The sequence below is a fragment of the Schistocerca americana genome, chromosome 10, assembly GCF_021461395.2.
Source record: "Schistocerca americana isolate TAMUIC-IGC-003095 chromosome 10, iqSchAmer2.1, whole genome shotgun sequence".
Lineage (NCBI taxonomy): Eukaryota > Metazoa > Arthropoda > Insecta > Orthoptera > Acrididae > Schistocerca > Schistocerca americana.
The window spans coordinates 81992845-82064933 of NC_060128.1; the positions used below are offsets into that span (position 1 = coordinate 81992845).

Consider the following 72089-nt stretch of genomic DNA (forward strand, 5'->3'; position numbering starts at 1 on the left):
CTGGTGGAACGAGGCTTGTAGGGACGCTATCCGTGCTCGACGGCGTGCTTTACGCACCTTTCGCCGCCATCCTACGTTGGCGAATTGTATTGAATACAAACGACTCCGAGCGCAATGCCGTAGAGTCATCAAAGACAGCAAAAAAGCTTGCTGGGCCTCTTTCACGAGCTCCTTTACCAGTTTTACTCCCTCTTCCGTTGTTTGGGGTAGCCTGCGCCGGCTGTCGGGCATTAAGGCCCACTCCTCAGTACCTGGCCTGACCTCAGGCAATGAGGTCCTTGTTGATCCTGTGGCTGTCTCCAACGCCTTTGGCCGCTTTTTCGCGGAGGTTTCAAGCTCCGCCCATTACCATCCTGCCTTCCTTCCCAGGAAAGAGGCAGACGAGGCTCGGCGACCTTCCTTCCACTCGCTGAATCTGGAGACTTACAATGCCCCCTTTACTATGCGGGAACTCGAACGTGCGCTTGCACTGTCCCGGTCCTCTGCTCCGGGGCCAGATGCCATTCACGTTCAGATGCTGGCCCACCTTTCTCCGGCGGGCAAAAGCTTCCTTCTTCGTACCTACAATCGCGTCTGGACCGAAGGTCAGGTCCCCATGCGTTGGCGTGACGCCGTTGTTGTTCCTATACCCAAACCCGGGAAGGATAGACACCTTCCTTCTAGTTACCGCCCCATTTCTCTTACAAGCTGTGTCTGTAAGGTGATGGAGCGCATGGTTAATGCTCGGTTAGTTTGGATTCTTGAATCTCGACGACTACTTACTAATGTCCAATGCGGCTTTCGTCGCCGTCGCTCCGCTGTTGACCACCTTGTGACCTTGTCGACATTCATCATGAACAACTTTTTGCGAAGGCGCCAAACGGTCGCCGTGTTCTTCGACTTGGAGAAGGCTTATGATACCTGTTGGAGAGGAGGTATCCTCCGCACTATGCACAAGTGGGGCCTACGCGGTCGTCTGCCCCTTTTTATTGATTCCTTTTTAACGGATCGAAAGTTTAGGGTACGTGTGGGTTCCGTATTGTCCGACGTCTTCCTCCAGGAGAACGGAGTGCCTCAGGGCTCCGTCTTGAGCGTAGCCCTTTTTGCCATCGCGATCAATCCAATTATGGATTGCGTTCCACCTAATGTCTCAGGCTCTCTCTTTGTCGATGACTTCGCGATCTACTGCAGTGCCCAGAGAACATGCCTCCTGGAGCGCTGCCTCCAGCGTTGTCTAGACAGCCTCTACTCATGGAGCGTGGCAAATGGCTTCCGGTTCTCTGAAGAGAAGACGGTTTGTATCAACTTTTGGCGATATAAAGCGTTCCTTCCGCCATCCTTACATCTCGGTCCCGTTGTTCTCCCATTCGTGGACACAACTAAGTTTCTAGGGCTCACGTTGGACCGGAAACTGTGTTGGTCTCCACATGTCTCTTATTTGGCGGCCCGTTGTACACGTTCCCTTAATGTCCTCAGAGTTCTTAGCGGTTCATCTTGGGGAGCGGATCGCACTGTCCTGCTTCGCTTGTATTGGTCCATAGTCCGATCGAAGCTGGATTATGGGAGCTTCGTCTACTCGTCCGCTCGGCCATCCCTCTTACGCCGGCTCAACTCCATCCACCATCGGGGGATACGTCTTGCGACCGGAGCCTTCTACACTAGTCCTGTCGAGAGTCTTTACGCTGAAGCTGCCGAGTTACCGTTGACCTACCGGCGCGACATACTGCTGTGTCGGTATGCCTGCCGGCTGTTGTCTATGCCCGAACACCCCTCTTACAAGTCCTTCTTCGCTGATTCTCTCGACCGTCAGTACGGGTTATATGTGTCTGCCCTGCTGCCCCCCGGAGTCCGCTTTCGTCGCCTGCTTCGACAATTGGATTTTGCCCTCCCTACCACCTTCAGAGAGGGTGAGAGCCCGACACCACCTTGGCTCCAGGCTCCGGTTCGTATTTATCTCGACCTCAGCTCACTCCCGAAGGAGGGTACTCCGGCTGCAGTGTATTGCTCACGGTTTGTCGAACTTCGTGCTCGACTTGCTGGTCACACCTTTATTTACACCGATGGCTCCAAAACTGACGATGGTGTCGGCTGTGCCTTTGTCGTCGGGACCGCCACCTTTAAATACCGGCTCCTTGACCAATGTTCCAGCTTTACGGCCGAGCTTTTTGCTCTCCATCAGGCCATTCAGTTTGCCCGCCGCCACCGCCATTCATCGTATGTCCTCTGCACTGACTCACTCAGTGCTCTTCAGAGCCTTGGGGCTCCCTATCCGGTCCATCCCTTGATTCAACGAATACAGCAGTCCCTCCATTGTTTCGCTGATAATGGCGGTTCTGTCAGCTTTCTGTGGGTCCCCGGACATGTAGGAGTGCCTGGGAATGAGGCTGCGGATGCTGCAGCCAAGGCTGCAGTCCTCCAGCCTCGGCCAGCCTCCCATTGTGTCCCGTCATCTGACGTTTGTGGGGATGTATGTAAGAGGCTTGTGTCCTTGTGGTGGGATGCTTGGTCATCCCTCCAAGGAAACAAGCTCCGGGCAGTAAAACCACTCCCAACTGCTTGGACAACTTCCTCCCGACCATCTCGGCGCGAGGAGGTCCTTCTGACCAGGTTGCGGATTGGGCATTGCCGGTTTAGCCACCGCTACCTGCTCTCTGGTGACCCAGCCCCGCAGTGCCCTTGTGGTCAGGCATTAACGGTGCGCCATGTTTTATTGTCGTGTCCCCGTTTTAGTCAATTTCGTGTTGTCCTGTCCCTGCCATCTACCTTACCGGATGTTTTAGCTGATGACGCTCGAGCAGCTGCTCGTCTTCTGCGTTTTATAACTTTAACTGGCTTGACCAAAGACATTTAACCTTTTACTTATTTCATCTGCATCTTTGTCAGGTCCTTTTGATGTCCCCCCATCCCCTTGAGTTTTAGCAGGTTACTTGTGCTCTAACACCAGTGACTGGGCGCTAATGACCTCAGCAGTTGAGCGCCCTTAAACCCTACCAAAAAAAAAAAAAAAAAAAAAAAAAAAAATCAGGTGATGGTACTAACAAATCTCTCATCTATTCTATCTTCTTTTTATATTCTTCTTAAAAAACAAAAAAAATTATTTATATTTCAACCTTAAATTATTGTTATTTTGAAAAGTATTATTCTTTGTAAATATTGTAGATAAAACAAAACAAAGAAAACTGTAAAAAGATGAAAAACGAAAATTGTAAGAGGTACGACCTGTTTTAAACATCAGGTAATAGGTCTATAATTTGGCAATAAATAAAATAAAAAAATATGTGTGATGTCCTTAGGTTAATTAGGTTTAAGTAGTTCTAAGTTCTAGGGGACTGATGACCTCACATGTTAAGTCCCATAGTGCTTAGAGCCATTTGAACCATTTTTCTTACAACGTATGGAACCAATTATTTTTCCTTTGAGAACAATTGTTATAATTTGTCATGTACTTCATTATTTAATGCATCTTATATTTTATCTAACCTAAATATTTTTACATTGCATATATACTGAAAAAATCCGTCTCATCTTAGTCAAACATTAGCGATTGTAAAATCTTCAGAAACCAACTACGGCAGTTTCAGTTACACTATTTTAAAATCTTTGATCCCACAAAAACTACATGGTCACACCAATTTATCTTTGTACGCAACGATGGAGCAAAAGGCGAAAACTGATGTGTAAAATAAGAAAATAATAGTGGCGAATATTAACGTAATGTCGTGTGTTTCTTCATTCATAGTGTATAAAATGTACCTCCAAGAACCTACGGAACAGTCAGTTAACGCAGCTGAACCATTCAGTAGCACAAGTGATGTCGAGAGGCTGGAGGCAATGTTGTTATCTGAGTATTTGATGACGAGGGCAGTCTAACAGGAGGAACTTACAAGGGGAGGCCGCCAATTGTGAAATTCAGATTCGATTCATACTGCGCATAATAAAAGCTCATGGCCAGAGGTGTAATGTGGCAAAGCACCAAGATGCACTTCTCAGCCGTTGTCGAGAAAATCGACAGTTAAAGAAACCGTTGCGGTGAAATACTCTCCGATTTATATTTTCCTACAACGTCGTGGCGCAGAGGTAAGCGCTCGGGTTCGTAATCTGAAGGTCGCCAGATCGAATCTCGCGTCATGCAACCTTCTTTTTTTTTTTTTAGTATTTGTTTTTTGTAATTCAAATATATATATATATATATATATCGTGGGGTCTCTAATTCGAAAGTTTGACTTACACTATACGTATTCGTTTCGGAATATCGTTTCTACTTCCGTTAACTACACGTGTAAACATTATGAAGACAATTAATAACATTTGTGAAATACAACTTTGTTTCCGGAAAACATAATCATGTTCGAAGTCGCCAGTTTTTCCACGACAAACGACTTATTATATGCATAATTGTTGCAACTGATTGCCGGGAAATATATATATATATATATATATATATATATATATATATATATATATATACTAAAAAAAGTTGCATGGCGCGAGATTCGAACCGGAGACCTTCGGATTACGAACCCGAGCGCTTACCGCTGCGCCACGACGATGTAGGAAATTGTAAATCGTAGAGAGTATTTCACCGCAACGGTTTCTTTTAACTGTCGATTTTCTCGACAACGGCTGAGAAGTGCATCTTGGTGCTTTGCCACATTATACGTCTGGCCATGAGCTTTTATTATGCGCAGTATCAATCGAATCTGAATTTCACAATTGGCGGCCTCCCCTTGTTAGTTGCGTGGAAAGAGGTCGTGCAAGAGTATGATCTAAAATTTAATGCAAGGAAGTGCGCTCTGGTGGCCACAACAAGAAAACCCAGTTGATCTGCAGTATACATGGATGAGAGTTAGCTGTACCAGCTGGGGTGTGTGATATACGGAAAGGTAGAAACGAGAGCGAGCTAAGACAGTGCGCAAGTCAGGCTCACACTCAAAGAGCGATGCGCTGGATATGAAATCGACAGACGAAAGCATGCTGGATCCACGAAATCTCTCCTTCGTCACGAACGTTGGACCTTCAACTATCCACACTTTAAGTGCGAGGGGCGTTCAGTTAGTAATGCAACACATTATTTTCTGAATATATGTTGGTTTTATTCAGGATTCCAATACACCATGTTATTCCACTTTATTTTGGCTACAAAACACTATTTTACAACTTAATCCATTTTCAATGCCACGGCCTTACGCCGCCCCAGTGGCAGGCCCTGTATGCCCACGTGGTACAACTCTACTGGTCGACGTCTCTCTGCATCGATAACCTCCCCATCCTCCACGTGCTGCTTCCCGTGGAGTGCAGCCTTCATTGGTCCAAGCAGATGGAAGTCAGAAGATGTCAGATCTGCGCTGTAGGGCGGATGCGGGAGAACAGTCCAATGAAGTTTTCTGGGTTCCTTTTGGGTGCACAGACTTGTTCAAAGGGCTCTGAGCACTATGGGACTTAACATCTGAGGTCATCAGTCCCCTAGAACTTAGAACTACTTAAACCTAACTAACCTAAGAACATAACACACATCAATGCCCGAGGCAGGATTCGAATCTGCAACCGTAGCAGCAGCGCGATTCCGGACTGAAGCGCCTAGAACCGGTCGGTCACAGCCGCCGGCTGAGTATCATCTCTACCTTTTCAGACTTAGAATAATTTTCAAAATGGTTCAAATGGCTCTGAGCACTATGGGACTTACGATCTGAGGTCATCAGTTCCCTAGACTTTGAACTACTTCAACCTAACTAACCTAAGGACAGCACTCACATCCATGCCCGAGGCAGGATTCGAACCTGCGACCGTAGCAGCAGCACGGTTCCGAACTGGAGCGCCTAGAACCGCACGGCCACTCCGGCCGGCACACAGACTTGTATGAGGCCTTGCGCTGTTATAGGGAAAGAGAAGTTCCTTCGCAGTTTTTGTGGCAACGAACACCATTAAGACGTTTCTTCAATTTCCTGAGGGTAGCCTAGTACATTTCAGAGTTGATCGTTGCAGTACGAGGGCAAGCCCTTCAGAGCATAGAAGACGGTCGCCATGATTTTGCCGGCTGAAGGTGTGGGTTTGAACTTTCTATTCGGAGAAGAGATGCTATGTCGCCACTCCATGGGTGGTCATTTTGTTTCCGCTCGGAAGTGATGAACACATCTTCCACCACCTGTGACGATTGTCGGCAAAAAATTGTTACGATCGCCTCACATCGCGCAAGCAATTCCACACAAACTTCCTGGCAGATTAAAACTGTGTGCACCGACCGAGACTCGAACTCGGGACCTTTGCCTTTCGCGGGCATGTGCTCTACCAACTGAGCTACCGAAGCACGACTCACGCCCGGTACTCACAGCTTTACTTCTGCCAGTACATCGTCTCCTACCTTCCAAACTTTACAGAAGCTCTCCTGCGAACCTTGCAGAACTAGCACTCCTGAAAGAAAGGATATAGCGGAGACATGGCTTAGCCACACCCTGGGGGATGCTTCCAGAATGAGATTTTCACTCTGCAGCGGAGTGTGCACTGATATGAAACTTCCTGGCAGATTAAAACTGTGTGCCCGACCGAGACTCGAACTCGGGACCTTTGCCTTTCGCGGGCATGTGCTCTACCAACTGAGCTACCGAAGCACGACTCACGCCCGGTACTCACAGCTTTACTTCTGCCAGTATCTCGTCTCCTACCTTCCAAACTTTACAGAAGCTCTCCTGCGAACCTTGCAGAACTAGCACTCCTGAAAGAAAGGATATTGCGGAGACATGGCTTAGCCACAGCCTGGGGGATGTTTCCAGAATGAGATTTTCACTCTGCCAGGAAGTTTCATATCAGCGCACACTCCGCTGCAGAGTGAAAATCTCATTCTGGAATTCCACACAAATTGTCCTTTGTTGGTCTCTATGTTCCGCCCCGATAGCTGAGTGGTCAGCGCGGCAGTCTGTCACGCCAAGGGGCCCGGGTTCGATTCCCAGCTGGGTCGGAGATTTTCTCGGCTCAGGGACTGCGTGTTGTGTTATCCTCATTATCATTGCATCATCGTCAGTGGAAGGCAACGGGAAACCACCACTGGAGTCACTTCCATAGACGCTCATGCGGTGGACCTCTCTGACGAGGCATCTCTCATGACAAGACCTGCCGTACGGCACAACACAAAGTAACGTCTCTATGGCCTTCTGTTAGGCGGCGAGGAACCCTGCGGGCACACACCTCAACTGGTGGATGACAGTGTCAGCGCTACTAACAGAGACGTCCAGTTGAGGAGCAGCGAGGTGTTTGTGATCAGTCAGTCACTTTAGATGAGAGTGTCCGCACGATCCAACATTGCAGGTATCACAGCGTGACGTCGGACAGGTTTGCACGACGCTGTAGCGATGATGACAGATGCCTCGCACAACGACTCGACGTGCTTTTGTTCACTGCCAGGTCTCGGTAGACATTTCTTAAATGCCTGATGCTCTGCTTTTACTCCAAAAGTAACTCAATTACAGCTCTCTGCTTGGAATGCACCTCTGCTACGGACACCATTTTGAAGGCTACGTATCTCGCCGCCACATATCAGAACTTCATGAAACTATAGGGGCTGATGTGGGAATATTCCACGATGTCCCACAACGTATTCTGCATTTTAGCAAGGAGAAATTGGCTGAGGAAAAAATGTGTTGCATTGCGTATTGAACACACCTCGTGTACACACCTCTCTCACATTATCCTTGAAGCAACATGAGACATATTCCAACAGTCAGTAGTAAATAATGAAGAAATAAAGGGGGTTAGGTAGTCTGAACCAATTAGAACATTTGATTACTAAGCATAACAAATAAATTACTCCGTAACTTCTATACCTAGGCCTGTTTAACACTGGGACACCGGTGGCGGTCACCGGTAATTGTGGTCAACACTCCTGGATCACCGGTGTCCGACACCGCAGGTATTGCCAACTGATTACTTAGTGAAATCGACTCTAGCGAGGAGGAACCTTTGTTAGTACTTCTAAGCAAGAGGAGGACGAGGAGGAGAATGAAGACAAAACGTTCATCACACTTACATCCACTGCTACGAGGTCGGCTGGAGATAATATTATTTTATAACCCTTTATGTCGATCTGAGACAAGATGAGAAGAAGTTTTTTCAGTAGTTTCGAATGTCGAAAACTTCATTTGATGAACTGCTAGGAGAAGTGAAAGAAGAAATCACAGGAATGGAAAATAATATTTTAAGATGACGATAAGACGCACACTTAATTTTGTTACTAAAATTTTGAAATATAAGTATTTTCTTATATTTCTTCTTCATTCGCTCTGTAGGTATGAGATCATCTCAATAACAATATCTGGTAGGGTACCGATGTAAAAAAAAAAAAATCTTGTTCATGAATTACACGCTCATCCATTTTCTTATCTGATTAAGACTGCGTAAAGATACACTTAAGACTGGTAAATGCAAAAGCTCCTCTCCTTCGAACCTTGGAAGGTGGGAGACGAGGTACTGGCAGAAGTAAATCTCTAAGGACGTGCTTGGGTAGCTCAGTTGGTAGAGCACTTGAACGCGAAAGGCAAGGGTCCCGAGTTCGAGTCTCGATCCGGCACACAGTTTTTATCTGCCAGGAAGTTTCATATCAGCGCACACTCCGCTGCAGAGTGAAAATGTCATCTTCCCACTATTTCTGTGCCTTCCCACTATTTCTGTGCCGATCAACTCTCGAACAGCCAGCTGAAAGAAAGAAGATTTTAGTATTTCCGTGCGAAATCTGAATTCCCTTTGTATTAATACGTCAATATTTCTCTATTTAGATGGGGTCAACAAAATATTCTCGCATTCGGGGGAGGAATTTGATGATTGAAATTTCGTGAGAGGTTAAAGCCGTTACGAAAATGCCTTCGTTTTAATGATTACCACCCCAACTCGCGTATCATATCTTTTACTCTCTTCCGTCTTTCAAACTTACACAAAAAGAGATGCCCCTCTTTGAATTTTTTCGATGCGGATACCACACCGCACAGTAATACTTCTGAAGAGTCTGGACGAGGTAGTGTAAGCATTCTCTTTTGTAGACCTGTTGCATCTTCCAAGTGTTCTAGAAAACACAATCTTCGGTTCGCCTTCTCCATGTGGTTGATGCAATTTAAGCTGTTCGAATTGTAATCTGTAGGTACAGGTATGTAGTAGAATTGGCAGCCTGTAGATTTGTGTGATTTGTCGTGTAAACGAAATGTAATGGATTCCTTATAGCACTCACGTGGATGACGTCTCACTTTCTAGTTATTTAGAGTCAGTTGCCGTTTTTTGTACCAAACAAATATATTGTATAAATTATTTTGCAGCCGGTTTTTATTTTCTGATGACTTTACTGGACGGAAAATGGCAGCATTATCAGCAAAGAATCTAAGAGGAGATTATCTCCTAATCGTTTATGTAGATCAAGAACAGCAGAGGCCTGTAACACTTCCGTGGGGAGCACCACATATTAGTTCTGTTTTCCTCAGTGACTTTTCGTCAATCACTTCGAACTGACCTTTCTGACAAGAAGTCACGAATCCAGTCGGGCAACTGACAGGGGCGGTGGCAAGGGGGAGGGGGGGTAGTGGGTATGGGGGCTATAACCCCCCCCCCCCCCCCCAATGGAGTATCGTATTACACTGGATAAAACGAGTTCAGAAAACAGCGAATATATCACTTCAACAGATTCAGAAGGAGAGCTGAAACGACGGTAGAAAAAGTGGGTTGATGAAAGTAAAAGATCTGAAACGGCAACTGAAGATTTAAAGAACTGTGACAAGCAGTTTTTCCCAAATGTTTATGTTTTACTTCAAATATTTGGCGCTATTCCAGTCACCGCAAACACTCCTGAGTGAAGCTTCTCTACCTGAATAAAGACTTATTTGCGTAACTCAATGGTGCAGGTGAGACAAAATGGATTGGCTCTTGTAAAAGTCCATAAAGAAAGAGATGTGGACATTTATATCATTGACATAATCAGTAAAAAGAAACAGAGACGAATGTGCATGACAAATTGGGCAGAAGACGGAAATAACCAGTGAATTTTTGTTACAGAATCTTTTTTTTTATATTCATGTCAAGTTCAAGTTTTTACATTCATGTCATCATCTGTATCCATAAAATTAATGAAAACTTATGTGTTGTAAGTTGATCATTTTGTATAGTTTATGTAATTTATAAAATCTCCCTAGTTAAAATAAGTTTTTTTTTCTTTTTTACCCTGAACTATAAAACAGTTACCAAAAACTACACTCCCGGAAATGGAAAAAAGAACACATTGACACCGGTGTGTCAGACCCACCATACTTGCTCCGGACACTGCGAGAGGGCTGTACAAGCAATGATCACACGCACGGCACAGCGGACACACCAGGAACCGCGGTGTTGGCCGTCGAATGGCGCTAGCTGCGCAGCATTTGTGCACCGCCGCCGTCAGTGTCAGCCAGTTTGCCGTGGCATACGGAGCTCCATCGCAGTCTTTAACACTGGTAGCATGCCGCGACAGCGTGGACGTGAACCGTATGTGCAGTTGACGGACTTTGAGCGAGGGCGTATAGTGGGCATGCGGTAGGCCGGGTCGACGTACCGCCGAATTGCTCAACACGTGGGGCGTGAGGTCTCCACAGTACATCGATGTTGTCGCCAGTGGTCGGCGGAAGGTGCACGTGCCCGTCGACCTGGGACCGGACCGCAGCGACGCACGGATGCACGCCAAGACCGTAGGATCCTACGCAGTGCCGTAGGGGACCGCACCGCCACTTCCCAGCAAATTAGGGACACTGTTGCTCCTGGGGTATCGGCGAGGACCATTCGCAACCGTCTCCATGAAGTTGGGCTACGGTCCCGCACACCGTTAGGCCGTCTTCCGCTCACGCCCCAACATCGTGTAGCCCGCCTCCAGTGGTGTCGCGACAGGCGTGAATGGAGGGACGAATGGAGACGTGTCGTCTTCAGCGATGAGAGTCGCTTCTGCCTTGGTGCCAATGATGGTCGTATGCGTGTTTGGCGCCGTGCAGGTGAGCGCCACAATCAGGACTGCATACGACCGAGGCACACAGGGCCAACACCCGGCATCATGGTGTGGGGAGCGATCTCCTACACTGGCCGTACACCACTGGTGATCGTCGAGGGGACACTGAATAGTGCACGGTACATCCAAACCGTCATCGAACCCATCGTTCTACCATTCCTAGACCGGCAAGGGAACTTGCTGTTCCAACAGGACAATGCACGTCCGCATGTATCCCGTGCCACCCAACGTGCTCTAGAAGGTGTAAGTCAACTACCCTGGCCAGCAAGATCTCCGGATCTGTCCCCCATTGAGCATGTTTGGGACTGGATGAAGCGTCGTCTCACGCGGTCTGCACGTCCAGCACGAACGCTGGTCCAACTGAGGCGCCAGGTGGAAATGGCATGGCAAGCCGTTCCACAGGACTACATCCAGCATCTCTACGATCGTCTCCATGGGAGAATAGCAGCCTGCATTGCTGCGAAAGGTGGATATACACTGTACTAGTGCCGACATTGTGCATGCTCTGTTGCCTGTGTCTATGTGCCTGTGGTTCTGTCAGTGTGATCATGTGATGTATCTGACCCCAGGAATGTGTCAATAAAGTTTCCCCTTCCTGGGACAATGAATTCACGGCGTTCTTATTTCAATTTCCAGGAGTGTAGTTTAAGCAGCACCAAGTTTTACTCATTTGTCGGTGGACGATTCTTCTTTTGTTAAGCGATATTCCGTTCCCGCCGGCCACGATGGGCGAGTGGTTCTAGGCCCTTCAGTCCGGAACCGCGCGTCTGCTACGGTCGCAGGTTGGAATCCTGCCTCGGGCATGGCTGTGTGTGATGTCCTTAGGTTAGTTAGGTTTAAGTAGTTCTAAGTTCTAGGGGACTGGTGAACTCAGATGTTAAGTCCCATAGTGCTCAGAGCCATTCCGTTCCCCCAAACCCCCTCCCCACATTAGCCCCCTCACCCCCTTAACCGACTTCTAGACTCGCATCTGGCAACTGAGACGATACTCAGTACGCACGTAATTTGATTTGAGATCCTCTGGCGCCAGCACTCATTACTTCTTGCGAATATAGAGCTAGCTGCGCTACCCAAGAACGATATTTTCTGAATCCGCGGTGACTATGTGTCAATAGACCGTGCTTCGAAGCAGTCGGCCCGTGTACGACAGCGCACGGTACAGATGTGTTCCAAAAAGCCGGGCACGAAAATGTGGTTTTTGAGGCGATTATACCTCGAGTTCTGTCGATCACGGAGGTAATGGGCAAACGGCTCGTGAGTATACAGTTGACAAACCAGAATAACTCGAAAATAAGCTTCACACGAAAAAATGTGTCGAGTCCAGAACTGATTATTTTCGAGGGGGACATCTGCTGGTGCTAATATTTATCCCGCCACCCCAAACCCCCTGGGGGGGGGGGGGTGGAAGACACCTTTAAAATTTCAAAAACATTTGTAAAACTCTAATTCCTCTCTCTCTCTCTCAAACCCTACCCTATGAGCAGAGAGGGAGAGTTTTAGTTTTAGCGAATCAAAATCTACGAAGTAAATAAGTATTTTTTATTTATCCGTAACCATTTTCCACGCAAAAATGAGAACATGGATTTTCTTGGATTACAGCGCCAACGACCTCTAATCAAAACAAATGTTTAAGACAAAATGTCTGTAGTTTTTTTATGTAGAATCTGATTCTGCAATAAAAAATGGGGGTTCCCATTTGAAATTTTAAAGGTGTCTTCCGCCCCCCCGGGGGGGTTGGGGTGGCGGGCTAATTTTAGCACCAACAGATGTCCCCCTCGAAAATAATCAACTTTGGATTCTACACATTTTTTCGTGTGAGGCTTATTTTTCGAGGTTTGTCAACTTAAAATTTAAACCCTGTATATTTTGTATGTTCACAAATTTTTTGATTCAGATAGTATGAAACAGCAACTGCTGTATAACCATTATGATTATGAACAAATTTATACAACTGCAGCCACTGCTAATAAAATTAATAATTGTAGTAATAACGTAACAAATGACGTCCGACCTAATTTTACTTTAAGTGAGTGAATTGACGTATCTGAGGATGGTGCTACTATCTAAAGGACTTTATGCCAACTACCAAACGAACGAAGATCACTGTCCGCCGCAGTGTGCTACCATCTAGTGGCACAGACTTAAGCCTGTAATTGAGTGTAAAGCGTAGATGTGTACGCCACGAACCATGGACAACTGAAGATCTGCTCGCGACCCTGATGCCAAGTTTCACGGAGTGTAGAGCAGCAGTAGCGTGGTGATTTAAGGGCCGTAGATTTCAGATTACCTCGTCTATATTATGTTTAACAACATTCAAAGGAAAGAAAGTAATAAATCTGCAAGGTGTCAGAGGTTTAGGGTGTTCACATGCTCTCGGGCTCTGACACAGCAGCCGCCGCTAGGCCCCTTGGCCTAGCGATCACTTTTATACCTATCGGCAGAACGGACATACTGTAGCAGTACGGGATCAAAAGTCTTCCAGACCAGGCAAATTGCGCAATTCGGTTGATTCTGTAGCATGAAGTGTGGCCTGGGCTGGACCGTAGGCTGCTCATAATAGCGCTATTTGTTCACGGACGGTTCTTGAGAAAACCCTCAAAAACCATAGTTTTTGGTACGAAAGGCGTCGATTGTGGGATGGCCACTTCTATAATTTGTATTCACAGTAGAGCGTCGGAATTTTTACCATAAAACATATGGCAAAAACGATGACGTTCTCGGGGAAATTCGAAACTTTTTTTCGGTATCACCATCCGTTACCGAAATCGCAAAGATCAACCACGTAAAACATAGACTTAATATCCAGTCTGAGGCGTAAATATAGTTGCTAGGAAACTGTAGCTGGCAATATTGCCGAATATGTTGCTGCAATGTGCTACATTGTCGACAATATGCAATTTTTAAGTCCAGTGTAAAACTGTTTTTAATCCCCCCTGCTTGACCGAAGAAATAATTTTACTTGCACTGCTCTGAACAACTACTAACAATGTTGATGGCTGTAGCGCCTGGGCTCTAAAAGCAAACCGCTGTGCAGCTAGCTGACGTACTGGAATATTTCTGCGTTTCTCACTGTAAGCTGCCATTTCCCAGCGTTTTCGCAACGCACTGTTGTTGCGTCAGGTAAGCGATCCCTTTTCCAGATAACCTGCACGCTTTCTTTGATAGCGCTTTCCTTCCGACAGCTTTGCGTTTTGCGAGGCCTTATTGTATTCAGACTATTTTACATATCCGCGTGCATGAGGCTGTGCCGCTATTATAAGACGAAAGTCTCCTTAATGACGAGAGAAAGAAATCTACTTGTACCAGAGAAAGTATAGCAGACGTCAGTGTATCACAACAGCTAAGAAGATCAGACACTGTGGTTTAGTATCCCATAATTATAGTTGCGCCCTACCGAAACTACGGGTAATACTGGTAGCGTTGGAGGGAAAGAAGTGTAAAATGGCAGCAGACGAGTTCTCTTTGTTCCTTTGTTTGTTGGGGTGATTGTTTGGTTTGCACATAATTAGAACTGCACATCATTCAGCGTTATAAAAGTGTGTACTTTATGTCCTTACATAATATAAATTGCATTTCATAATGAAAATTAGTTTGTGTTACTTCTGCGTTTTTATATAACCAAAGCAATTACTTTTAATGCAAATACAGTTAACATGTACAAACATAAATAGTATATATAAAGATTGTTGTTATTTTGTACTCAATAGAACGTTGTTATATATGATCGATGGCAAGATTTTCCTGCTATTATTGATAAATGCGAAAGTTATTTATGAAGAACTGCATCATGTTTCATGAAGCGATGTTTGATACATTTTCGTTTTACTTTTTTTTATTTTACATTTTTAGAAATTATGTTTTCTAGGGCTATATGATAAATCTGTATTGTTTCCTTTATTTTCACTACATCATCATCTGTAATGTGCCTTTTACTTTTACTACAACATCCCTCAGTTTCATGTAACAAATCAACAATTTTCTAGTAAAACGTGAATTAAGCATTGATAGTTTCAATTTTGCCATAAATATCTTTTATTTTTAAGTAACAGGCAGGACGATAACCGTGTAGAACAAAAATGTTCCTTAGGTTACATGGTCCTTTATAGATAATATTTTGCGTAAACATTTGGACATGAGAAAGCTATTCGCAAAATGGGTTCCGCGATTGCTCACGCTTGACCGAAAACGGAATCGTGTGAAGTGTTGCAAGGATGGTTTGCAGCCGTTTAGGAAAAATCTGCAGGACTATAAGCGTCGTTTCGACACTGTGTATGAAACATGGATACATTACTGTACTCTTGAGACCAAACAATAATCTAAACAATCGGTTACCAAGGGAGAATCTGCACCAAAAAAGGCGAAGACCATTCCTTCGGCCGGAAAGGTTATGGCGATTGTCATTTGGGATTCGCAAGGGATAAACCTCATAGACTATCTGGAAAAAGGTAAAACTATTACAGGTGCATATTATTCATCGTTATTGGACCGTTTGAAAACGGAGCTGCAAGAAAAAACGCCGGCAATTGGACCGCAAAAAAGTCCTTTTCCATCACGACAATGTGCAAGCACACACCTCAGCAGTGGTTGTCACAAAGTTAATGGAAATAGGATTCCAACTCGTTTCACATCCCCCCTACTCTCCAGACTTGGCTCCCTCGGACTACTATTCGTTCCCCAATTTGAAGAAATGGCTGGCATGACAAACATTTTATTCAAACGAGGAGGTGATTACAGCAACTAATCGCTATTTTGCAGACTTGGACAATTCCTATTATTCGGAAGGGATCAACAAATTAGAACAGCATTGGACGAAGTGTATAAGTCTAAAAGGAGACTACGTCGAAAAATAAATAAAGGTTTACCCCAAACACGTAAGTAGTTTTAATTTTTGCGCGGACTTTTCAAACGCCCCTCGTATATCCTCACTCATTTCCTAGACGGTTCACTGCTTCCGGTTCCTGGGGGACTCTAGCAAGACACTGATCGCGTATGTAAGGAAAGCGCTCGGTATGAGGTAACGCCCAATAGTTATGCAACACATGTAACGTATAGGTAACGTGGGTACGACCTTAACTGATCAAACCTATTGCGAAACCTATTGTAGTCTACGTTTACTTATGATAGTTTGCGGTAGTCTAGGGTAGTTTTACAACTCTAGTTATAATGGATGCCTGTTCAGAAGACGTCAACTTTATTTACGCTCTGTGGCAGGACAAATAGGAAAAAAAGAAAGTTACACTCAACATCTACGTCTACATCTACACTCTGCAATCCACCTCACGGTGTGTGGAGGAGCGTACTTTGTGCAATACTATTACTTCTCCGCTTCCCTACTCCAATCGCAAATAGTTCGCGGGGAGAGCGATTGCTGGTAAGACTGTGTGAGCTACAGTTCTCTAATATTACCTTCACGATCTTTTCGCGAGCTATACATAGAACGAAGTAATGTATTGGCTGACTCGTCTTGTCGTCTAGGAACGTACACTCTGCGCGAGCTTCTTCATCTCTCAGTACCTACTGCAGCCTACATCCCTCTGAATCTGCTTAGTGTATTCATCTCTTGGTCTCCCTCTACGATTTTTACCCTCGACGCTGCCCTCCAATACTAAATTGGTGATCCCTTGATGCCTCAGAACATGTCCTACCAACCGATCCCTTCTTCTAGTCAAGTTGTACCACAAACTCCTCTTCTTCGCAATCCTATTCATTACCTCCTCATTAGTTATGTGATCTCCCCATCTAATCTTCAGCATTCTTCTGTAGCACCACATTTCGAAAGCTTGTATTCTCTTCTTGTCCAAACTAGTTATCGTCCATGTTTCACTTCCATACATGGCTATACTCCATACAAATACTTTCAGAAACGACTTCCTGACACTTAAGTCAATACTCGATGTTAACAAATTTCTCTTCTTCAGAAACGCTTTCCTTGCCATTGCCAGTCTACATTTTATATCCTCTGTACTTCGACCATCATCAGTTATTTTGCTCCCCAAATAGCAATACACCTTTACTATTTTAAGTGTCTCATTTCCTAATCTAATTCCCTCAGCATCACCCGATTTAATTCGAGTACCTTCCTTTATCCTCGTTTTGCTGTTGTTGATGTTCATCTTATATCCTCCTTTCAAGACACTATCAATTCCGTTCAGCTGCTCTTCCAAGTCCTTTGCTGCCTCTGACAGAATTAACAATGTCATCGGCGAACCTCAAAGTTTTTATTTCTTTTCCATGTGTTTTAATACCTACTCCGAATTTTTCTTTTGTTTCCTTTACTGCTTGCTCAATATAGAGATTGAATAGCATCGAGGAGAGGCTACAACCGTGTCTCACTCCCTTCCCAACCACTGCTTCCCTTTCGTGTCCCTTGACTCTTATAACTGCCATCTGGTTTCTGTACAAATTGTAAATAGCCTTTCGCTCACTGCCAGCTCCAGAATTTGAAAGAGAGTATTCCAGTTAACATTGTCAAAAGCTTTCTCTAAGTCTACAAATGCTAAAAACGTAGGTTTGCCTTTTCTTAATCTAGCTTCTAAAATAAGTCGTAGGGTCAGTATTGCCTCACGTGTTCCCGTATTTCTACGGAATCCGAACTGATCTTCCCCGAGGTCGGCTTCTACCAGTTTTTCCATTCGTCTGTAAAGAATTCGCGTTATGGAACAAGTACTAATCTAATCTTGCGACTGTAGCAGCAGCGCGGTTCCGGACTGAAGCGCCTAGAACCGCTCGGCCAGACAATATTTGCGACGGTGCCAAGAGCGTAGGGACTGAACCAACGAGAGTTGGGGTCGCGTGCTCTTCTCGGGCGAGAGTAGATTCAGATTCTTGAAATATATCACGCTGGTTCAGTTTCAGTTGGAGACACCATCTCAAACCTATTGCTGAGGGGCTACGCGCAGCACCTCGAGTTTCCCTGGACCCTGCCTCCTCTGCAAGAGAACCCCTACACCTGCCACCGGCTCACCTTTCACAGTGTTCTTATTGAGTGGTGGTAGGTCCTTAATTTTCTGGAGAGGAGACAATATTCACAAGATTGAGTAAACCGAGCGAGGTGGCGCAGTGGTTAGCCACTGGACTCGCATTCGGGAGGACGACGGTTCAATCCCGCGTCCGGCCATCCTGATTTAGGTTTTCCGTGATTTCCGCAAATCACTCCAGGCAAATGCCGGGATGGTTCCTCTGAAAGGGCACGGCCGACTTCCTTCCCCATCCTTCCCTTACCCGATGAGACCAATGACCACGCTGTCTCGTCTTCTTCCCCAAAACAACCAACCAACCAAGACTGAGTAATACTTTCGTCCCTTAGGAGTGTGTGTTACATGTCTCCAGTACCCTCACAATGCGTGCATTGTCAGCAGCTTCCAATAGCTTGACAACTTTAAGGCAGTACTTTTGGTCGGCATAAAAATTTCATTGGGCTCTTTTTCCTCATCCACCATACAACACAGATCTCGCACCTCCCGACTTCCATCTGTCTGTCCCAGTGAAAGATGCACTCTGTGGGTAGCGGTACGTAGATTATGGGAAGGTTTCCGGAATGAGATTTTGCTCTGCAGCGGAGTGTGCGCTGATATGAAACTTCCTGGCAGATTAAAACTGTGCGCCATACCGAGACTCGAACTCGGGACCTTTGCCTTTCGCGGGCAAGTGCTCTACCAACTGAGCCACCCAAGCACGACTCACGCCCTGTCCTCACAGATAGGAGACGAGATACTGGCAGAAGTAAATCTGTGAGGACGGGGCGTGAGTCGTGCTTGGGTAGCTCAGTTGGTAGAGCACTTGCCTGCGAAAGGCAAAGGTCCAGAGTTCGAGTCTTGGTCCGGCACACAGTTTTAATCTGCCAGGAAGTTTCGATGGGGAGGTTATTGATGGAGCAAGGCATTAGCTCTGACGTCGACCAGTAGGGTGTTACCGTGTGGGCACGCAGGCGCTCCCATTAGGGTTGCGTCAGACCGTCGCTCTGAACGGAAATTATGTGGACAATACAGTTTTGTAACCAAAACAGTGGGGAATAATATAGTGTATTGGAATCCTCAATAAAACCAACCTGCTTTCAGAAAAGAGGTATGCTGCATTACTTATTGAATACCCCTCATAAATAAGCTATCATTTCCCTGTGATATTATCGGTATTTATAATTTTGACCTGAAGGTATCGAAATTATCTTAAGTATTTATGTTAACCTGATATTATATTCAGTCTCGAAATAAACTACTGGCCATTAAAATTGCTACACCACGAAGATGACGTGCTACAGACGCGAAATTTAAATGGCAGGAAGAAGATGCTGTGATATGCAAATGATTAGCTTTTCAGAGCATTCACACAAGGTTCACGCTGGTGGCGACACCTACAATATGCTGACATGAGGAAAGATTCCAACCGATTTCTCATACACAAACAGCAGTTGACCGGGGTTGCCTGGTGAAACGTTGTTGTGATGCCTCGTGTAAGGAGGAGAAATGCGTACCATCACGTTTCCGACTTTGATAAAGGTCAGATTCTAGCCTATCGCGATTGCGGTTTATGGTATCGCCACATTGCTGCTCACGTTGGTCGAGATCCAATGACTGTTACCAGAATATGGAATCGGTGGGGTCAGGAGGGTAATACGGAACGCCGTGCTGGATCCCAACGGCCTCGTATCACTAGCAGTCGAGATGACAGGCATCTTATCCGGATGGCTGTAACGAACCGTGCAGCCACGTCTCGATCCCTGAGTCAACAGATGGGGACGTTTGCAAGACAAAAGCCATCTGCGCGAACAGTTCGACGTCGTTTGCAGCAGCATGGACTATCAGCTCGGAGACCGTGGCTGCGGTTACCGTTGACGCTGCGTCACAGACAGGAGCGCCTGCGATGGTGTACTCGACGATGAACCTGGGTGCACGAATGCCAAAACGTCATTTGTTCGTATGAATCCAGGTTCTGTTTACAGCATCATGATGGTCGCATCCGTGTTTGGCGACATCGCGGTGAACGCACATTGGAAGCGTGTATTCGTCATCGCCATACTGGCGTATCACCCAGGGTGATGGAATGGGGTGCCATTACTTACACGTGTCGGTCACGTCTTGTTCGCATTGTCGGCACTTTGAACAGTGGACGTTACATTTCAGATGTGTTACGGCCCGTGGCTCTACCCTTCATTCGATCCCTGGGAAACCCTACATTGCCGCCGGATAATACACGACCGCATGTTGCAGGTCCTGTACAGGCCTTTCTGGATACAGAAAATGTTCGACTGCTGCCCTGGCCAGCACATTCTCCAGATCTCTCACCAACTGAAAATGTCTGTTCAATGGTGGCCGAGCAACTGGCTCGTCAGAATACGCCAGTCACTACTCTTGATGAACCGTGGAATCGTGTTGAAGCTGCATGGGCAGCTGTACCTGTACACGCCATCCAAGGTCTGTTTGACTCAATGCCCAGGCGTATCAAGGCCGTTACTACGGCCAGAGGTGGTTGTTCTCGGTACTGATTTCTCTGGATGTATGCACCCAAATTGCGTGAAAATGTAATCACATGCCAGTTCTAGTATAATATATTTGCCCAATGCATACCCGTTTACCATCTGCATTTCTTCTTGGTGTAGCAGTTATAATGGCCAGTAGTGTATCAGCTGGCTGGAGACCACACATCTGCAGAGCACTCACTGGCAGCACTGACTAAGCTGTTTCATGCTCTCCTCTTTCAAAAAAATAATGTCGTGTTTGGCTAACAAACTGGTGTTTTGTTGTGTCTGCAGCCCTGGAGCACGGCTACTGGGGCAGGTGCGCCCAGCGGCTGTGTGACTGCGACCGCCGGCTAGCGGAGTGCCTCAGGAACTTCCCGTGTCCACGGGGCAAGGCCGTCTGCACCTCCTCCACGTTCCGCTACCTGCAGAACGTCATCTTGGGGTAGTGGCACGCCCGGAGCACAGCCACTGGAGCAGATGACAATGTGACTGCCGTCGCCGCCTGGCAGCGTGCCTCGGAAACTTCCTGTGCTCACAGGAGAATTAGCATCTTCTTGTCTGGCACCAGCGGCAGACATCATTCTCCCATGTTGGCAGCCTTGAACCACAGCTACTGGGGCGGGATGCCAAACGACCGTGTGAAGCTACCGTCGCCTGGTGAAGTGTCTCGGGAATTTCCTGCGGTAATGAGTCAAGTCCTGGTGCACGTATTTCATCTTACAGTACCTGCAGAACATCATCCTGATGTAGTGACAGCCCAGGAGCACAACCACTGGAGCAAGTGTTCGAGACGACAGTGTGACCGTGATCACTGCCTGGCGAACTGCTTCAGAGACTTCCCATACACAAAGAACAATATCCATCAGCACGGGAGTGATGATCGTGTAGTTTGGTCCCTTCCCCCCTCTTTAAACCAAACAACCATTGGCACGTCTTATATTGTATACGACCTGCAGACATCATCCTTCCGTGTTGGCAGCCTTGAAGTGAGGCTACAGGGACAGGCTTCAGATTGTGTTCTGTGACCACCACTTGGTGGAGTGCACCAGGAACCTTCTGTGCCCATGGGGCAGGGCTGTCTGCATGTGCTTCACCAAACGATTCTGTGAGTGTGGTCGCCACCAGGAAGGAGTGCCTCAAGAAAGCCAAAACGAGAATTGCCATTTGCATGTCTTGCGCCTTCTGCTACCTGCAGAATGATAGGTGCCAGCCATGGAGCGCAGCTGCTGGGTAGACATGTTGAATAATTGTGTGATTGTGACTGCCATATAGTGGAGTGTGCGAGAAACTATTCATGTACGCAGGACAAGGCAGTCTGTATGTCTTCCTCCTGCTGCTATCTCCAAATATCAACCTTCTATAGGCATACTGTGCAAGTATGAAGTGTGTGTGTGTGTGTGTGTGTGTGTGTGTGCGTGTTCTCAATATCTTATTGCATTAGCACAAGAACTGAATAGCCATGCACCATACTAAACATCTTTGTGCAAGAAACAAAAGCATGTTATATTGTCCACCAAATAAAACTGGTGCATGTTCTATGCTAAAGATATATGAGTCATGACATAGAACACTAGTACTAGTGCAGTGCACATTCGAATACTATGAATCACAAACTAATGCAGCAAATGTGCTTGAGACAAAATATTTCTGGAATAGTGCATGTGCTGAGGACATCTGTATGTGTGGAACATTAGTCATGTCTCAATATGTCATCCATGTGTAAATCATGTGAAGAATATTTATATCACCTCACACATCATCATACTGACATGTATATGATGAAAATATACAGTATGTGGTGTGGTGTAAACATTAGTATGTGTTTTGGAATATGGAACATATTCATACTACAATGAATGGATTAGAAACATACGACTTCACAATGTGAAACTTAAGCATGGTATAGAGCTGTGAACTTCAATGCGTATGTCAAGTAGAGGATATCACCTGAGGAAGGGAAGATATTGTCAATATACATGTCATGCAGAAAATAGTATTGCATTCAAGGTATGTTACCCTTAAGACTTTCTCACACTTCAATAGCTGATGTTACCTAGAATTTATAGGTAACTCTTTGGTGGAAATACTTATGATTAATATTTCCAATTATTATTATTGTGGACTAAATATGTTCAATAAATGGACAGTGTAAACAACTTGCCAAAGATTTGATGTAGTATACAGTATGTTCATCTATAGTACAAAAATGTTGAATGTTGGTAACAGTATGAGTAATATCATGTGGCAGAGACTTTATACTCTGCTGTTGCAATTTGTGCTGAATGTTAGATGATTTATAAATGAGGAAATACTTCTTGTGTGTGCAACCATATCATGAACCAAAAATCTATTTTTCTTGTTATCTGCCCAGAAATTGGTAAAGAAATCGGCATTTCCAATGTCAATAAGAGATAATTTTACATTGACTGACCATTTTCCTGTGCATTCCAGCAGCAGCAATAGAAATGTCACTTTCAACATCATCTTTCATTAGTTTTCTTAATGAAATAAAAATTATTTTTCTAAATCTTTCATATACTATATTATACATTTTGCATTCTTTTCATTACTTTTTATACAGAGTTTCAAATTTTCCAATGAATATATCATTTAAAATTTGAAATAAATGTAAGTGATGAAGAGAAAAATAAACACTATATCCCAGGCAAATTTCTATATGAAACATACTAATCATTAATTATTACTTTCAGTAACTGTTATGACAAACATAATACTTTTTAACTACTGACATAAGTCTGAATTGACAAATGAGCTGTTGAAAGCAGATGTGAGTTGCAAATATCTTTTCCAAATTTTAATGTGTTTCTTGAAGCTTCAGTTAAAAAAAAATTGTTCCTTTACTCAATAAGAAGTCTGTGAATTTCATTAAATTCTTGTCTTGCAAAATTTTCTTATCCATTAATGCAACTTGTCTCCAAACTATTTATTGTGTGACAGCTCTTGGAGACATTTAATTGTTGATGTATCTTAAAGTGACAGTTACTGGAGCTTCTTCTCTCTGATTTTAATTGATATCCATGGTGGGATGTATGGAACACAATAATTGAGTTTCATCCTCGTTAGCTGCTGGTTGATATTCACAATTAGAGGTACCCAACTAGTGGGCAACAGTATTTTATGAAAAGTGGAAACATCACATCATACACTCCCTCAGTGGCATGCTGCAACCATCTGTCAGTCAAAATTGTTCATAAGTTATTATGTATAAAGGATGTTCATTATGACAAAGTTGATATTTCCAGAAGTTTGTGTTTTTGTGTTGTTCCAAAAGGCATATGCAACATATGTACATTGCTGTCTACTAATGTATTTTGATTTTTTTACAGATGAATTTATCTACTGTAAAGTTCACCAATTGCATAGCCTATGGAAATTATAATGCTTATCATGTTTAATGATTCTTGGTACATGCTGGATGATGACTTGCCATAATTAGCCAATGTGAGTCAATTCTGTTAGAAAGATGCTGGTATTGTTGCATAAAATAAAGTCTTATTGTAGCTACCAAAAAGTCATTCTTCATTAAATATTTCCATATGTGTTTTGCTGGCAGCTGACAAAAATAGATAACATTCACTCATTTGATCGTGCGTAGTGTTCTAGCATGTCTAGCTGAAAAATTATTCTGTCTTCAGGTATGATAAACTTACTGTGGTAATACATATCAATTCTATATCTCCTGGATAGTACAAAATATCCACACTGTAATATTTTAACCTGATTTAAATTCCATTTTTATTGTGTGTGAGACATTTGAAATTTATTGTTTGCTCAATTTCATAGACTATGCAGAACATCTGAGGCACAAAAAAAGAAGCAGACTGAAATACATTATTCATAAGTAATAACTGGAAATAGAAACAATAATCATTGTACACTGAAGTGCCAAAGAAACTGGTGTTGCATGTGCATTCAAATACAGAGATATGTAAAGAGGCAGAATATTGCGCTATATAAGACAACGAGTGATTGGCGCAGTTGTTAGGTGGGTTACTGCAGCTACAATGGAAGGTTATCAAGATTTAAGGAGGGATGTAACGGAAAATGTAAACATTTATTTAAAAAATCATTACAGCCATAATTATTAATGTACAAATCAAAAATTTTGCGTGTGTAAAGCAAAGGAGAAATTTGAATTTTTTACTGTCTTTTTTATAAAAAGGCATAACTCAAATTTTAATCACGCAATTAATGTGGAAATTTTATTGTAGTGTTCTGAGAAGGCTATAAGACTACTGAACTATAGTTATTAATTTATAGTACAAATTGTATCATTAACAGAGTTTTTAATTTTGCACATCCAAAATTAACTTCTTTCCTACATACAATCATCTAAAAATCAGAATGTAATTCCACGATGTCGTATTTTTTAGTTCCAGGGAGACAGAAACATGTTGCGAAGAGCTCCTGAAACTTTAATAGCATTAGCGCATCTACTTATTGAGAAAGGGCTTCTAATAACGTAAAAAATGTAAAACAGGGTAAATGAGGTTCAAAGATTTTCTTCTGATACTTCTGCATGTAATAAGCTTACCTCACTCTTAAAATCATCCATACTGATACTCCTCATCCTCCGGGACTCTCTTCTCTCCTCTTCGAATGCGCCTGGCCTGTATTTGCAGGCAAGGCACTGATCTGTTAGCTTTCTTCACCGTGCTCTCGTCGATGGTGTAAAATTCTTTTCCTGTAAACACACCAGGATCTATACCAACTCGCTTCAGCACTTCAATTCTGCCATTATTTCCTTTTTGTAACATAAAAATGCATCATAAACACCTATTTTTAGTACTTCAAGTCCACAGAATGTCCTTTTTGAGCATCTAATCCAAATTAAATCACTGAGGCTTTCATTTGCATTTTGTGTTTTTCTGTGAAGACACTTTCTCAATAAATCAGGGTTTGCAAGAAACCTGAAAGTGGGCTTAATGCATTCATAACAGGGTTGGGTAATGAGTGTTTCTGTGAATACATCGCATTTCTGATGTTGAAATCACACTAATCGTCTTTCGAACATAGACTATGCATTGGTGTTTGGTCAGTGGATTGTTTGTGGAAAAAAATTTCCCACACAGCATGCCTTATTGCCTACACATTATGTGTGTTTTTCCTGATAGCTCTCCCATAAAATTAATGAAGAGAATCAATTTTTTTCACAGTAAGCCTGCATTGACCTCCTAGTGGTTTTCCATCCTCAAGTATTTAATCTTTCTTCTCATTCAGCAAGCGATGAAACCTGCCACCAGCCCTCTTTTGGGTGTGGCCAACACATTCCAAATTTTCAATTGTTGTATGGTACGGATTATTATCTGTTACAGCTTTGAACGAAGAAGAGTCCCCAAGGTATTTAGTTTCTCCAACACCATACTGGTCCTCAGATCTGCGGAACATCCTCACAACATCAGCAGCCTCCATGCCCCCACTTGAATCACTATAATTTTTAGAGCATGCTTTTCTAGCCACAGTTTCTCACTGTCTTCACTGTTGGGCATTTTCTTTGTTGCACACTGGTGGCAGTATTTAGATATAATTTCTACATCTAAAACTTTACGTGAGTCAGTACCAATAACAGGTGCAACTTCATACAGAGATGTGTGACCCCTTTTCATCCAGGTCCCATCTACAGACACACACAGGTCAGTAACAGTTTTAGGAGATTCACTGCCATGGATATCTACCCCAGGAGCTATTTCTTTTTGGTTTATTTCCACCAGTTCCTCCACTGTTTTCTTCATAGACACTTTGGCAGTATCGCATACAGCATCAGACGTTTCTTTCATTATTTTTTCAAGCCTTGCACAAGGTGGAGGCATGTTCAGAAAATCACACAATCAATTACCTCTTTCCCCGCCTTGTTCAAGGCATCTCAGAGCATATGCTAACCTACAATTCCTTTCCTATATACCAGTGAAAGTTTTTATGGAAGAGGAAAACGAAAATTAATAGCAACACGAATTACAATTTAATTTAAAATCACATGCTATTTCCACTTTTCTTTCTTCAACAATCATGCATTCCGTATTTTTACAGCTAACACATGAACATGAAAACTTTATAGCTTGGCAGAGAAGCTCTAAATCAATAAGTCTGAATCCAGTGAATCTACATTAACATCATTCACTCAGCTGTACAATTCTCCTGTCACAAGTTTCGATGCTGAAGCTGAGGACTTACGTTCCCCCTTTCGAGCTGCTTCCTCTTTTTTGTTGGTAAAGCGATTTCCTTGAAAGCTCCGTTTCCTAAACTACACTCCTGGAAATTGAAATAAGAACACCGTGAATTCATTGTCCCAGGAAGGGGAAACTTTATTGACACATTCCTGGGGTCAGATACATCACATGATCACACTGACAGAACCAAAGGCGCATAGACACAGGCAACAGAGCATGCACAATGTCGGCACTAGTACAGTGTATATCCACCTTTCGCAGCAATGCAGGCTGCTATTCTCCCATGGAGACGATCGTAGAGATGCTGGATGTAGTCCTGTGGAACGGCTTGCCATGCCATTTCCACCTGGCGCCTCAGTTGGACCAGCGTTCGTGCTGGACGTGCAGACCGCGTGAGACGACGCTTCATCCAGTCCCAAACATGCTCAATGGGGGACAGATCCGGAGATCTTGCTGGCCAGGGTAGTTGACTTACACCTTCTAGAGCACGTTGGGTGGCACGGGATACATGCGGACGTGCATTGTCCTGTTGGAACAGCAAGTTCCCTTGCCGGTCTAGGAATGGTAGAACGATGGGTTCGATGACGGTTTGGATGTACCGTGCACTATTCAGTGTCCCCTCGACGATCACCAGTGGTGTACGGCCAGTGTAGGAGATCGCTCCCCACACCATGATGCCGGTTGTTGGCCCTGTGTGCCTCGGTCGTATGCAGTCCTGATTGTGGCGCTCACCTGCACGGCGCCAAACACGCATACGACCATCATTGGCACCAAGGCAGAAGCGACTCTCATCGCTGAAGACGACACGTCTCCATTCGTCCCTCCATTCACGCCTGTCGCGACACCACTGGAGGCGGGCTGCACGATGTTGGGGCGTGAGCGGAAGACGGCCTAACGGTGTGCGGGACCGTAGCCCAGCTTCATGGAGACGGTTGCGAATGGTCCTCGCCGATACCCCAGGAGCAACAGTGTCCCTAATTTGCTGGGAAGTGGCGGTGCGGTCCCCTACGGCACTGCGTAGGATCCTACGGTCTTGGCGTGCATCCGTACTGTGGAGACCTCACGCCCCACGTGTTGAGCAATTCGGCGGTACGTCCACCCGGCCTCCCGCATGCCCACTATACGCCCTCGCTCAAAGTCCGTCAACTGCACATACGGTTCACGTCCACGCTGTCGCGGCATGCTACCAGTGTTAAAGACTGCGATGGAGCTCCGTATGCCACGGCAAACTGGCTGACACTGACGGCGGCGGTGCACAAATGCTGCGCAGCTAGCGCCATTCGACGGCCAACACCGCGGTTCCTGGTGTGTCCGCTGTACCGTGCGTGTGATCATTGCTTGTACAGCCCTCTCGCAGTGTCCGGAGCAAGTATGGTGGGTCTGACACACCGGTGTCAATGTGTCCTTTTTCCCATTTCCAGGAGTGTATTTTCCACCACCCGTTACGCATAAATCTTGACTTCCACGGTTTGCGAATTCAACCTTCCACTTACTAATATGTGTTAGTATTGTCAAAACGTAAATAAACCACATGCAAGAAAGTTTTCAGGCAAAAACATAGATGTCAGCCAGAGATACAGATGTCAGCCAAAGATATCGAAAGAAAATAGCCTTCACACTGACCAAAATTCCGCTGAAGCAAGCAGTTTCCCAAATCTCAGAAAAGGCGGGATTGGCCGCCAGTGCAGAGTTAATCAGTTTAACAAATTAAAAGCATTTCTAAAGCTGCTATCACGATAAAATACAGACACAATATAGATTAAACTGTGTAGATCAAGAACATAACATTTTTGAAAAATCGATTTTTTGGACCAAAATCTATTACATCCCCCCTTAAGTGAGTTTGAACGTCGTGTTATACTCGTCGCACGAGCGATGGGACACAACATCTCCGAGATAGCTATGAAGTGGAAATTTTCCCGTCCGACCATTTCACGAGTGTATAGTGAATATCAGGAATGCGGTAAAACATCAAATCTCCGACTTCGCTGCGGGCGGAAAAAAGATCCTGCAAGAACGAGACCAACAACGACTGAGGAGAACCGTCCAACGTGGCAGAAGTGCAACCCTTCCACAAATTGCTGCAGATTTCAGTGGTGGGCCAACAACAAGTGTCATCGTGCGAACCATTCAACGAAACGCCATCGATATGGGCTTTCAGAGCCGAAGTCCCACTCGTGAACCCTTGATGACTACACGAAACAAAGCTTTACGCCTCGCCAGGGCCCGTCTACACCGACATTGGACTGTCGATGACTGGAAACATGTTGCCTGGTGGGACGAGTCTCGTTTCAGATTTTATCAAGCGGATAGACGTGTACGGGTATGGAGACTTTATGAATCCATGGACCCTGCATGTCAGCTGGGGACTGTTCAAGCTGGTGGAGGCTCTGTGATGATGTGGGGCGTTTGCAGTTGGAGTGATATGGGACCACTGATAAGTCTAGGTACGAGTATGACAAGTGACACATCCTGTCTGACCACCTGCGTCTATTCATGTCCATTGTGCGTTCCGATGGACTTGGGCAATTCCAGCAGAACAATGCGACACCCCACACGTCCAGAATTGTTCCAGAAAGAGTCTTCTGAGTTCAAACACTTCCGCTGGACACCAAACTCCCCAAACATGAAATTATTGAGCATGTCTGGGATGCCCTGCATCGTGCTGGTCAGAAGAGATCTGTACTGTTACGGATTTATGGACAGTCCTGCAGGATTCATGGTGTCAGTTCCCTCCAGCTCTACATCAGACATTAGTCGAGTCCATGTCACGTTGTGTCGCGGCACTTCCGCGTGCTCGCGGGGTCCTACACGATATTAGGCAGGTGTACCAGTTCGTTTGGCTCTTTATTGTGTAACAATAAAGTATAACAAGTTACATCAGCTACAATTTTTAACTAACGCAGAAGGAAAAGTGTAAATTAGTAAGAACCATGTGCAACGATTTGGCAGAAAAAGATTGAAAAGGAAAAATCGATTAACGAGATCAGATAAACAGGACAGGTAAGTAAGGAAAAATTTCAAAGAATTTGACTCTATCCTTTCTGACCTGCATTCAGTTTTATGCAAAGTAATGAAAGCCACATTTTCTCTGATATTGTTTTTCCTGGCGTCATCGTTTCTTTTGCATTGTAATGAATTATTTCCAGCATATTCCTCGAGAAAATACTTGTGAAGTTTCAGTTAGAACTGCTAAGTTTTTAAAGAAAATTCTGCACAATAATCTTGGGTGCATATAGCATACTCTTGTATGGAATTAGAAGTTTATTGAAACTGATTTACCTCAAAATAATACCACAGGGTAGTATTAAATAAAAAATAATCAAATTTCGTATCTTATGTTCTTTCTGCATGTTGCATATTCAGTAGGAGTGCTAAAAGTCTTCTACATCTTAGGCCTCAGTTCAGTCGACTATCGTTTCGTTTGCATTCGTTCCTCCCACGGCGCGGAACATTTCCAAATTTGCTGTTTAAGTTCCATACTGCCTATGTTCCGCTCATTGACCTATATGCTCTTTAAGTCTACAGTTGGACGTACTCGGCGTTTTTGAATGAAATATTTTAAAATTGAAATTAGTGAAGGCCATCTGACTTTCTTCTCTCTCCCTTCCTGATCCACCACATTGCACGGGCTCCTCTTCTGCCAGAAAAACGTTAAAATAACGTTTTAAGAATTCGACGTCTCAATGACACGTTCCATAAGATCACAGTACCTGAATCTCTTTTGCTACAACCCAAGCACATATGGGAATACATAGCGGATAAACCCGGCGTTGCCTAGTATTTACTTAAAGCTACGCGTCCAAACCCATACCTTGCAGCATCTGACCTTGAACTTAATGTTTATGACGTGTCATGTGCTGAATTACGTATCGTACAATGATACAATTTTGTAGATACATTCAGCAGTAAATGTGTATACTTTCTGCGAAACGTGTTGCGAACAGCGTTAGTACCAACGAAGTAATAAATTTAAATGTCATACACGATGCGGAGCGCGGAGTTTTCCACGCATCTCATCTACATCTACATCTACATGGATACTCTGCAAAACACGAGATGTGCACATCACAAACATCACAAAACGGGGGATCCTCCAGCCGTAATACGAAACTATGTATGAGAGGACGGTGCCCAATTCTAAGACGAGTGAGTGTGGCTTCGTCTCGCCTGAGCAACCGGCAGGAGGAACGCCACGGCCGGCTTGTTGACTTCACCAACCGCAGCTTATTGGCCGTCACTGCCAACTATTCCTCCTGCCAGAACTGCATGCACATCCTGTGTAGGACTGAAATGACAGACAGCCAGGGAATAGGACACTGTGCCACGTCCTGTCCTATGCAGGCCTCCTTGGCAGCCCGATCGGCCTGTCCATTTGCCCATATCCCTACATGACCTGGCACCCAGCAGAATCACACCTGCTTAGTCTGCCATTGGAGCAAGGACAGTTGGCCAGATATGAGCCGGACCAACTCCTCAGCTGGGTACAGGTTCTGCAACGATTGTAAGGCACTACGGGAATCGGAGCGGATGAGAAAACGTTTGCCCGGAAGACGGTGCATCTGCTCCAGTGCCTTCAGGATCGCTTGGAGCTCCGCTGCAAAAACACGGTCTGGAAACACTACAGAGCAGCCAAGATAGTTCCCTTGTTTGGAGGCATCAGTGTAAACGACCGCGAAACCGTGCTGCATATCTAAAATGTTAAAAAACAGAGACCAGTATGTAAAATCTGGTGTACTATCCTTCTTAAAATTAGTCAAGTCTAAAATAATTCTGGCTACTAGAGGAGCCAGGGTGGATTTCTGCTCCAACCTCGACGTAAAACATTAAGACCAGCCACGTCCATCTCTTAAAGGCAATCCTATGGGCGAATTCCAAAGGGCCTCGTTATACGTTCAAAATGATTCGAATGGCTCTAAGCACTATGGGACTTAACATCTGAGGTCATCGGTCCCCTAGAATTAAACAACTTAAACCTAACTAACCTAAGGACATCACACACATCCATGCCCGAGGCAGGATTCGAACCTGTGACCGTAGCAGCAGCGCGGTTCCGGACTGAAGCTTCTAGAACCGCTCGGACACAGCGGCTTGCTCGTTACACGTTGCAGGATATGAAAAAGCCGTGCCAGTGGACGCCGAGCAACGGTGTAGTATGCATGTGGGTATGGTGTGGGCAGTGTTTTATATGTGACTTCTGAAATTTTCCCGGCGTATTTCTTCTTCTGTCTTTTCTAGTGTTTTATATATCTGGCGCGCCGTAAGCAACTGCCACCTGATCTGAAGTGGCAGTTCACCAGCCTCTGCACAGAGGCTTGGTATGGGGCTTGTTCTGAATGCCCCAGTGGCAAATCGAAGTCCTTCATGATGCGCCATATCCAACATTTTCAAATAGGAGGTACTCACAGACTCATACAGTGTGCACCCACACTCGAGCTGAGATCGCACAAATGCCCTATAAAACCGGAGCAGACAAGTCCTGGCCGCTCCCCATGTAGTGTGACTAAGACATTTTAAAATACTGAGAGCCTTAAGTGACTGTTTCTTCAGGTCCTTAATATGTGGCAACCATGTAAGTTTCCTGTCAAATATAAGTCTCAGAAATCTCACTGTGTATGTAAAATTAAGAACAGTGTCCCTCATCTGCAACTTGGGAAAGTTTAAAATGGAACGAGAACGGTTAAAAAGAATACACACAGACTTCTCGGTGGAAAACTTAAAACCACTCTTCTGCGCCCATTCATCCAAACGCCTAATCGTAAGTTGCAACTGACGCGTTGTCGTTGCAAGGCTTGAGGACGAGCAAAACAAAGAGAAATCATCCACAAACAAAGAACACTGGACACGACATTGCACTGCTGACGTATTACTATTAATGGCTATGGCAAAGACACTCACACTTAAAACACCACCTTGAGGGACACAGCTCTCCTGCTCAAAGCGATCAGACAGGACGTCACCGATTCGGTGTCGAAAATACTGTGACGAGAGAAAGGACCGAATAAAAATGGGAAGACAACCACGAAAACTCCCGTTGTGAAGCTGCTCGAGGATATGATGCCTCCAAGTAGTATAGTAGGCCTTCTCGATGTCAAAAAATATACCTAGAAGGTGATGCCAGCGCGGGAAACCCTGTTGAATAGCCGCCTCCGGGAGGGCCAGGTTATCAAAGGTGGAGCGATACCTCCTGAACCCATACTGAAAGCGACTAAGGAGTTGCCTGTATTCTAACATCCAGACCAGGCGGCGGTTGACCATGCGCTCCAAGGTCTTTCCCAGACAACTAGTGAGGGCAACACTGCGATAACTACTCGGGCGCGTACGGTCCTTCCCAGTTTTTAAAAGAGGAATCAAAATGGTCACAAACCACGAGTCGGGATGGTGACCTGACGCCCAAATGGCATTAAAAAGTGCGAGGAGGGTACCTTTGTTTCGGTTGGTGAGGTGCCGCAGCATACTGTAATGGATTCTGTCATGTCCAGGGGATGTGTCACGGGCCGCAGACAATGCAGAATCCAGCTCCCACATGGAGTATGGTTGGTTGTAGGCGGAACGGAAATCCAAACTGTCCCTCTCAGAAACCGCTCTACGGTGTTGGGAAGCGGGATCCTGACGGTTGCAGTAATGGAAATGGAAATGAGCGTTTGGCATCACTGGCCGAGAGGCCGCTTATGGGGCAGTTCCAGCCGCCTTGGTACAGGCCTTATTACATTCGACGCCACATTGGGCGACCTCCGCGCCGAATGGGGATGAAATGATGATGAAGACAACACAACACCCAGTCCCTCAGCGGAGAAAATCCCTGACCCATCCGGAAATCGAACCCGGGCCCCTTAGGACGGCAGTCCGTCACGCTGACCATTCAGCTATCGGGGCGGACATGGTTGCAGTAATTGTGTCAAAATAGACCGCCGTCGTCTGGGCAATGTCTTGCGGATTGGTTTGTAGAGTGCTGTTCCCCATTACAGGGCCATTACAGAGACCAGAAATTCGCCTGATGGTCTCCCACACAACAGAACTCTTCGTGGAACGAGTAATGGTGTTCAGGAACTGTTGCCACCACCTCTTCTTGCTCTCTCGAATAATCCAGTGACACTTTGCCCTCGACACACGAAACGCTGCAAGATTCTCTGCAGTTGGCCGACATTTGAACCTACACAGAACTGCACGCATAGTCCTGATTGCAGAGAGGCATTCGTCACTCCACCAAGGGACAAGATGCCTCTTCTGTTGTCCCGTGGACTATGGAATGGATGCTGCAGCAGCATGGTGGATCATTTTAGTAATTGGATCCACCCATTCCTCAGCATCGGCACGGCATTCAAACTGTGCTAGCTGCCCCTAAAGTGTCCAATCTACTCTATGGAGCACCCATCATGGCGGCTCGGGTTCCACCCCATCTGGCAAGTGGATCGAGATTGGGAAGTGAGCACTGCCATACAAGTCGGCAGCCATCACCCATTGAATCATGTGAGCAAGGGCTGGAGAGCTAAGCGAGAGATCGATGGCAGAGAACGACCCAGTTGCAGTGCAAAAGTGCGTACTCTGTCCCGTGTTTATCAAATACGCACACGATGACATCAGAAGCCTCTCAACTGCTCTCCCCTGGGGACAGGTAGCTGCAGAGCCCCAGAGTACATTGTGTGCATTAAAATCACCACAGAGGATGAAGGGGTGGGGGAGCTGTGTAAGAAGGTGGGTGAGAGCCTCTTCGTCGAGCACATCATGTGGCAGTAAGTAAAGGCAACATACTGTAAATGGATGATGCAGGTGTACTGATATGGCAGCTGCTTGTAAATTCGTTGTAAGGGAGATAGTCGAGGAATGGTAGTCGGTGCTGACGAAAATACCGATCCCTCCTCTAGCTCTCTCTCCACGCAGGTCGTCCTTCTTGTGGAGTACATAGCCCTGAAGCTCAGGGGTGTACAGTTGAAAGAGTCTCCAAGAGGAACAGACACAGTGGTCCACCCTGAGATAGTAGACGAAGTTCCTCCACATGCATTCTGAACCCCTGCAAATTCCACTGAAGTGTGGGAACATCTATCACAGGGGTAGCACCTTCATTCTGTTCCTCTGCTGGGTTGAGGAGACTGGAGCAGGTCGAGGGGCAGTCGTGAGTCGAGATGATTGCCCCACACTTACCTCATACTCCATCAGGTCTGGGGGAAGTCAGCTGAAGCATCAGGCAGAATCAGACTGACACGATCGGGTAGTTTACCCCTTGACTCTACCTGCTTTTGCTGTTTTACGGTAGCGTTTCGCGGTTTTGTGGGCTTTGCTTGAGCCGGAGGAGGAGTGGTAATGGTCGTGCTCGCTCACGCTGGCTTCTGTACCTTTTTCTGCTGTTGTAGGGTGGGGAGGGGGGGGGGGGCTACAGGCGTTGGAGCACTTGTTGCATTGCAAGTGCACTGACATGTGCAGGTGTTTGTGCCAACACTCGCCACTTCCGTTGCGTAGAGGCATCAGATTTCAGAGTAGGCTTCTAAAGAATGGACGCAAAAGACGTAGCAAATGTGGGAGGTTGCATGGACCCGTAAATCTTTATGGCTTTTGGATACGCTTAGTTGTTTTTATTTCCTGTGCTTTGCGTTCCTCTAGAAATATGCTGCAGTCCCTACTCCAAACTGAGAGTTGTCCAGAGCAATTGATACATTTAACTGGAGACGAGAAACCAACTCCTTCATGAACGCCCTTACCGCAGTTGCCAACTTCTCCTTTACACTCGAGTGTTGTATGCCCAAAACGCTGGAATTTAAAACAGCGCATTGGGTTTGGGACATGCGGCCGTACGTTTAGGTGAAGAAAGGCTGCCTTGACGTGCTCTGGGATTTTGGGGGTGTTGAAGGTGAGTATGAAGGAGTCAGATTTCACCAGATGTCCATCCACCCTTTTCATAACGTTCTGAACATACACAATTCCCTCTGGAGCCCACTCACTGTTCAGTTCTTCGAGTGGTAGATCAGCTAGGTCCCCATATGATATAACACCTTTGCTGAAGTTCAAAGCACTGTGGAGCTCTGTATCGATGGTATATTCGCCCAGGCACTTAGCGTTCTGTTGGTTAACAGCTTGTTGGTAACTGGATGTTTCAACCAACAGCGTCCCATTTCGCAACCACTTAACAGATTTTAAAATCGCGGCAATTTCTTCTAAGCCCTTCTGGATGCAAAAAGGCGAAACAGTATTGATAGAAAACTCAAATTTTTGCATATGATAAACTTGTCTATGAATAAGTACTACGTGAAAAACATCTGCATCAATATTCATCCAAGGCCAAAGAAGATTTAAAAGTGTTCAATGATTGAGATCTAGATTTTAATGTTCTGAGATGTAAAATTTTGCACTTCGCAAAATGAAAAAGCTTCATATCCCATGAATAAAATATTGGTGAGTCGCAACTGTAATCAATCATTGTGAAAGTTGAGATTCTCTGGCGTACAAAATGTTCAAACAATTTACCAGAATATACCCTGCAGACGTCTTCGGCAATTGTGTTGGCGCCAGTTTTTACTATTTGTGTGTTTTCTTTTTTCCTACGCCATATTACGATACTCGGTTGACGTAGGGACTTATTCCGTGACCACCATCTATGTATACCGCTTGTAAAATGGGGTGACAACATAGGCTCAGTCACAGGGAAGGCAGCCGGCAGAGTTAGGTTCAATGGCAGTGAAGGCGGCAGTCAATACACCTTTCTTATAATTTCGTGATTTTATCAAGTTCTGTAGAGTGTGTAGTTTCTGCCTGTCTTTTCTCATATTTTTTCCAGTCTTGGGAAACCGACTGCCTCTTTATCACACAAACCAATGAGTGCTTTTGAGAGGAGATCTAAGATCATGTTTCTAGATTACCGTAAGTATTTTGAGATCGTTCCTCGCAAACAGCTTCTAATTAAAGTGCGTGGTCATCCAATATTGTCCCAAATGTGAGTCAGGGTTCGTGATTTCCTGTCAAAAAGGTCGCAGTTCGTAGTAAAAACTAAACAATATCTGAGATTTTTCAAGAAAGTATTATAGGTCATCCGCTGTTTTGAATCTGAACAAACTATTTAGAAGCTTTACCGTTCGTTTACCGTTCGGTAAAGTCGTCAAAAGACCAAAACCATATCATAGCTAATAATTTACACAAGATGCCTACGTGGTGCGAAATGTGGCAATTGACCCTAAACAATAAAAAGTGTAAGATCCTCCTGATGAGCAGTAAAAAAATTCCGTTAAATTTAGGTTACACGATAATTTAAAGACTGTGGACTCAATTAAATACCTAGGCTTTACAATTACAAACGGCTGAAACTGAAACCATCAAATATAAAACGTTGAAGGGAAGCCGAACCAAAGATTGCTCTTTATTGGCAGAACATTCAGAGAAGGCAACAAATCTATTAAAGAAACTGCTTACACTATGCTTGTCTGTGCTCTTCTGCAGTACTGCCGTGCGGTATGCTATCTTTACCGGCTGGCATCAACGGAGGACATCGAAAAAGTTTAAATTACGCCAGCTCGTTTAGTATTCTTGCGAACCAGGGAAAAGATTGTCACGGATATGATAACTGATTTGAGGTGACAATATTTTAAAAAAAAAGAGGTTTTTTTGCTGTTGCAAGATCAGTTCACGAAATTTCAATCATCAACTTGCTCCTCCGAATGTCAAAATACACAGTAATCCAAAAAAAAAAAGACGCACCACGAAAGAATGGGATGGAAATCGGTAGATGTCACGTACATGTACGGACAAACAAATGATTAGAATTTCAGAAAAAACTGGATGATTTATTCAAAAGAAAGAGCTTAGCAAACTGAGCAAGTCAATAACGCGTTGACCCACTCCGGTCAATATGCAGTCAGTTATTCGTTCTGACATTGATTGACAGAGTTGTTGGTTGTCTTCCTGAGGGATGTCGTGCCAAATTCTGTCCAACTGACTAGTAAGATCGTCGAAATCCCGAGATGGTTTTAGGACGCTGCTCATAATGCTTTGTAGACTCAGAGAAAGCTTTTGACAATGCCGACTGGAATACTCTCTTTCAAATTCTAAAAGTGGCAGGGGTAAAATACAGGGAGCGATAGGCTATTTACAATTTGTAGAGAAACCAGATGGCAGTTATAAGAGTCGAGGGGCATGAAAGGGAAGCAGTGGTTGGGAAGTGAGTGAGACAGGGTTGTAGCCTATCCCCGATGTTATTCAATCTGTATATTGAGCAAGCAGTAAAGGAAACAAAAGAAAAATTCGGAGAAGGTATTAAAATCCATGGAGAAGAAATAAAAACTTTGAGGTTTGACGATGACATTGTAATTCTGACAGTGGCAGCAAAAGACTTGGAAGAGCAGTTGAATGGAATGGACAGTGTCTTGAAAGGAGGATATAAGATGAACGTCAACAAAAGCAAAACGAGGATAATGGAATGTAGTCAAATTATGTCGGGTGGTGCTGAGGGAATTAGATTAGGAAACGAGACACCTAAAGTAGTAAAGGAGTTTTGCTGTTTGGGGAGCAAAATAACTGATGATGGTCGAAGTAGAGAGGATATAAAATGTAGACTGGTAATGGCAAGGAAAGCGTTTCTGCAGAAGAGAAATTTGTTAAGATCGAGTATAGATTTAAGTGTAAGGAAGTCGTTTCTGAAAGTATTTGTTTGGAGTGTAGCCATGTATGGAAGTGAAACATGGACGATAAATAGTATGGACAAGAAGAGAATAGAAGCTTTCGAAATGTGGTGCTACAGAAGAATGCTGAAGATTATATGGGTAGATCACGTAACTAATGAGGAGGTATTGAATAGAATTGGGGAGAAGAGGAGTTTGTGGCACAACTTGACGAGAAGAAGGGACCGGTTGGTAGGACATGTTCGGAGGCATCGAGGGATCACAAATTTAGCATTGGAAGGCAGCGTGGAGGGCAAAAATCGTAGAGGGAGACCAAGAGATGAATACACTAAGCAGATTCAGAAGGATGTAGGCTGCAGTAGGTACTGGGAGATGAAGAGGCTTGCACAGGATAGGGTGTCATGGAGAGCTGCATCAAACCAGTCTCAGGACTGAAGACAACAACAACAACAACAACTCATAATGCTCCAAACCTTCTCAGTTGGGAAGAGATCCGGTGACCCTGATGACTTACGTAGGGTTTGGCAAGCACGAAGAAAAACAGTAGAAACTCTCGGCGTGTGTGGGCGGGCATAGTTTGTTTAAACTTAAGCTTGGAATCTCATTCTCTGGAGTAGAATTGTCTTGAGATGAGTCCCGCTTTGAATTCTGCCCCGATGACGAGCGAAGGCGCGTCTGGAAACTCCCCAGACAGTGGTGGAATACCAAGGCGACTGTCATCCGCCGTACGCACCGACACCCAGGAGTGATGATCTGAGATTCCATTTCTTTTCATAGCAAGACCCCTTGGTTGTCATCCGCGTTGTCCTTGCACCACAGCGGTACGTTGACGATATTTTTTTTATTTTTTATTTATTTATTTATTGTTCCGTGGGACCAAATTAAGGAGAAGTCTCCATGGTCATGGAACGAGTCAATACATGACATTATAACACGATAGTGGAAACAGATAAAATGAAATACAAGAAACATATTCAGGCGACAAGTCGTAAGTTTCAATAAAGAAAATCAACAATGTAACACTGGAATTTACTTAGTTTTTCAGCTCTTCCAGGAGCTCCTCGACAGAATAGAAGGAGTGAGCCATGAGGAAACTCTTCAGTTTAGACTTAAAAGCGTTTGGGCTACTGCTAAGATTTTTGGTAGCTTATTGAAAATGTATGCTGCAGAATACTGCACTCCTTCCTGCACAAGAGTCAAGGAAGTGCATTTCACATGCAGATTTGATTTCTGCCTAGTATTAACTGAGTGAAAGCTGCTGACTCATGGGAATAAGCTAATATTGCTAACAACAAACGACATTAAAGAAAATATATGCTGTGAGGGCAATGTCAGAATTCCCAGACTATTAAATAGGGGTCAACAAGAGGTTCTCGAACTTACACCACATATAGCTCGAACAGCCCTTTTTTGAGCCAAAAATACCCTTTTTGAATCAGAAGAATTACAAAAAATAATACCATATGACATAAGCGTATGAAAATATGCGAAGTAGACTACTTTTCGTGTTGAACTGTCACTTATTTCAGCTACTGCTCTAATGGTAAATAAAGCAGCATTTATTTTCTGAACAAGATCCTGAACATGGGCTTTCCACAACAGCTTACTATCTATCCGAACGCCTAGGAACTTGAACTGTTCCGTCTCGCTTATAATATACCCATTCTGTCTGATCAAAATATCGATTCTTGTTGAATTGTGAGTCAGAAACTGCAAAAACTGAGTCTTACTGTGATTTAGCATCAAATTATTTTCCACAAGCCACGAACTTATTTCATGAACTACATTATTTGATACTGTTTCAATATTACACACAAGATCCTTCACTACCAAGCTGGTGTCATCAGCAAACAGAAATATTTTTGAATCTTCTGTAATACTAGAAGGCATATCATTTATATAAATAAGGAACAGCAGTGGCCCCAGCACCGACCCCTGGGGAATGCCCCACTTAACAGTGCCCCATTGGGACTGAACATCACTATCACTTTCAATATTGCGGAGAATTACCTTCTGCTTTCTGTTCTTAAAGTAAGAGGCGAACCAATTGTAAGCTACTCCCCATACTCCATAATGGCACAACTTCTGCAGTAATATTTTGTGATCAACACAGTCAAAAGTCTTCGTTAAATCAAAGAAAATACCTAGCGTTCGCAACCTTTTATTTAATTCGTCCAAAACCTCACAGAGAAAAGAGAATATAGCATTTTCATTTGTTAAACCATTTATAAAACCAAACTGTACATTTGACAGCAAATTATGTGAATTTAAATGCTCCAGTAACCTTGTATATACAATCTTCTCGATCACTTTAGCAAACACCGATGGCATGGAAATAAGTCTAAAATTGCCAACATTATCCCTGTCTCCCTTGTTATAAAGTGGCTTCACTACCGAGTACTTTAATCGGTCAGGAAACCGACCATTCCTAAAGGAAAAGTTACACATATGGCTAAGTACTGGGCTAACATACATAGAACTATACTTCAGTATTCTGCTAGATACCCCGTCATATCCATGAGAGTTCTTGGACTTCAGTGGTTTAATTGTTAACTCAATCTCCCTCTTGTCAGTATCATGGAGGAGCATTTTAGGTAACAGTCTCGGAACACTTTTTTCTAAGAGCGCTATATGATTCCCTGTTGGGACTAGGTTTCTATTTAGTCCACCTGCTATTTTCAGAAAGCAATTATTAAATACTGTACATATATGCGACTTATCAGTTACGCGGACATTCCCACTACAGACTGATTCTACATCCTCGAACTGTCTCTGCAGACCAGCCACTTCCTTTACGACTGACCATATGGTTTTAATTTTATCCCGAGACTTAGCTATTCTATCTGCATACCACATACTTTTTGCCTTCCTAATAACATTTTTAAGCACCTTACAATACTGTTTGTAATGGGCTGCTGCATTTAGGTTTTGACTGTTCCTAACGTTTTGATAGAATTGCCACTTTGTTCTACAAGATATTCTTATCCCTTTAGTCAGCCACCCAGGCTGCCTGTTTGTGCTAGTACCCTGTTTTGAACGTTCTAACGGAAAGCAACTTTCATAGAGCACGAGAAAAGTCTTGAGGAAAGCATTATATTTATCGTCTACTGTATCAGCACTATAAACATCTTGCCACTCTTGTTCCTTGATAAGGTTTACAAAGGTCTCTACAGCAACTGGATCAGCTTTCCTAAAAAGTTGATCACTATATTTAACATGTGTTGCAGCACAAAAATCTTTTAGAGTTAAAATTTGTGCTTCATGATCTGAAAGGCCATTCACCTGTTTGCTAACAGAATGCCCTTCTAGTAATGAGGAATGAACAAAAATGTTGTCTATGGTTGTTCTGCTGTTCCCTTGCACTCTTGTTGGAAAGAATACGGTTTGCATAAGATTATATGAATTAAGGAGGACTACCAGCATCCTTTTCCTTGCACAATCACTTACTTTTTGTATTTCCTATAAAGTGAACCAAGAACCTCCTCTAACTTTAGCAAAAATGTTGTGAAATCGGAGTCTCGGGATCTATAAATAACAACAGTTAGAAGTTTAGCTCCACTAAATTTAACCGCACCTGCACAACATTCAAATAACTTTTCAGTGCAGTACTTTGAAACATCAATTGACTCAAATGGGATGCCGTTTTTCACATACATGGCTACTCCCCCACACCGCAAAGAGCTCCTAGAAAAGCTGACAGCCAACCTGTATCCTGGTAAAGGAAGCCTCTGAATTATCTCCTTATTTAAGAAGTGTTCAGATATACCAATAATTTCAGAGTCAACATCTATAAGCAGTTCACTAACTTTATCTCCAATACCTTGTATATTTCGATGAAATAAACTAATTCCCTCATTACTCGGATACCTAATTCCCTCATATTCTACACCCGTTTTTGTTCTTTGTTGTCCTTCATGGTAAGTGTCTGCCCAGATAGCTGAGTGGTCAGCGCGGCGGTCCGCCACGCCCAGGGGCCCAGGTTCGATTCCCGGCTGGGTCCGAGATTTTCTCCGCTCAGGGACTGGGTGTTGTGTTGTCCTCATTATCATTTCATTATCATCAGTGGAAGGCAACGGGAAACCACGACTGGAGTCACTTCCCTAGACGCTCATGCGGTGGACCTCTCTGACGAGGCTTCCCCCATGACCTGCCATAAGGCAGAACACAATGTGGTTTTTTTTTTTTTTATGGTAAGTCACCCTGGACTTTCATTTCAGCAAGGTAGTGGCCAATCTTACGACGAGAATGTCTACAGATTGTGTGCGTGCTTGCCAAACCCTACTTGGACCAGCAAGGTCGTCGCGTCTCTCCCCAGTTTGTTCCATTATGGGCAGGGTCCTCCAACTAGCTCGGGATTTTGATGAACTGACGCGTCGATTGGGCAATATTTGGCACGATATCCCTCAGAAAATCAACCAATAACTCTGTCAATCAATGCCAAATGGAGTAACGACTTGCATAAGACTCAATTCGTTACGCTCTTTTTCTTGAATAAATCGTTCAGTTTTTCTGAAACTGCAATCATTTGTTTTCCTGTAGATGCACATCACACATTTACAGAATTCCCTCCCATTACGATAATTCCTTCGTGCGGCGTCGGCACACATACACTATCTTACCAAAAGTATCCGGACATCCCAAAAAACATATGTTTTTCGTATTAGATGCATTGTGCTGCCACCTACTGCCAGGTACTCCACAGCAGCGACCTCAGTAGTCATTAGACATCCTGAGAGAGCAGAATGGGGCGCTCCGCGGAACTCACGGACTTCGAACGTGATCAGGTGATTGGGTGTCACTTGTGTCATACGTCTGTACGCGAGATTTCCACACTCCTAAACATCCCTAGGTCCAGTCTTTCCGATGTGATAGTGAAGTGGAAGCGTGAAGGGACACGCACAGCACAAAAGCGTACAGGCCGACCTCGTCTGTCGACTGGCAGAGACCGTCGACAGTTGAAGAGGGTCGTAATGTGTAAAGGCAGACATCCATCCAGACCATCACACAGGATTCCAAACTGCAAGTACTATGACAGTTAGGCAGGAGGTGAGAAAACTTGGATTTGGCTGCTCATAAGCCACACATCACGACGGTAAGTGCCAAACGACACCCCGCTTTGGTGTAAGGAGCGTAAACATTGGACGATTGAACAGTGGAGAAACGTTGTGTGGAGTGACGAATTACGGTACCCAATGTGGCGATCTGAATGCAGGTTGTGGGTATGGCGAATGCCCGGTGAACGTCATCTGCCAGCGCGTGTAGTTGCCAACAGTAAAATCCCGAGGCGGTGGTGTTATGGTGGGGCCTGTTTTTCATGTTGTTTTACGTGGCACTATCTCTGCACAGGCCTACATTGATGTTTTAAGCACCTTCTTGCTTCCCACTGTTGAAGAGCAATTCGGGGATGGCGACTGCATCTTTCAACACCATCGAGCATCTGTTCATAATGCACGGCCTGTGGCTGACTGGTTACACGACAGTAACATCTCTGTAATGGACTGGCCTGCACACAGTCCTAACCTGAATCCTATAGAACGCATTTGAGGAACGCCGACTTCGTGCCAGGCCTCACCGACCGACATCGATACCTCTCCTCAGTGCAGCACTCCGTGAAGAATGGGCTGCCATTCCCCAAGAAACCTTCCAGCACCTGATTGAACGTATGCCTGCGAGAGTGGAGTCTGTCCTCAAGGCTATGGGTGGGCCAACACCATGCTGAATTCCAGCACTGCCAATGGAGGGCGCCACGAAATTGTAAGTCATTTTCAGTCAGGTGTCCGGATACTTTTACCACCCTTTTAGGATAGATGGTTATAGGTGCTGCATATCAAATGTAATAAAATCGAAAACAAAACACACTCAGTTTCTGTCCTACCGTGATCCTGGTTATGTGTCAATATGTCGTTTTCTTCGAGGTATTTCGTAATGTTTGAATACGTACGTGTTCGGAAATCCTACTACAAATCGATGTCTGTGACATGGCTCTATAATTACTTCTGTTTTGTTTCTTGTGTATTGGTGTGATCTGTGCAGCTTCCAAACATTAAGTACGGAACTTTTGTCGAGCGGATGGTTGTACATGGTTGCTGATAATGGAGCTATTTAATCAGCAAAGGCGAAAAACAACGTAATTGACGTATAATCTGGACCAGAAGAATTGCCTTCATTAAGTGATTTAAGCTACTTCCTAGTTACTAATGTTCGCAGCTGTTCTTGATTTTAATTATGGAATACACATTGTCGTCGCTCTCCATTCATGCATAACAAAAGAAGTGAATTACGAATGAGGTATTTATCAGACGGTAAAATTTCAAGAACTGTATTTCACGTACAACTGACACCAAAGCACAATTTGGACGTGCAAAATAATCTTTGGAACAGAAGACGCCTGGAACAAATGCTAGGCTGTTAGTCCCAGTCATCAACGATATTTATTTTAGACCTAATTTTTATTGTCAAAATTTCAGTAAAAAATGTCACGGTTCTTCAATCTTGCACTAAAACTGTATCCAGCATTTCAAGAGGTAAGACAGTGAAGTAAAAAATTATGTATTCGTTATTATTAGGCTTACTGTTGCGAATGGGCAGCCACACATACGTAGCTTACCGCTTGATATAAAATACGGTACGCAGTAGCAATCTAGAGTGTTTCGACAATTGACAAGTGAGGGAAATGTTTTTGCTCTTGAACTAACAGTTCAACAGTTCTCTGTTCGCTACTAGTTCTTTTCCCAATGACTGACACAGCAATTGGACGTAGTTCAATGTTTGTTTGTGTTGATCCGCATAAATATCCCATTCTTGGTGTAATGTACACCACGTAAAGTGTTGAACATACCGTACCTATTTCCGTGCTATACCGTCTTTTAGCCTACTTGTCGTTAAGTTCGGATATGAAATGCACTCTACGTTTTTACAGTAGCATCAAGTAGTTTTATCTTGGACATAAGTTCTAATTTGAAGAACATACGTTGATGATACATTTTATATGGGCTGTGTGATTTATTATGATTATTTCTTATTCTCAATTTGTGTCTGCAAGCGCGTTATACCTGTTTTATTCCTATGACGAAGTCTAGCTATTTGCTTAGCAGATAGCGTAGCTGCCTGAAACCTAAATGACATTTTATTCTTTTGTAGGAATTAATGTCCTATTACGAATTACGAAAATTAGTAGCAGAATAACACTGTTCTCGTGTAATTCTTATAAAATTATCTTTGTTTTAAGAGTCATTCTTTATGTCTGAATTTCATACTGGAGTACTTAAGAATCGGGCTACGGCTCCTAATCTAGTAGCGAGCAAAGAAATTTTTAAAGGGAACTGTTGTTTCCACAGACAAATACTTTATCATCTATGCACACAAACAGAAAAAAATTCATTAGAAATAACGGAGAGAGTCATGAGTGTTGTATTGGGTCAAAGAAAAAATAAAGCGAATGTGTTCGACGCTTTTTCTTCCAGATATCCTGTCTGGCTTCTTAATTTGTAGTTGTTGCTTTTCATAGCTTAGCGCCACCTTCAGCTCAAAGTTTCAATCACAAAGTCGCATAAAGGGCAGTATGCAATGCAGGTATTTCGAAATGTTTGAATACGTACATGTTCGGAAATCCTACTACAAATCGGTGTCAGTGATATGGCTCTATAATTACTTCTGTTTGGTTTCTTGTGTATTGGTGTGATCTGTGCAACTTCCAAACATTAAGTACAGAACTTTCGTCGATCGGGATGAAATGCAATTACACTTACGTTGTTATTCTAAATTAGTATGCCTTTTTTTTACCTGTGCTAGAGACTGGCCGATTTCTTTGGGCCCTCAGAATTTACGTCTCGATTCCTGTCTCTGCACGACGCGTGAAATTTCCAACATTACAGATCACTTTCAATTGGGTGTTCACGCACATGAATATAATGATATTTGCTAATCGTCTGTATTATGGCACCTTCAATTATTTTCAAAATTGTTATTTGTGCTGACTTATGGATGGATAAAACAGAATAAATTGGAAATTACGACACTAAGGTGGGTTTTGGACAGTAAATGGAAATGTCGTGTGGCTAGGGCCTCCCGTCGGGTAGACCTTTCGCCTGGTGCAGGTCTTTTGATTTGACGCCACTTCGGCGACCTGCGCGTCGATGGGGATGAAATGATGATGATTAGGACAACACAACACCCAGTCCCTGAGCGGAGAAAATTTCCGACCCAGCTGGGAATCGAACCCGGGCCCTTAGGATTGACAGTCTGTCACGCTGACCACTCAGCTACCGGGGCGGACGGTTTTGGACAGTGATCTACTCACCATGTGTCATACGACGTAACGTATAACGTCGCTTCCCGTGTCATATTTTGAGGTCTAAATACGAAGTCAGTTTTGATTACGATAATTTAGAGAACTGGGAAATAATTCCGAGATGCAAGTAAGATAGTTGCGTATACAATTTTTTTATGTGTACAGAGAAACAATGTATTGTATTGGAGAAAAATTATCCCAATGCTTTAAATACCCTGCCATCGTTAATATCGTCTATGAGAAAGAAAACCATTCTGTAAACAGTTCGTATCAGTATTTCGCAACAACGAGTTCTACATCTACATCTAGATGGATGCTCTGGAAATCACATTTAAGTGCCTGTCAGAGGGTTCTTCGAACCACCTTCACACTTATCTATTATTCCAATCTCGTATAGCGCGCGGAAAGAACACCTATATCTTCCCGTACGAGCTCTGATTTCCCTTATTTTATCGTGGTAATTGTTTCTCCCTATGTACGTCGGTGTCAACAAAATATTTTCGCATTCGGAGGAGAAAGTTGGTGATTGAAATTTCGTGAGAAGATTCCGTCGCATAGAAAAACTCATTTCTTTTAATGATGTCCAGCCCAAATCCTGTATCATTTCTGTGACACTCACTCCCATATTTCGCGATAATACAATACGTGGAGCGCTTCTTTCTACTTTTTCGATGTACTTCGTCAGTCCTATCCGGAAAGGATACCACACAGCGCAGCAGTACTCTAAAAGAGGACGGACGAGCTAGTGTAGGCAGTCTCCTTGGTAGACCTGTTACATTTTCTAAGCGTTCTGCCAATAAAACGCAGTCTTTGGTTAGCCTTCCCCACAACATTTTCTGTATGTTTCTTCCAATTTAAGTTTTTCGTAATTGTAATACCTAGGTATTTACCTGAATTTAAGGCCTTTAGATTAGACCGATGTATCGTGTAGCCGAAGTTTAACGAATTCCTTTTAGCACTCATGTGGATGACCTCACACTTTTCGTTATTTAGGGTCACTGCCAATTTTCACACCATTCAGATATCTTTTCTAAATCGTTTTCCAATTTGTTTTGATCTTCTGATGACTTTATTAGTCGATAAAGGACAGCGTCATCTGCAAACAACCTAAGACGGCTGCTCAGATTGTCCCCCAAATAGTTTATATAGATAAGGAACAGCAAAGGGCCTATAACACTGCCTTGAGGAACGCCAGATATCACTTCTGTTTCACTCGATGACTTCCCGTCAATTATTACGAACTGTGACCTCTCTGACAGGAAATCATAAATGCAGTCACATAACTGAGACGCTATTCCATAAGCAGGCAATTTCACTACAAGCCGCTTGTGTGGTACAGTGTCAAAAGCCTTCCGGAAATCCAGAAATACGGAATCGATCTGAAATCCCTTGTCAATAGCACTCAACACTTCATATGAATTAAGAGCTAGTTGTGTTTCACAGGAACGATGTTTTCTAAACCCATGTTGACGTGTGTCAATAGACAATTTTCTCCGAGGTAATTCATATTTTTTTAACACAATATATGTTCTAAAATCCTGCTGCATATCGACGTTAACTATATGGGCCTGTAATTTAGTGGATTACTCCTACTACCTTTTTTGAATACTGCTGTGACCTGTGCAACTTTCCAGCCGTTGGGTACGGATCTATCGTCGAGCGAACGGTTGTATATGATTGTTAGGTATGGAGCTAATGCATCAGCATACTCCGAAAGGAACCTAATTGGTACACAGTTTGGACCAGAAGACTTGCTTTTATTAAGTGATGTAAGTTGCTTTACTACTCCGTGGATATTTACTTCTACGTTACTCATATTGGCAACCGTTCTCTATTCGATTTCTGGAATATTTACTTTGTCTTCTTTTGTGAAGGCATTTCTGAAGGCTGTGTTTATTAACTCTGCTTTGCCAGCACTGTCTTCGATAGTATCTCCATTGCTATCGCGCAGAGAAGGCATTGATTGTTTCTTGCCGCTAACATACTTCACATAGGACCAGAATCTCTTTGGATTTTCTGCCAGGTTTCGAGACAAAGTTTCGTTGTGGAAACTGCTATAAGCATTTGCATTGAAGTCCGAGCCAAATTTCGAACTTCTGTAAAATATCGCCAATCTTGGGGATTTTGCGTCGGTTTAAATTTGGCATGTTTGTTTCGTTGTTTCTGCAACAGTGTTCTAACCCTCTTTGTTTACCAAGGAGGATCAGGCCGTCGTTTGTTAATTTATTTGGTATAAATCTCTCAATTGCTGCCGATACTATTTCTTTGAATTCAAGCCACATCTGGTCTACACATATATTATTAATTTGGAATGAGTGGAGATTGTCTCCCAGGAAGGAGTCAAGCGAATTTTTATCTGATTTTTTGAATAGGTATATTTTTCGCTTATTTTTGGAGGATTTGGGGATTACAATATTCAATCTCGCTACGACAATCCTGTGTTCACTGACGCCTGTATCGGTTTTGATGCTAGTTATTAACTCAGGATTATTTGTTGCTAAGAGGTCAAGTGTGTTTTCACAACCGTTTACTGTTCGTGCGAGCTCATGAACTAACTGCTCGAAATAATTTCAGAGAATGCGTTGAGCACAATTTCGGATATTTTATGCGTACCTCCGGAATTAAACATGTATTTTCGCCAACATATCGAGGGTAAATTAAGTCACCACCAACTATTATCGTATGAGTCGGGTACGTGTTTGAAATCAAACAGAAGTTTTCTTTGAACCTTTCAGCAACTGTATCATCTGAACTGGGAGGTCGGTAGAAGGATCCTATTATTATTTTATTCCGGTTGCCAACAATGACCTCTGCCCACACTAACTCACAGGAAGTATCTAGTTCAATTTCGCGAGAAGTTAAACTACTTCTAACTGCAACAAACACCCCACCGCCAACCGTGTTTAGCCTATCTTTTCGGAACACCGTTAGGTTCTCCGCAAAAATTTCGGCTGAGCTTATATCCCGCTTTAGCCAGCTTTCAGTGCCTCTAACGATTTGAGCATCCGTGCTTTCTATTAGCGCTTGGAGCTCTGGTACTTTCCCAACACAGTTTGATAGTCTGATAATTTTCGCACCCTTCAAGCACTTGCCTCACTTGTAAATTGAATTATTTCACTCTTGTTGAAGATCGAGGGTATTTCGCCTCTCTCATATATCTTGCACTTCAGGTGGAATATTTCTGCCACAGTTCCACGTATAAGCTGAGATTTATTGATTTTGTTATGGTCATCATTGTCGTTATTCATACAATGCAAAATGCAGGATGGAAGAACAACATTATGGAAAGGGTAGATTGCTGCTCACCAGATAATGGAGATGTTGAGTCGCAGACAGGTACTACAAAAAACTGCTAAATAAGAAAACTTTTGGCCAAAAGGCCTTCTGTATTAGACAACATATATACACATATTCTTGCGAATACAACACACACACACACACCCGTGACCACTGTCCTTGCCTACCGAGGCTAAAGTTTGTGTATAGTAGCAGATATGGTTAGAGATTTAGGTGTTCCTGCATTAGTTTTTTACAATTAAAAACACTTTTTCTCCTTGCTTCTTAAAACGTTTTAGAGTAATTCTGGTGCAAGAGTAAAGAAGTATTTTTATTTACTGTGCTATATTTTCAAGATTTTTTGGTACAATACATATTCATTATAAAAGAAGGATATGTGAGTAATGAACGCGAAATTAATGTAACAAGCTGAAAACAATACGTAAATAGCAAATTATATTGAAATACCAAAACGAAAATATATTGGTGCGGTTCCAACACCATACAAGAGATCATTCATGGTCACTTTCTATAAATTTCTCACAGTCAGTGTCTGTAAAATCGTAACTATGCCCTTCTGTGGTATTTCTTGAAGAATGCCCTTTCTGGGCAACACGCGTGTTGCTGTGCCATTGTGTTGTGTGCATTTTTCAGTCTTCCTCATCGTCTTCTTTGACCACATCCTCTTCTTTCTCCACTCCATCTTCTTACACCCTTGGTAACTGGAGATGGGAAATATTGTTATAGAACTTGTGCTAAAGTGGAGGGATGTAATTCATCATCTACTCCAGATTTTTCCATGTCTCAAATTTTGTTTCAAACTCATGTTGAAGCAAAGGCCACGGAAGAGGTATCGATGGGGGACCAATATTGGGCCTCCTAAAATCCGCTTCCATGAACTCAAGATCAGGCTTAGTGTGTAACTGAACTACGCTGTTGCAGGACTTTCTTCACTGATTCAGATCCACTTGATATTTATCTATTGTATTTTGTTTCCTTCTGTGCCTTTAGCAACTATATCCTATGCTATGACAACCATGGCTTTCAGTGAAAGAAAATTTCCTGTTTCCAATTCCACTACGGAAAACTCTCTGCTCACCTTATTCCATCCTGTCTTGGGTAAAAAATACGTGTTTGATACGTTAATTTGCCTTTTCAGAGAGACCAAAATCTTCATAATATTCCATTTACATATAGCAGGCCCTAGGACCTTATGATCTGGTGTGTCAGTATGCGGATTTCGTGTCAAGATGTACTAGCGGTCTTTCAAAATATGACATATTTAAACATGCATTAAATATTATATGTTGTTGTTGTTGTGGTCTTCAGTCCTGAGACTGGTTTGATGCAGCTCTCCATGCTACTCTATCCTGTGCAAGCTTCTTCATCTCCCAGTACCTACTGCAACCTACATGCTTCTGAATCTGCTTAGTGTATTCATCTCTTGGTCTCCCTCTACGATTTTTACCCTCCACGCTGCCCTCCGATACTAAATTGGTGATCCCTCGATGTCTCAGAACACGTCCTACCAACCGATCCCTTCTTCTAGTCAATTTGTGCCACAAATTTCTCTTCTCCCCAGTTCTAATTAATACCCCTTCATTAATTATGTGATCTACCCATCTAATCTTCAGCATTCTTCTGTAGCACCACATTTCGAAAGCTTATATTCTCTTATTGTCTAAACTATTTATCGTCCACGTTTCACTTCCATACATGGCTACACTCCATACAAATACTTTCAGAAACGACTTCCTGACATTTAAATCTTTACTCGATGTTAACAAATTTTTCTTCTTCAGAAACGCTTTCCTTGCCATTGCCAGTCTACTTTTTATATCTTCTCTACTTCGACCATTATCAGTTATTTTGCTCCGCAAATAGCAAAACTCCTTTACTACTTTAAGTGTCTCATTTCCTAATCTAATTCCCTCAGCACCACCCGACTTAATTCGACTACATTCCATTATCCTCGTTTTGCTTTTGTTGATGTTCATGTTATATCCTCCTTTCAAGACACTGTCCATTCCGTTCAACTGCTCTTCCAAGTCCTTTGCTGTCTCTGACAGAATTACAATGTCATCGGCCAACCTCAAAGTTTTTATTTCTTCTCCATGGATTTTAATACTTACTCCAAACATTTCTTTTGTTTCCTTTATTGCTTGCTCAATATACAGATTGAATAACATCGGGGATAGGCTACAGCTCTGACTTACTCCCTTACCAATCACTGCCTCCCCTTTCATGCCCCTCGACTCTTATTACTGCCATCTGGTTTCTGTAGAAATTGTAAATAGCCTTTCGCTCCCTGTATTTTACCCCTGCCACCTTCAGAATTTGAAAGAGAGTATTCCAATCAACATTGTCAAAAGATTTCTCTAAGTCTACAAATGCTAGAAACGTAGGTTTGCCTTCCTTTAATCTTTCTTCTAAGGTAAGTCGTAGGGTCAGTATTGCCTCACGTGTTCCAACATTTCTACGGAATTCAAACTGATCTTCGCCGAGGTCGGCTTCTTTCAGTTTTTCCATCGTCTGTAAAGAATTCGCGTTAGTATTTTGCAGTTGTGACTTATTAAACTGATAGTTCGGTAATTTTCACATCTGTCAACACCTGATTTCTTTGGGATTGGAATTATTACATTCTTCGTGAAGTCTGAGGGTATTTCGCCTGTCTGATACATCTTGCTCACCAGATGGTAGAGCTTTGTCACGACTGGCTCTCTCAAGGCTGTCAGTAGTTGCAATGGAATGTTGTCTACTCCCGGGGCCTTGTTTCGACTCAGGTCTTTCAGTGCTCTGTCAAACTCTTCACGTAGTATCATATCTCCCATTTCACCTTCATCTAAATCCTCTTCCATTTCCATAATATTGTCCTCAAGTACATCGCCCTTGTATAGACCCTCTACACAATCCTTCCACCTTTCTGCTTTCCCTTCTTTGCTTAGAACTGGGTTGCCATTTGAGCTCTTGATATTCATACAAGTGATTCTCTTTTCTCCAAAGGTCTCTTTAATTTTCCTACCTATCTTACGTCTAGTGAGATAAGCCTCTACATCCTTCCATTTGTCCTCTAGCCATCGATGCTTAACCATTTTGCACTTCCTGTCGATCTCATTTTTGAGACATTTGTATTCCTTTTTGCCTGCTTCATTTACTGCATTTTTATATTTTCTTCTTTCATTAATTAAATTCAGTACGTCTTCTGTTACCCAAGGATTTCTACTAGCCATCGTCGTTTTACCTACTAGATACTCTGCTGCCTTCACTACTTCATCTCTCGAAGCTTCCCATTCTTCTTCTACTGTATTTCTTTCCCCCATTCCTGTCAATTGTTCCCTTATGCTCTCCCTGAAACTCTGTACAACCTCTTGTTTAGTCGGTTTATCCAGGTCCCATCTCTTTAAAATCCCACCTTTTTTCAGTTTCTTCGGTTTTAATCTACAGTTCAGAACCAATAGATTGTGGTCAGAGTCAACATTGGCCCCTGGTAATGCTTTAAAATTTAAAACCTAGTTCCTAAATCTGTGTCTTAGCATTGTATAATCTATCTGATACCTTTTAGTATCTCCAGGGTTCTTCCATGTATACAACCTTCTTTCATGATTCTTAAACCAAGTGTTAGCTATGATTAAGTTATGCTCTGCGCAAAATTCTACCAGGCGGCTTCCTCATTCATTTCCTAGCCCCAATCCATATTTACCTACAATGTTTCCTTCTCTCCCTTTTCCTACTCTTGAATTCCAGTCACCCATGACTATTAAATTTTCGTCTCCCTTCACTACCTGAATAAGTTCTTTTATCTCATACATTTCATCAATTTCTTCGTCATCTGCAGAGCTAGTTGGTCATCTGTATTGTTGAGGCACGCAAGCCTACGCACCAACCGCAAGGTCTATGGTTCATGGGGGGAGGAAAAAGAATTATATATGTACTCTTGAAAGCATACACATCAGACTATTGCTATGTTCTCAAAACATACATACCTGAATCTTCTTTAAAGACAACAGGAATTCTCCTTCTGTCTGCCTTTTCAGTTATACTAGTTGTATTCTAAATACTGCCCAGTCATTGGCTTAGAGCTTAAGCTTTATTAGCACAGGGTGTGGCTCTATGCGGGAACCCACTTTTAATTGTTTTACTCGGATGAGATACACACTTTAGCTTTCTAGACGTGTATTTAGGTCATTTTCTGGTGAATACCACTTGTATCACTTGTACACTCACCCCCTCATTTATTAAGTGTTGTGAATGTTGTTTCTTTACTAATGGCGTTGTAGATTTTTGCAACGGATGTTTTTGAGATACCTATTGCAAAACATAGTAAGTACAGAATGTTCACGACGCGTATATAAATGTAAATGTCTGAAGATGAGTTGAACATAAAATGAATTTACTCTCAAAACGGTGTGTTTTGAGACATATTTTGCTGACGTGTCGTGTCGAGAAAGGAGCAGCATTGTCATTGGTGCGTTACCCCATAAACACTAAAGTCACGAACGCTGTAGTCTTGACTTTCTGCAATAGGAGCGCTGAGCTCAGGTCATGTGACGAGGTAGCCGGCGAGCTTAACTAAGGAAATGAATCGGGCTCGTGAGTCACCGAACGTTGCCCATTTCAGGGGCAACGTGTCTGAATAAACCAATGACCAATGTGATTCCTGTGCATTATTTTTTTGGTAAAAAAGCTACTGAACGATATCTTTTTTGAGACTAAGGAGAATATGATGGCATTTTAGTGTCTTATAATGCGATCTGAATTTTTTATTTGTTTCAGGCTGCTGTCGAGTCTACCATAGCTCGATACTCGGGAGGCTGCTCATCGAAGAAGAAGAACAGTAACTGTGCTAAGAAAAAGGATCCGTGCAAGAAACCTGAGCCGTGCAAGCCAGCTCCCTGCCCAAAACCTGATCCGTGCAAGAAACCACCGCCTTGTCCTCCAAAACCACCTCCGTGTCCCAAACCTGATCCATGCAAGAAACCAGATCCATGTCCAAAACCAGATCCCTGTGCAAAACCAGATCCCTGTCCAAAACCTGATCCTTGCAAGAAACCAGACCCTTGTCCTCCAAAACCATCTCCATGTCCAAAACCAGATCCCTGTCCAAAACCAGATCCTTGTCCAAAACCAGATCCCTGTCCAAAACCTGATCCATGCAAGAAACCAGATCCCTGTCCAAAACCTGATCCATGCAAGAAACCAGATCCCTGTCCAAAACCTGATCCTTGCAAGAAACCAGATCCCTGCCCAAAACCTGATCCATGCAAGAAACCAGATCCTTGTCCCAAACCAGATCCCTGTCCAAAACCTGATCCATGCAATCCTTGTCCAAAACCTGACCCATGCAAGAAACCTGATCCCTGCCCAAAACCAGATCCCTGTCCAAAACCAGATCCCTGTCCAAAACCTAATCCATGTCCAAAGTGTTAGTGATTAGACGAAACAATCTTCTCCAAAATGATAGTTTTGTCCCAAAGAGAGAAAACATAGCCTATATTGAGGTAAGTTTTTAAAAATGTGATTCTTACTGGTATTTTTACATAGATTTCTTCAGCTCTGATTATAAAAACTATGTATGTACAAATGTACTTTGTTACATGGTATTCCAAGTATTATTGCTAACATTCAGATACAGCTACAAATACCAGCTACTAGTTCTGCTGTAAGAGTTATAGGTTACTTACTGCGATGGATATGGTTGATCTTCATGTTTTCCGTCGTGATTGGAGCAGATTTCCATCTTGGCTCCTCCAGAGACCCAGACTTATTTTAGATTTGACTAATTTTAAGAAAAATAGTACACCAGATTTTACATTCCAACCTCAGTTTTTTAACATTTTAGATGTGCATTACCGTCGTTTACACTGATGGCTCCAAACAAGAGAATTTCCTTGGCTGTTCTGTAGTGTTCCCTGATCAGGTTAACCGGATTCGCCTCCCTGATGAATATACCGTTTTCGTAGCGGAGCTCCACGCTATCCTGAAGGCACTGGAGCTGATGAATCGTGTTCAGGGCAATCGATTTCTCCTCCGCTCCGATTCTCTTAGTGCCTTACAATTATTGCAGAATCTGTACCCATCTGAGGAGATGGTCCAGCTGATATATGACCAACTGAACTTGCTCCAACGGCGGGGTAAGGAGGTGTCCTTCTTCTGGGTGCCTGATCATGTAGGAATATGGGACAATGAACAGGCCGATTGGGCTGCCAAGAAGGCCTGCAGAGAGCACGATGTGGTCCAGTGTCCTATTCCCTTGCAGGGTGTCTTTTCTGCACTCCACAAGAAGTGCATGGAGTTGTGGGAGGGAGAATGACTGGAGGTGACGACCAATAAGCTGCGGTTGGTGAAGTCAACATCTCGGCCATGGCGTTCCTCCTGCCGGTTGCTCAGGCGGGAGGAAGTGACCCTCACTCTCTACTACGGCGGGAGGATCCCCCCTTTTGTGATGCTTGTGGTGTGCACATCTCTGTCCGCCACATTTTAACAGACTGCATTTTATACCGTGATGCAAGGGCATAAGCACAAGTTGATGGGGATCTGCCTTGCGTTTTAGCTAATGATGAGACGTGTGTGTCTAGGGTTTTAAAGTTTTGTGATGTGTCTGGACTCTGGCCTAGGCTGGAGGTTTTAGTGTATTGCAAAGTGGCTGGCTCCTCCCTTTTTTCCTTGCGGTCAGCCGGCCACTTCCATCTGCTATATTCTTTTAGCTCCCTCTACCACTTTCTTCTCGTGTTGTCCATGTTTTACTGCTACGACATACTTCGTCCCAAGTTTCGGTGTGGGTAGGCACATATTTTTCCAACCTTGTTACCTGTTGACAAACTGCCTATTGGCTTCTGTCTCGGGTTCTTCGGCCGACGTTCATCTAATGATTTTTCTGACGTTTCGCCAGCACGAGTGGCTGCCATTGTCAAAGCTTCACCCTCCATTGCCGGTGGTGAACTGGAGGCGAGCTCGCGGCCGCAGACTATATGTACCTGGCGCGCCAACGTCCGAGGGCTTCTCCGCGGTCATTTCCGTTGCGGTTCTCCTCTTGCTACCTGCGACCGTCGTTCGCTGCTGTACGGGAAGCCAGGATCCGTTTACCTTAAGGCTTTCCTCTTTCTTGTTCAAACTGTTCGCGTTTTTTTTCGGATTTCTACAGCTTCTCTGAACAAGCGCGTGTGATAGTGCTTCTCTACAGCCAGAACTTCCGTGTGGGCGAATTTTATTACGTGGTCGGTCTCATTCAGTGCGTGCTCTGCCACGGCCGATTTCTCCACCTGCCCCAACCTGCAATGTCGCTTATGCTCTTTGATCCTGGTGTTAATTGATCGTCCAGTCATTCCGACATAAACTTTTCCGCCAAACGACATCCTGGCCAGCTTTGATGTTGTTTCGTTATTTACGAAAGTGCCACTCAGTGACGCTCTGGAGCACATCGGTTCCATGTTCCCGCAAGACATCAAAAAGGTCTTCCATGCATGTCTCACCACGAGCTGTTTCACATGGAATGGCCATTTCTACGGACAGCTGGAAGGCGTCGCCATGGGTAGTCCTCTCAGTCCATTGGTGGCCAACCTCTTCATGGAACAATTCGAAACACAGGCACTGGACTCGGCGACTTACAAACCTAAGGTGTGGTACAGGTACGTCGATGATACTTTCGTGGTGTGGAGCCATGGTGAAGAACAGCTCGGTGAATTCCTGAGACACTTGAACAGCCTCCATGCCAACATAACATTTACCATGGAAGTAGAAAAGGACAAGAAACTGCCATTTCTAGATGTGCTGGTCACAAGGGACGGCGAAAACCTGGGACACAGCGTGTATCGAAAACCGACACACACGGACCGATACCTGCACAAACTGTCAAACCACCACCCGAGCCAGAAAAGAGGCATGATTAGTACGCTCGTAACGAGAGCAGGACGAATATGTGAGCCGCAACACCTCACACGAGAAATGCAACACCTGGAAACTGTTCTGAGGAGCAATGGGTACTCCACAAATTACATTAGAAGTGTAACAGAGCCAAACACTCGGCGAAGTAAGGAACCAGAAAAAGAAATGTCGGTTACGGCCTTTCTGCCATACATTCCCAGAGTGACGGACAGAATCGGCCGTATACTGCGCAAACACGGCGTAAAGACGATTTTCAAACCGACAAGGAAGATCAAAGAGTGTCTTAGATCGGCGAAGGAGAAAAGAGACCCACTTGCAATGTCGGGAATATACCGTATACCATGCACATGCGGAAAAGTTTTATGTCGGAATGACTGGGCGATCAATTAACACCAGGATCAAAGAGCATAAGCGACATTGCAGGTTGGGGCAGGTGGAGAAATCGGCCGTGGTAGAGCACGCACTGAATGAGACCGACCACGTAATAAAATTCGCCGACACGGAAGTTCTGGCTGTACAGAAGCACATCACACGCGCTTGTTCAGAGAAGCTGTAGAAATACAAAAACACGCGAACAGTTTCAACAAGAAAGAGGAAAGCCTTAAGGTAAACGGATCCTGGCTTCCCGTACTGCAGCGAACTACCGTCGCAGGTAGCAAGAAGAGAACCGCATCAGAAATGCCCGCGGAGAAGCCCTCGGACGTTGGCGCGCCAGGTACATACAGTCTGCGGCCGCGAGCTCGCCTCCAGTTCACCACCGGCAATGGAGGGTGAAGCTTTGACAATGGCAGCCACTCGTGCTGGCGAAACGTCAGAAAAATCATTAGATGAACGTCGGCCGAAGAACCCGAGACAGAAGCCAATAGGCAGTTTGTCAACAAGTGGCCACGAAAGCCTTAACAATCTTGTTACTTGTGTTTTACGTTCTGTTTCATCTTACTGTTCTGAGTATTTTCTTGACACCCGTCTCGGTACGTTACCGGGCGGGCGCTGAAGGCCTTGCCGTCGTGCGCCCATACAACCCTCTCCACCCATCCATCATCCAAGTATGTGATTGTTGCTTTACTCTTTTTTAGGTTCTAAGAAAAGTCTCATACAGTGTTACCTTGCAGAAAGATGACAAAAAACATGATTCAGATCAATAATTTGCAGATGAAAACTTGATTTTTTTTCCTTAGCTTCCAATTTCTGCCAGCAGAGAGGGAATTTGAAACATGCAGCAACAATATAACTTTGCATAAAATGCGACCATATTAAATACTCAAATGAAGGGTAGTATGATATGTATGAGGTTTGACAACTAGCCGTTTTCTCTACACATTTTTTTACATTCGCCCAAACTTCATTATTCTGTTTCTTTTTCTGTTCTTCTCTTACTTTAAAATTTTTAATGTCCATCATCATTTGTCTTCCCTGTCTATTTTCACTGTTTGAGAAGTTTATTGACTTTTGACAGTGGCTGTTGGTGCATATCACATCGTTTTTGCATCTTGTCAAACGTGTTTTTGATATGGAACTCGAGAGCCAACATATGTAGTGCAAAATGGAATGTTATCATTGGTCCACATTTGTGCTGCCTCAGGTGCCATACATTCAACGATTATCAACAAGTCAGCTTATTCACCTCACATATTTAAAAGAATGTGGTAGTTCTGCACAGCCTGTCCCTACTTAAATGTGTTTAATTCGTTATTGACTTTGAAGAAAACTTTACCACAATACGCCAATAACAGTATTCGATTCAATAGGCGATATTAGGTGATCATCTCTTTTAACATCTTACTGAGCTTCTCAAACAATTAAGTTCAGTTACTTTTGTTCTTCATATAATTGCTAGCCTCAGAAATATAATAATTAACTCCTAACTTGTTTGGTTATATCAATAATTTCTTACAAAATAATGTTTTGGAGAAACTTACCAGTTAGAAATAAAATACCGAATTATAAAAGCAACAAGTAAGAATAATACATAATATTCAATTGCTGTCATCTTATAGGTACCAGTACCAATTCAAGGACTTGTACAATTTATCTTAATCTTAACAGTATACAGGGTGGTCCATCGATAGTGACCAGGCCAAATATCTCACGAAATAAGCATCAAACAAAAAAAAATACAAAGAACGAAACTCTTCTAGCTTGAAGGGGGAAACCAGATGGCGCTATGGTTGGCCCACTAGATGGCGCTGCCATAGGTCAAATGGATATCAACTGCGGCTTTTTTAAAAATAGGAACCTCCATTTTTTATCACATATTCGTGTAGTACGTAAAGAAATATGAATGTTTTAGTTGGACCACTTTTTTCGCTTTGTGGTAGATGGCGCTGTAATAGTCACAAACATATGGCTCACAATTTTAGACGAACAGTAGGTAACAGGTAGGTTTTTTAAATTAAAATACAGAACGTAGGTACGTTTGAGCATTTTATTTCGGCTGTTCCAGTGTGATACATGTACCTTTGTGAAATTATCATTTCTGAGAACGCATGCTGTTACAGCGTGATTACCTGTAAATACCATAGCGCCATCTGGTTTCCCCCTTCAAGCTAGACAAGTTTCGTTCTTTGCAGTTTTTTCGTTTGACGCTTATTTCGTGAGATATTTGGCCCGGTCACGATCAATGGACCACCTTGTATATATTCACCAATTAAATTCCTCATAAATAGCACACCACAATTTGAGAAGAATAGTGATGCACATACATATATATATATATATATATATATATATATATATATTGGATCATCATATTAGAGATGCAACTGCAACCTACATCTTCAATTATTTTCTGGATATACGAGGGTCACTCCAAAAGAAATGCACACTATTTTTGTAAAAATACAGTTTTCATTCTGCATGTGTGAAAGTTTTACAGTGTGTAGATACATCCTTCCCGCTTGTTTTCAAACTTAGTTCGACCTGTTCCCGTGAGTGGCGCTGTCACAACATGTCTTCAAGATGGCTGCTACACTTGACGTTGGTCAGAAGCAACGTGCTGTCATAGAATTCCTGTGCTGTGAAAACGATACAGTGGGAAACATCCACAAGAGGCTGAAAAAGATGTAAGGCGATGCTGCTGTCGATCGCAGTACAGTTAGTCGGTGGGCAAGCAGGTTACGTGATGAAAGCGGGCACGGCAATATTGAGGATTGTCCTTGCAGCTGCAGGCCTTGTACTGCACGCACTCCAGACAATGTGCAGAGAGTTAAAGGAATTGGTGACCGCTGACAGACGCATCACAGTGAACGAATTGTCACGCTAAGTTGGGATAGGGGAAGGAAGTGTTTGCAAAATACTGAAAGTGTTGGCGTTAAAAAAGATTTGTGCCAGATGTGTTCCCAGGATGTTGACAGTGGCTCACAAAGAAACAAGAAAAATGGTATGCAGCGAACCTTTGGAACAGTAAGAGAATGGTGTACATGAATTTCTTGGAAGAATTGTGACAGGTGATGAAACATGGCTCCATCATTTTTCACCAGAGACGAAGAGGCAATCAATGCAGTGGCATCACGCAAATTCACCCAAGAAAAAAAATTCAAAACCACACCTTCTGCTGGAAAAGTGGACATTGTGCCAAGTGGAACCATCATAGATTCTGATGTATATGTGACGACACTGAAGAAACTTCAAGCTCGACTGAGTCGTGTTCGACCACATCGGCAAAAGCAGGATGTTTTGCTGTTGGACGGCAATGCACGGCCACATGTCAGTCAAAAAACCATGGAAGCGATCACAAAACTCGGATAGACAACACTGAAACATCCACCTTACAATCCTGACCTGGCTCCATGTGACTATCTTCTCTTTAGAAACTGAAAGATTATCTTCGTCTAACAAGGTTTGAAGATGATGACTCCCTTGTGCACGCTGCCAAACAGTGGCTCCAACCGGTTGGTCCAGAATTTTACCATGCGGGTATACAGGCGCTGATCCGAAGATGGCGTAAAGCAGTTGAGAGGGATGGAAATTACGTGGAGAAATGAAAATATTGTTCCTAAAGGATGTATCTACACACTGTAAAACTTTCAAACACGTAGAATAAAAGGTGGATTTTTTTTTAAAAAAAGTGTGCACTTCTTTTGGCGTGACCCTCGTATTCCAATATCTGTCTTCTTTTACAGTTTTTACCTTCTCAGCTTCCTCTAGTACCATGGAAATTATTTTCTGATGTCTTAACATATCTCCTATTATAGTAGAATAACTACAGTACTAGAAGAATCAGTTTCCTTTTAACTCATTATTAATGCTTTTAGTGGTTCAAAAGGGAGTTCAATATGCTTCATCAAAATTTTTGATCATTTGCCCAATGAAATGTGTGACAGGTGGTAAAGCAACTTCTAAATTTTGCCTAGAATCATTTCTTCTGAAGAACTCCCTCTACTACATAGACAAATTGTTATTGAAAAACTGGTAGCCTGTAAAGAACTATTGTGTTAAGCGTATTTGTATGATTTGGACTGAAAGATATGCTCATTAATATTAAACTTTGGCCAGTGGGCCATGTAGAACTTGAAAATGTCATGCTTGTAGCCATCCGCTGAAACTATTCATGCATACATATCCTGTAAACCGACTTGGTCCACATCATTTCGATAAAGTCGTTCAGCTTATCAATAGAACTTCCAACTATGAACTAATTGAGATGGGTACAAATGTTTTCTTGCACTTAATCATCTAGAGGGCTTAGGGTATCTCATAATGTAGCTAGTAATTGATGTCATCTGTCTGTGTTTACTCGGAAAGATAATTTTCTGATTACAGCTGCAACTTCCATTGTCCAACAGTTTTATTATTAACGAAGTTCCACACGTTATTTCAACACTGATATTTACTATAGTCTTCATGAGCATTCAGCCTTTGAAGCCACCAGCCAAGTTTGTTGTTATCCTGTCATCGTTATTGTATAGGATGAGTCAAGAAGGACTTTACACCTTTTGAATGATACGCAAATTTATTGAGATAACTTACAGACTCGGTAGATGTGTCATTTTTTACAAACAACCTCATATTTGAGTGACATAGTGCATCAGTACACCAGTCCGCCACCAGGAGCGTCAGTGTAGGTAACAATTAAAACGGCTACTTCACTGGTGCGGAGCGTGCTCGCTATTTGTCTTGGGTTGATGAAATGAACTCTGCAAAGGTCGTTCGGCGTAAAATTCGCACCGAATTCCCTAAAGAACCTCCAAGCTGGCCTACAATTTACTCCTGGCATAAGAACTTTGATGAGACGGGTTGTTCACTGCGATATGATAAATAAACCAGACTGCCTGCATATTAATGATTATGTCGAATAGGTTAGGGAGAGCTCTGCCCACAGTTAACAAAAATCAACGCGACGTGTGTCTCGCGAGACTGGCATTCCACAAAACACTGTTTGACGAGTGCTGCGTAGTCGTTTACACTTGAAACCATACAGATTCACGACGCCACAGGGGCACTGATGATGCAGATCAGGTCGCTTGTGGAAAATTCTGTGCAGAAATGTTGCATCAGCTAGAGGACGACGAGACTTTCCTGAACACAATAATCTTCAGCGATGAGTCAACATTTCGTATCAGTGGCACGATGAACACCAACAACTGCAGAATATGAGGCAGCGAAAATCCCCATGCAACTTTGGAACAAGTCTCTGAAAGCCTCAGATTTAATGCGTTTTGTGCCCTAAGCAAATATAAAGTTTTCGGCCCTTTCTTCTTCATGAAGAAAACTGTCACTGGTATTGTGTATCTGGATATGCTTGAAAACTTTTTAATTCCACAGATCAATGAAGATGAAGATGATCAAAATGGGATGGTTTACTTCTAACAAGACGGTAGATAATCGCTTTCCAGGTCGACTGATTGGCGGTGAAGGGGTAATTGCGTGGCCACCTCAATCCCCAGACTTGACGCCACTGGATTTCCTTCTCTGGGGTTTCATTAAAGACTGTGTGTATGTTCCTCCCCCACCGAACAATTTAGCCGACCTGTAAAATCTACGCTGTCATTGCACAAGCTGCGTCCTAATTGCTGCAAGGACTGTGGGAAGAAACTGATTACTGGTGAGACGTTTGCCACATTACAAATGGTAGTTACATTGAACCAAAACGATACTTGATACTTTTATTTGAAACTTAAGGTTGTTTGCTACAAAATGACTCTTCTAACGATTCTGTAAGTTAACTCAATAAATTTTCATATCATTCCAAAGTTGTAAAACACTTTTTGACTCACCCCATAAAGTGAAACCAGATCTTGAACTATCGGTCTCTACCTTGGAGTTGTACAATATGATTGCCATAGTTAAACGACTATAACTTTTTTTCTGTTCCTAAAATGTGTCACTTACATATATATTACAAGCTTCCTCCCAGTGATACCCATTTCACAGCGATTGTATTAACAGATTTTTTTTTTAAATAGCAGTGTTACAAAACTAACGTACTGCGTATCTTGAGTGTGATGAGATGTTGCTCTGCTCTGCTTTGTCTGATAACCATCAACAACTGTTGATTACTACAGCGACAGTTTGCTAAATTGTTAACTTCCAAGAAATCTTCGTATTTTCAAGCAACTATTTTCTAGGATGAGATAACGTTGGTAACTGATACCGTTCCACTGCCGCAATCTAATTTGTGAAAAGGGCGTCATTTGGCTGAAAGAGATCTTCTGAAACTTGTACAACATTAGATTCATTCTGCATGCGAAAATTAGAGTTTATGGAGACTATCTTAAAACTAGTAATACATCCTTCTTCTAACTGTTTTATTATAAATAGTCTTTGACTGAAAACTAATAACGAACCGTCATTTTACTTCTATTTAAGATAACAATAATGTTAATAACGAAAATAGTAACAATGCTATGAATAACAATGATCATGTTAAACGCTTCTAAGGCTTAACACTAATACAGAAAGGAGTCTGATACATGTGTGCAAAACTGTTCAGTATCCTAGCAGAATATACTACATGCTTTATGACTAATGTGGTGGATTGTGACCTTTCTTTGAGCAATTCCTCCTACTACATTGAAGAGTTCTTCAAAGGCGTTTCTAAAATTAGTGTTTTAGCTTATTTTACAATTAATATTATCACAGTAATATACTATTGTTTCATAATGTAACTTATTACATTGCACTTCAATAAAATGTCGATCCTTGACTTCTCTCCACATCCTAGAGGCACATCTCCATTGGATGCATGGGATACAGCTAATGTAAAATATAACAGTGACGGTTCAATTTGTATGAGATAACATTCACATCACTTAACAGTTACAGTGCACTATCACTATCCATAGTTGGGCTTAAGCTAACTGAGGACATAATTTGATGAAAAGAAAGAATGAAAAGGAACAAGTCAGCAGAAAGGAAGATAAGGAGGTAGGAATGGATACAGCAGGCTGAACAAGAAATAAATGAGAGAGTAGATTGGACGGAGGGGAAGAAAAGACGAGAGAAATGCTGTATGTTGAACAAAGGGGTGAACATTCCACGAGATAGGAAGATCAGTTCCTATGTATAGCAGTGATAAAAGAACATCCTTCCTTTTCCTCTAGAGTGAAGACTGGCTTTGGTGCTTGTGTAGACTGCTTGAGTAGTGTTTAGCCTAGATACAGCTAGAATACTGGATATACAAAGCTTAAATTAAAATTTTGGAACGTTTATAATTATTTGATGTATATGAGGAGGTGTATATTTTGGAGGCTAACCCTAAAGTGTTTTGCATCGTCACTGTCAAATTTTAAGCAACAGCTGCTAACGTACATGGAACATTATTTTCCACACATCATGGATGAGGAATGTGTATGAGTCGATTTTGAGGTTCTGAAAATGACTAACGACAAATTTGGACCTATCACAGTTCATTAATGACATGTTGAAATAAATTTAAGAGATGTGTTCCAACTCTACCCTGAATCTTGTTACACAGCTTGTGCTTTGTTACACTGCTTGTGCTTTCACAGCAATGACTGCCCACCTTTGTTGGCATCATGTGATCATGTTCGATGTTGTGAAATTTATAGCTGATTCAGGCACAAAATGGAAGGGTGCTGCAGATTCATAGTACTGGAATCAAAGACTACTATACACAGTAAGATATATTATGCCCAATAGTTTCGTAAGTGTCGTTAGTGGAAATCGATGGTAAGCTACTCGAGTTGAGTGTGGTGGTAGGAGTCTCTTAGAACAGAAATATCAGCCATAGTAGCTCTAACATTATATGGAAACCTTTGTTCATAAGATTAACGGCAGTCGCAATTAAGTTCTCATAGTCCCAAATCTCACTAATATATAACTGTCATGTTTCAACTAAGCCTCAAATGCATGTGGACATAAGTCAGATACATTGGCATTTTGATGATGTACCAATTCACAAATTCCATATGGGAATGCAAGTAAGTTCTCATAGTTCCAAAGCTAACTAATATATAACTGTCATGTTTCAACTAAGCCTCATCTGTGAATAATGCATGTGGACATAAGTCAGATACATTGACATTTTGATGATGTAATTAATTCACAAATTCCATATGGAAAGTGAAATGCAGTTGTCCCATAGGCTACATTTCTTGAGGTTGGATTACATATAGGTTTTATTTCTGCAGCATCCTCTGTATGGTTATATGACTTGCACCGATAGCACGTATGCTCGTGTGTATCGAGAACCAAACATGTAAACTAGTAAAGGTAGGGCAGACTGAAAGCTTAGAAGCCAAATATAAAAATTATTTATGAATCAGCTATGATGGAATGCATAACATGATTTATGTGGCACACTCGTGTGCATCTCATAAGTGAGCAGTGATAAGAATTTGTTCTATAACAACTTTTGAGAATGAGGACTAAAAACACTCTCTCTGAGAATAATTTAGCGCTAATATTAGCTAGAAAACATAGCAACTGACAAATTAATATGAATATTAATATGAGAATAATTGACAATAGCTATCTGCCAAAAATTATTTAAAGGTGATAATAATGTATAGCTGATTGTTATTGAATGTATCATAGATTGAACAAAATTACACCACGTGAGAAAAAATAAGTATTACTTGTATTTAGAGACAAGAAGGGTTAGAGGAAATAAAACATTAATTAACATTAATTTTGGCAAGAAATTTTGGGCGTTGAACAAAATAATATGAAACTGCAAATAATTTGGCACTAATTGTAGCTAGAAACATGAGGAGTAGCTTGAGAATAATTTAGTGTTAACTGTACCTAGAATCATTAGATATTGGAAAGAATATTACGAAGATGACAATAATTTATCATTAATTGTAACTAGAAACTTTAAGGGTTGATCAAAATAATACAGACATGAGAAATTTTTAACACTAATTGTACCTACAAAAGTCACAGATTGCACAAAAAACATGCAAGTAAGAAAAACATAGCGTTAATTACAGTCAAAAATTACTGATTTATACATTTACATCTACATATATACTCCGCTAGCCACCAAGTGGTGTATGGCGGAGGGCACTATTTCCCCACCTCTGTTCCACTCGCGGATCGCGCGAGGGAAAAACGACTGTCTGAACGCCTCAGTTCGAGCTATAATCTTCCTTATCTTTGAATGTTGATCATTGCGCGGTATGAAAGTTGGTGGTAAAAATATATGCTCTACATCCTCGGCGAAGATCGGATTTTGGAATTTAGTGAGCAGCCCCTCCCGTTTAGCGCTTCGTCTATCTGTAAGTGTGTCCCGCGTCAAACTTTCTATGAGATTTGTAACGCTCTCGCGATGGCTAAATGTACCAGTCACGAATCTTGCCGCTCTTTTTTGGAGCTTCTCAGTCTCTTGAATCAGACCTAACTGGTAAGGATCCCATACAGACGAACAGTACTCTAAGACTGGACGAACTAAAGTATTGTAAGCAGTTTCCTTTGTTGAAGGACTGCATCGCTTCAGGATTCTACCAAGAAACCGCAATCTAGAGTTCGCCTTACCTGTCACTTGTGTAATCTCATCGTTCCATTTGAGATCATTTCTAATAGTCACACCCAGATACTTGACATATGTTACCGCTTCCAAAGACTGGGCATTTATTTTTGTACTCGTACATTGATGGGGATTTTCGCCTTGTTATACCCAGTAGGTTACACTTACTAATATTTAAAGATAACTGCCAGTCATTACACCACGCATTAGTTTTCTGCAAATCCTCATTGATTTGTTCACAACTTTCGTGTGATACAACTTTCGTGTAGACTACAGCAACATCGGCAAGCAGTCTAATGCCGATGTCAATACCATCAACCAGATCGTTTATGTAAATCGTAAAAAGCAGTGGACCTATAACGCTGCCCTGGGGCACACCTGATGTTACGCTTGTTTCTGCTGATGTCACCCCATTCAGGTCGACATACTGCTCTCTGCCTGTTAGAAAACTTTCTATCCATCCGCATATGTCATCGGATAGGCCGTAAGCGCACACTTTTTGTAGCAAGCGACAGTGCGGAACTGAGTCGAACGCCTTTCGAAAGTCGAGAAATATGGCATCAACCTGAGAGCCGGTACCTAGAGCCTGTTGTATATCATGCACAAAGAAGGCCAGCTGTGTCTCGCGTGACCGCTGTTTCCTAAAACTGTGCTTATTTCTGCAGATGAGCTTCTCAGAGTCTAGAAAGGTCATTATGTCTGAACACAAAATAAGTTCCATGATTCTACAACAAATCGATGTCAGTGAAATTGGCCGGTAATTATGTGCATACGATTTTCTACCCTTTTTCTAGATTGCTATGACCTGGGTCTTCTTCCAGTCCCGTGGAACTTTCCACCGTTCCAATGATCTCTGATAGATGATGGATAAGAATGGTGCTATATTTGTGACATAGTCAACATAAAATCTTAACGGGGATACCGTCTGGGCCAGATGCCTTTCTAGCGTCTAAGGATCTCAGCTGTTTTACAATCCCAGATACACTAAACACTATGTCAGCCATCCTTGCGTTTGTTCGATAATTGAAAGGGGGAATGGTGCTGCAGTCCTCTACCGTAAACAAGTTTTTGAAAGCTAGTTTTAGATTTTCGGCCTTCCTGTATTGTCAACAAGAGAAGGTATTGAATTATTTGTAGCGTTAATAGAGTTTACGTAAGACCAAAAATTTTTGGGGTTATTTTTAGAATCTGCAGATAAAATATTGCTTTCAAATTCGTTAAAAGAATCTCTCATTGAACTTTTGACAGCTGGTTTCATTTCGCATAATTTCTATTTGTCAGCGGGGCAGCGACTACGTTTAAAACGACTGTGCAAAATTCTCTGCTTTCTCAGCAACTTCCTAATATGTTTGTTGAACCAAGGTGGATCCTTTCCCTTAACTTCCTCAAAAAGATCAGGTCTGCTTGTTGCCAAGGATAATTCTGGACCATGATTTTAGACTGGATTGAACACACAATTGAAGTCTGTATGAAAGTGTCAGTGTCACTTTACGCACTACAGAAATATAAAAAAGTATTTTCTTCTCAGCTGAAGAAAAGGAGGTTGTAGAGACAGTAACATTACCTGTACTTGACTGTGGTGATGACTATCTCCAGAGACTTTAGAATGAAAGCTCACACAGGCTGGAACTGGCGATGAATGCTTGTGTACAACACTTCTGTGATGTATGCTTTTTGAATCATATCACACCAGCTTATGAACAATTGTTATGGCTACATCCAGTAAACATAGAGACTACCATACTATATGTTTTCCTTAACATTGCACTCCCTCTTATTTGACTTCAACTCTTACTCCACTATCTATAGGAGTAATACTCGTTCTCAAAAAAGTAAAATTCATTCTTCGTGGCACATAGTACTGCCACGTTTTCTATACCATTTTCTGTATCTGGAACCTGACTTTTGAACAATTTTCCTCAAAACATTAGAGAACGTAAATTCTTTCCAAACTACAAAAGACAGCTAATGGTCCACCTTCTACTACAATAACCATCTCTTCCACATTTGGTGCAGTTCCCTCCCGTCAGTCACCCTTCCCACAACTTTTCTCTGCGCCTTGTCGGCAGAGTTCTCTATTTATATTCTACATCTACATCTACATGGATACTCTGCAAATCGCATTTAAGTGCCTGGCAGAGGCTTCATCGAACCACCTTCACAATTCTCTGTTATTCCAATCTCGTGAGCGGAAAGAATGAACACATATATCTTTCCGTATGAGCTCTGATTTCCCTTATTTTATCGTGGTGATCGTTCCTCCCTATGTAAGCCAGTGTCAACAAAATATTTTCGCATTCTGAGGAGAAAGTTGGTGATTGGAATTTCGTGAGAACATTCCGCCGCAACGAAGAACGCCTTTCTTTTAATGATGTCCATACCAAATTCTGTATCATTTCTGTGACACTCTCTCCAATATTTCGAGATAATACAAAACGTGCTGCTTTTCTTTGAACTTTTTCGATGTACTCCGTCAGTCCTATATGGTAAGGATCTCACACCGCGGAGCAGTATTCTAAAAGAGGACGGACAAGCGTAGTGTAGGCAGTCTCCTTAGTAGATCTGTTACGTTTTCCAAGTGTCCCGCCACTAAAACGCAGCCTTTGGTTAGCCATCCCCACAACATTTTCTACGTGTGCCTTCCAGTTCAAGTTGTTCGTAATTGTAATACCTAGGTATTTAGTTGAATTTACGGCTTTTAGATTAGAGTGATTTATCGTGGAACCGAAGTTTAGCGAGTTCCTTTTGGCACTCATGTGGATGACCTCACACTTTTCGTTATTTAGGGTCAACTGTCACTTTTCGCACCATTCAGATCTCTTTTCTAAATCATTTTGCAGTTTGTTTTGGTCTTCTGATGACTTCATTAGTCGATAAACGACAGCGTCATCTGCAAACAATCGAAAACAGCTGCTCAGATTGTCTCCCAAATCGTTTATATAGATAGGGAACAGCAAAGGTCCTGTAACACTACCTTGGGGAACGCCAGAAAACACTTCTGTTTTACTCGATGACTTTCCGTCAATTACTACGAACTGTGAGCTCTCTGACAGTAAATCACAGATCCAGGCACATAATTGAGACGGTATTCTATAAGCACGCAATTTCACTACGAGCCGCTTGTGTGGTACACTGTCAAAAGCCTTCCGGAAATCCAGAAATACGGAATCGATCTGAAATCTCTTGTCAATAGCACTCAGCACTTCATGTGAATAAAGAGCTAGTTGTGTTTCACAAGAACGATATTTTCTAAACCCATGTTGACTGTGTGTCAATAGACCGTTTTCTTCGAGGTAATTCATAACGTTGGAACACAACATATGTTCGAAAATACTGGTGCATATCGACGTTAACAATATGGGCCTGTAATTTAGTGGATTACTCCTGCTACCTTTCTTGAATATTGGTGTGAGCTGTGCAACTTTCCAGTCTTTGGGTACGGATCTTTCGTGGAGCGAACGGTTGTATATGATTGTTAAGTATGGAGCTAATGCATCAGCATACTCCGAAAGGAACCTGATTGGTATACTGCCTGGACCAGACGTCTTGCTTTTATTGTGATTTAAGTTGCTTCACTACTCCGAGGATATTTATTTCTACGTTACTCATGTTGGCAGCTGTTCTCGGTCCGAATTTTGGAATATTTACTTCGTCTTCTTTTGTGAAGGCATGTTCTGTTCTTTCCCAACAGCCACTGTCACTATCATTTCCATATTCTCCTCTTCCATATGCACTGGGTCAGCACACGGCCCTCACGGCCGGTATCGGCTTTGTAGACCTTGGAGCCGCTACTTCTCACTCAAGTAGTCCCTCAGTTGGCATCTCAACGCTGGGTGGAACCAGCAGCCGTCTTCGGTTGTTTGCTGATGACGCTGTCGTTTATCGACTAATAAAGTCATCAGAAGACCAAAACAATTCCCTGGCTGTACCGAGAACTGAATGCAGGTTATCCTAATAGTAGTCAACCATACTGACCATACAACTATAGAGGAGGAAGTTTCACTACATAAAAACCACATATTTGCGTCGACAGAGCCATAAATTTGGTAACTGGGCGTTCCCGAGGAATTGTCGGATCAATTTTACTTGTGAGGAAAGCATTGTTGAAATCACTAAATGTGTTCGTTGGTATCCAGAAATGACGCTGGTGACCAATATAATGAACGCCCTGAGTACATCATAATTATCATCCGCATCGGTGCCCCTCTGTCATTAATAGACTGCTTCAACCTTCAGCCACTCTTTTGCCTTCCACTCGCCTATTCGGCAAAACATCTTAAAAAAAGGTTGATAACAGTAAAAACGGTGCCTGAAGCTTTATGAAAGATTTATGATGTGTTTGATTTTGAATCCTGTAAGACAATGTTGACTGGAATACTCTCTTTCAAATTCTGAAGGTAGCAAGGGTAAAATATAGGGAGCGAAAGGCTATTTACAATTTGTACAGAAACCAGATGGCAGTTATAAGAGTCGAGGGGTATGGAA

At 42.9% G+C, this 72089-nt stretch overlaps 1 protein-coding gene across 1 annotated transcript; it reads left to right on the forward strand.

Annotated features, from left to right (window-relative positions):
- The first annotated feature begins 21058 nt into the window (after positions 1-21058).
- LOC124552249 (keratinocyte proline-rich protein-like) lies at positions 21059-55219 on the forward strand. The gene is made up of 2 exons (XM_047126531.1): positions 21059-21118; positions 54566-55219. The coding sequence occupies exons 1-2, from the start codon at positions 21059-21061 to the stop codon at positions 55217-55219; spliced, it is 714 nt and encodes a 237-aa protein (XP_046982487.1).
- The last annotated feature ends 16870 nt before the right edge of the window (positions 55220-72089 follow it).

Coding starts and splice junctions, on each gene's coding strand:
- LOC124552249 (XM_047126531.1), top strand. CDS start 21,059: ATGCCAAACGACCGTGTGAAGCTACCGTCGCCTGGTGAAGTGTCTCGG. Junction 21,119..54,565: donor TGTCTCGGGAATTTCCTGCG/GTAATGAGTCAA, acceptor TATTTGTTTCAG/GCTGCTGTCGAGTCTACCAT.